At 37.2% G+C, this 72089-nt stretch overlaps 1 protein-coding gene across 1 annotated transcript; it reads right to left on the bottom strand.

The window, feature by feature from the left end:
- Positions 1 to 13349: 13349 nt before the first annotated feature.
- LOC108683406 lies at positions 13350 to 41772 on the bottom strand. The gene is made up of 43 exons (XM_018172718.2): positions 41646 to 41772; positions 40819 to 40874; positions 39523 to 39588; positions 38934 to 39091; positions 38353 to 38582; positions 37658 to 37917; positions 36406 to 36564; positions 35925 to 36034; positions 34514 to 34703; positions 33898 to 33980; positions 33334 to 33507; positions 32772 to 32910; positions 32047 to 32219; positions 31544 to 31736; positions 30948 to 31067; positions 30629 to 30760; positions 30065 to 30246; positions 28854 to 29838; positions 28506 to 28660; positions 27635 to 27736; positions 27369 to 27511; positions 26997 to 27076; positions 26713 to 26835; positions 26287 to 26419; positions 25711 to 25808; positions 25129 to 25326; positions 24619 to 24840; positions 24193 to 24362; positions 23863 to 23991; positions 23566 to 23674; positions 22879 to 23017; positions 22332 to 22451; positions 21987 to 22087; positions 21602 to 21684; positions 21213 to 21402; positions 20577 to 20646; positions 18310 to 18404; positions 17561 to 17775; positions 16876 to 17004; positions 16360 to 16485; positions 15785 to 15900; positions 14471 to 14626; positions 13350 to 13793 (listed from the first exon to the last, which is right to left on the bottom strand). Exons 1-43 carry the CDS (start codon positions 41738 to 41740, stop codon positions 13613 to 13615), a joined length of 6888 nt encoding a protein of 2295 aa, XP_018028207.1. The 5' UTR covers positions 41741 to 41772; the 3' UTR covers positions 13350 to 13612.
- Positions 41773 to 72089: the final 30317 nt, after the last annotated feature.

The following is a 72089-nucleotide window of genomic DNA, read 5'->3' as shown; positions in this document are numbered from 1 at the left end:
GTTTAATACCATTACTTCAAAAAATACTTTAATTTGATCAGTAATGCAATTTTATATCCATTTCCAACGGAAAGAATTATCTTTCAAAATGTAAAAACATTTCACCTTCAGCATCTCCTTTACCGTTTAAAGAAGCTCTGCATCATGAATACAATCAAAATCTCTCTGCTCTTATAAAATAATTTGGGGCTGATTTCAGGCAAGCTTGATTGAGGCCTTGTTGAAGGGCAATTTTCTCAGAGGCCTGCCGACAAAAAATTGAGCGGCATTGAATCGTCGGTGTGGTCGCTTGTAGCATGTCAGCCTAAATCTTCAATTTTTGGGTAAAGCTTCCCACAAATTGCAGTTTGGTCGGCAGGCTTCATTTTTTGAGCCCATCCGTTGCTGGTTTTGATGGATTCAGCACTGAAAATAGGATTCACAAAATTCATGGATTTACAAATGATTTTCCGTTCACTTACACCGCGCAAATTCTTGATTGTGGTGAAAAGGACGATGAAATTATTTTGTCGTCAAAAAATGAACGTGATTATCTAGTAACGAAAAAAACAGTATTGGAGTCACAACACCAATAATGAAAAACATTCAAACTAAAATAATTGTATTAAAATAGAATAAACTGAGTTCCAAGTAGCGACGTAATTGATACCTGTCCTGCGAAATTTAATTAGTCCGTGCACATATTTTTAAATAATTAAGCTTAATTATTTTTTACAATCATTTTTTAATACTGTTTACCGACCAAATTTTAATGAGCTGTGCCAGCAGTTTTACGCTCTAAAAATAAAATATTTTTTAAATTTAAAATGTTACAGAATTCCTCAACCATTGATTTTACTTAGTCGGAGGAACGTGAAAGTTTCTCCGCGAGACTAACTTCTGAATTAAATTATCTTCTCTGTCTGAAATTAAGCCCAATTGGGGAGTGTGGGTCAATTAAGGTCATCAACAAGAATTAAGAGTAACATTAGCCACAATTATCCTGCGAAGCTAGCAACAAATATTATTATTGCGAGACTCACAACTGATTTTTTTCCCTGTGTTGTGTTTTTAATTTTACTTATTTATTATCTTCACAGTTCATTAAGTAACTTCGATTTTTATGGTGAACAACTAGTCAAAACGCGTTCTTTAAATTCACATCTTCTTGTTGAAATAGTAGATGTATGCAAACGAACAATTATATTACTGAGACAGGAAAATTTACTATTGCAAAATCTTTTAAGTAATAAAAATTAAAGTTGTCATTGATTAAATTACCTTGATAATATTATTCTGATCAATATTTAACTCTTGCCTGCTGAGTACCCGCTGATTCTAAACTCGTTAGTATTTTGCTCGTAATTAGTAATGAGGTCTCTCAATAACAAGTGGGTATTTTGTTAGGTTGTGTTAGGCTGGTACAGAAAAATTTGTCTTCATGAGAGATAAACGACAATATACATAGAAAATAAATAATACACAGATATAGATAAAGGACAATATAAACCTATACAATTATAGTAATTCAAAGTATGTTTGAAGAGTAAAGGTTTTCCATTCTTGTACTAAGTTACTAGAGTTATACAAGTTACGTTGATGCACCAGAGCTACAAGTGACGAGTTAGAATTATAGTCTTATAGAGCTACAAGTTACGTCACTGGATGCACCAAGTTACAATGAGTAACAACCACACGTTACTATATGCACCAGGTTACACTAAATAACCATACTTTTTAGTCACTACATTAGAGAGAGGAAAGTCACTACATTAGAGAGAGTGGCCCGCAATGGTCGCTTTGCGCTCTTAATACTATTTACGAAGAGTTGTTGATCTCGTCAACATCGGTCAGCGCAGGATTACATTATCAGTAGCGCCTCGAATGATGAATTATTTACTTACTTGTATAGTAAAAACAATCTTCTTTATATATCTGATAACTCGGTATGAACACTATTTTTACTTTTCTATTACCAATGTCAGTTTTACTATCATGTTACCATTGAATTTTAAATGACTCTTTTCAGACTTAGAACTTCTCCCTTTTAGTTTTTTGTACCGAAACCAGTTACGAACTTGACCCACAACGTTCATGTCTCGAATAATCTATAAGGCGTTCTTAAATATATCCGAAGTTTCTTAGCAATTATTATACTCACCAATGTCATACTCGCCATTTTACTAGCCATTATTTTATCCGCCATTATTGTACTCTCCATTATCATGCTCTCCATTGTTATACTCGCTGTTATTATAAGCAAAATTATTGTACTCGCTGTTATTATAATCAAAATTATTTCACTAGTCATTATTTCACCCCCTATTAACAGACTGGCCATTATTATATCGAAAATTATTTCACTCGCCAAATATTATACTCGCTATCATTATAATCAAAAATACTTCACTCGCCAATATCATACTAGCCATTATTATAATCTCCATAGTTAAACTTTTAATTTGTTAAATTCACCGTCTCTATACTAGACTGGAAGGAAGAATGAGACTCGCACTGACAATGTGTGGCACGTATTGTATTAATTACGAAACTTCAGATTCAATTAAGTTCAGTTACCCACAACTGCCCCACGTACCAAATTTATTCAATGCGTTCGTGACAATGGTCAGAGTAATGAAGTTCCACGGCTCGTATTACTTCATCACATTGTGCGTCTTTACATGAAAGTTACATTGAAACCTTTATTCCTAGCTGATGTTAATTTTTAATTCTGTTCATTAACATAGCGTGGGAATTAAATTATTTAAACTGCATGAGAAAATGGTGTCATGTGACTTGATATTCATCCTGACAATGAAAGATCTTTAATAAATCAGAGTCGCCATTGCTCGTGGTAAAAAAATACTGATGAAATTTGGGCTCATAAATTCAAAAGCAGTCAAGTTCAATAAACAAATGGGTGGTAAATTAGTATTTTGAATTCACTCAAGGAAAATGAAATTCCAGATTGAATCGTCTATCGGAAGAGACTTTTGTGTTTCTGGCAGCATTATTCTGCTGTCGGAGGTCTGCACTCCACTATTTCATTAATTAATTGCACGTTTAAGGACGGAAAACTATAACTACTTTTTAAAAGCCCCATGAATATAAATTGCGCGAGTGCAGCAGAATTTACATAAATAAATTATGAATTTCGTCGGAAAACAATTTTAAGTTGTGTAAATTAAAATCAGGATTCTGTCAATAATTCTGCTCTATTTTGTTTTTTCCTATTCGTTATATGAATTTTTCCTGCGTTTACTTTCGCTATACAATGTTACACAAACTTTCGTAGCTTGATGTAGCCTAAAGTACATGAGTGGGTTTTTATCAAAATTTGTAACTAGAAAATAATATTAGTGTTAAGCTATCTACTATAGTTTTTTAAGATATCTAATCAGATAAAAATTCGTGTTTTTTTAAATTAATAAAAATTGTGTGTTAAGGACGTACTAACGTTTAATTCGTTGGTCTGGAAATTTTGTTAATGAAATTGAGTACATTTATAATCGTCTCAAAGTAGAAATCTTTATAATTCCTATTATTATATTGCATATATGTTATTCTAACTTATGATTTTCATTAGGGCAAACAAACGAAGTTATCGGACTTTGCCCATATCTAAAATTTCCGTTCCAACAATGACGAGGCGTGTTGTCTCGCAATGGGAGCACTTTCGTCCAATTTAATATCGTTCAAAGTATAATCGAATCTTTTGCGCCAGGTTATCTTAAAAATTAATGGAAGCGAATGTTCGATTGTTTAATAAATTTTGCCTGTTTTTTACACTAAATCACATAAATCTAACTAAATATATGTATGGAGTGCTCATGGGATCTCAAACTAAGATTAATCATTTGTCACAAAAATCCGTTATATATGTCCACATAATTCATACGCAATAGAAACTTTCGAGTCAAAAAAGAAACGAACAGGAACTGTCTCAATGAACTTCATGTCCAGACCGATCTTGATCATTGCTGCGGAAAAATAGGTAATTTCTTTCAGTGCCGACACAACCAATGCTGATGAACGAGCAAATTGATTTACCGCGCTGGCAGCTTCATTACGATAGCATTTATGCTCTAATAATGCTTCACGGAAGCTTCATTACGATAGTATTTATGCTGTAATAATGCTACGCGGCAGCTGCACGATCCCGAGTGTCGTAATCTATCACTGCGCGCAGTAAATTACGACTTTTACTTCACTCTTCGCAGGTCTCGCTGAGGAACGTGACAGATAAACAGCTCCCAAGAGGCGGGCTAATCTTGAAGCGTTTCAAAATTTCAAAGACACCGACACGAATGAATTATTTCAGTGTCAAGTTCGAATTCAAAAAATTTTTTTTTTTTTCAGTGCTAAATTGGGAAAACGCATTTTTCATTTGCATTTTTGCTTGAATGTGAGTTAATTTTGTCAGTAAAAGTCTTAAATTGTTAGTTAAGTCTGCATTCTGACTTGAATTGGACGAAAGAATTCTCATGAATGGAACTTCGATGGACTCATACAGGCTGGTGCTATAGCGCTGCAGTGTACGTATAAGAATTTTAGAAGAATAATGAAGTATAGATAGTATTTATACCACATTAAAATAAAGTATAGCCTGTATAGGGGTGTCGGTGTTCATGAATAGACATATAAGTTAATATAGAGATCGTTTACAAACTTCTTACTAATTCTGAGTCAGTAGGCATTCTAAAGCAGAGCTCACTTCAGATGATGAGGTCCAACTTTGCTTGCGGCGTCCGAAATCGGAATACGATGACGACAGCGGCACGTGTCGCAAGAAGAGTTGGGTCGACCTGGCTGCACAGCTGGCTGACGAGTTCCCATCAGTCGCGTTACAGAGGACGCACTATGAACAAAAAAGCTCCTTCCGCTGACGGCTTTTCAAGTAGAAGCTGGTTGGTAACTCAGTCAGCTAATTACTGACAGCTTTTCAAGTATAAAATAGTTAGTAACTCCGTCAGCCAATCACTGAAAGCTTTACAAGGAGAAAATAGTAACTCCATCCGTCAATCAAAGATGAATTTCAAACAGAAAATATGTAGTAATTCGGTCAGCCAATCACTGACGGCCTCTCAATCAACAGTAACCAATCATAGAGGAGAAATCGGCCACTACGTGTACTTTTAGACGTCCGACCTTTGAGCAGCAGTTGTGTCTGTATAGCTGATCCAATGGTTGTAACAATGTACAGTAATTTACAGACTAATTAATTGCATCTGTACTCCTTTGAGACTTGAAGGTTTTCGGCAACTTTGAAATTAGTTCAGGATACATTTGATCGTTGAATAGGATTCTTCAAATAATGACCTATGAATTTCGAAAAAATATTTCAACATTATTCATATTTATTCTGGATATTTCCATGGAAACATGTGCAACTGTTTTCACCTCAACGAACTCGAGGAATTGTGATGCATGAGAATCGTTAAAGTTCCACTCGATGGTAGGTTTCCTACTTTCCTTTACGAACTGAATTACTATTCAAGATGTAATCACTTAAGAGACTATTGCACTGTACTCAACTTTGGACTGGTAATTTCCAAATGACCCAGCAAGGGAGCTTTGCGGGGGCTCAGGGCCGTCAAAGCTGGTAATAACGAAGCGTGGAGCTGTCCAAGCGAGCGACACGGCGGCCATACGCTGGAATGCAACCGTCAGGTTCAATATTGCGGAACAAGCGTGTACTCCGTCCGGGAATGTGATCCCTGTCAGTTTATCTAGAGAAATGGATTGCATAATCAATCACATGGATTTGCAAGCCTCCGGCTATGCATAAAAAGTTTGCATTTTCCATTTTTACCTATTATGTTGTCAACCATAACGATTGGATACGCTTTCGTTTATAAATGAATAGAGAATAAAGAATTCAAAATATTCGGAGCAAATAGTTCCTTTCATCATAATGAACTTAAATTTACAATTTATTTACTATTTATTTCACAATTTACTTTATTTTCATTTATTTATTATTTAATTCAAACGAATGAATTTAAAAATGATTTTATTGATAAATTATGAATGTTTTTTAATGAATTTATTCGCAATAAAAAACGAAGGACCCATGAAAACTCAACGATTTGTCAGATTTTTAATAATAACTTGAACGTTTCATGATGAAAAAATGACCTAACTTAAGGTTTCAAAACACCAGATCAACTTGATTGGGCTGAACACTTTTGCAGGTTCAACTATAGGTCATTTAAAAGTGCGCTTGAAGTTAACCTTAGCCGTATATGTATAGTCACCGTATCAGCTTTACAAGCTCATCCATTATTTCGCCGCGCTGCAAATGGGATGAAAAATGTAGAGCCACACATGAGCTATAATTTTCTTCCATCAACGACGACCTCTGTCACGTCTTCTACATTTTACAGGCGGGAAAGTCGCTACATTAGAGGGAGTGGCCCGCAATGGTCACTTTGCGCTCTAAATTACTGCTTGATAAAGTGTGTAGCTTGGAACAAAAACGTGGACGTGCTATGATGGGGTAAAGATATTAGCCCCATACCTACCTAAGTAAGACACTTTTTAAATATTTTTACTACTATTATTAGGTTATAACTTTGAAGTCATTGAAAAATGGACAAAAGTTACGATTCCATTAAGACAATGGAATCCGTCAGCATGAATGATTACCATAAATGGTAAAATTTATATATTAGGCGATTGTGAGTGCATATGTGACGGCTATTCTATTCCATGAGTCTGTGGTCAACGTTTTTGATCAGCTATAAATTTTTTATAATGTCTTTTTTCACCTTCTATCATTTTTTCTTCTTCCCCAGTTTAACATTTCATCGGGTTACTATGAATGCTAATAATCATATGTTAAGTTAAGAATATCAAGAAATAACTTAAATATGTTAAGAACGATCAATTTTGGAAAAAAACAATCCATTGAAACCTGTCCATCTGTTATTTTTCGTCCAAATTTTAGGCCTTGAGTTGATGTAGAGTCTCTCAGAATGGTTGACGTTGCCTGAGCTACGTTACGACTTCTCAGTGAATTACTCGGCGCTTACCGGCGTCGTAAAGCACATGCTTATGAGTTTACAACTCTCATAAACACTGAACGATAACAAGCTTCTTGGGAGAATCCGGGCGATCTCAGAGGTCGTAAAGTGGTGAATAAATAGCGTTCAGTGAGTGTTAGTCGCCAATCACGTAGCACGTTAGGAAATAAACAGTTCTAATACTTAGATTAACCGATAATATATGAATAAATGAAGATAATAATGTATTATATAGGTAAGAAATAATGTGTAAGAAGAATAGAAGATAGTGAACAGTGAACATTGTATACATAATTGTGAATAGAGAGTAAAAAGCAAAACGAACGAGTATAATTGTTGGCAGGCAAAGGAAAACATACCTCTGGATGTAAATGTAGCAATGAATTTTATGTTATGAGGAACGCAATATTTTTCTTGTATTTGCAAATACACACCAAAACTGACAATTTGAAAAATTGTACTTGAATTTGTGAAGCGAATTAATAGTTTCACAATCATAAACTTTGCAGCTCACATCGTCTATGCTTTTCAATAATATTTTGTTACTGGCTTAGTGACCATAACATCTCTTCGCATCAACATATTATTTGTCTGTGAATTAATTTATATATAACGTCGGTATAAAAACTCCCAGCAACCCACGAGCTGGTTTTTTATCAACTTGACTGCTCGATATTCAGCTAGTCAACTATTTATTGCATATTTGAAACCGAACTTGGCGATGGAATTTCTCATTTCTGCCACGTAGAGCGCGTCCAATTCGATTACGCAGACGGAGGCGTTGCGTTAAAACGAGCAAAGTTGTTCACGAGATCCAAAAAGTTGTCGGGAAGCTGATTTGACTCGGTATCGGCGGCGCGTTATTCATTGGACCTTTAAATGCTAACGGAGCTTTAAAACCTATCAATAGACAATAGGAATTGTTAAGATGCTTGGCCTGAAATAATCTAAAATATTCGATATTGTTTAAAATGGTTGACTTCTATTGAATGTGATCACGAAGGAAACGAGATTATGCATACTAAAATACCACTTGAATGCTGTACCTTTCTGATTTATATAAAGAGATTTCAAGCATAAATACGGGAGCATTCAAGTTGTAATTCTTTAAAAAATGAATGCCTCGAACAAACATAGGTTGGAGCATGAGAAACTGAAATTACGAACCCTGAGAACACAGTTCTCATGACCATGTGCAATTATCATCAACGATCTGCTTGGAGATCAGCCGCAGCCCCCATCAATTGAACATTGACTGAAATGTAGACGAAAAGATAACGATAACGAGACACCGATATGAACGCAGACAGAGCCAATACTGCCTCCCAGCACGAACTTGGAACGATCCACTCGGTTATTTCTCGTAAGGATGCAAGATTTGGATGTGTGTGTGCACCATGAACTTGCGATGTGACCTCGACGATGTCATGATCAGATGCAATAAAATGTTCTTGTAATCAAAACAGCAGACCTCCGCCTTAACTATGACGACAGCCCGTAATGTCGGTAGGGGAGGCTGCAGAACGCTGCCGGTGCACGGCGCACCTTGGACAAAGGAAATACATTTTCATCAAAAAGCCTCAGTCGGGGACTTACTTAGTATATAAAGTCGAATCCATAAATTAACGTCTAAAAATTTGTAAAATATTGGACTTATTTTTGGATATTCCTTTTTGCAATTATCGCACATTCCTAGACATCCTAAGGATGAGCAGAAATGGAAATCATTGCTACGTTTATATGGGTTCTTCAAGTGTACAATTTAGAGTGAAAATATTTCCAGCGTTGGCTACTGTTAACAGTTTTTCTTAAAAAAATCTCTTTTGTCTTCTTATACGTGTCTACTTTTAAGCAGTTGTGAACTCACAAGTGAATAAAGTCTTGAACAACGAGAAGTCTATTACGTTTTTTTCGATATTCAGTCGCAAAAAAGTCGCAAATTTTAAGGACCAGCTTTTCATGAGGATGAAATGCCCACCAACTTTATCTTACTTCTTCTTTCTTTCAGACAATTTTTGAGACAAAATTCAGACTCACGATAATTTTGCAGTGGTGGATTAATCACTCATTCGTAAAAAATCGTCTCGTACCCTGGATATAATTTTGCCTTGCATTCTTGGCTTCAATTCTGTTACAATTGGAAATCTCTCTACCCTTTATTGCTCACACTCATTTCTCTTCGCACAAAAAACCTAAATAAAGAATTCACGCAGTTTTTAGCTAATAATTTGCGAACTTCGACCGATGTCGTTTGCTCCATCATAAGATCATTTGTCATCAGAACTCGGATTGCTTCGTTTTCATTCTCACAAAGCGTCAGTGAAGATGGATGATCGCTGATGATCTCATCAGCATAGCTTGTCGGACATTCAGAGACGACGATGCTCATATCGCTCATACCGAGCACACGACACGAGCGACACTTGGCAGCAGAGTGTTTAGTCTATAACGCCGTCTTCAGAATACTACCCTTGAGTGAGTTGGTAATTATTGTGGTAAAATGTTCTGTCTTGTATATAATGAATCAAGTAATCAATTTGTTTTTTATTCACTAGTTATTGCATTAAACATATTTAATCCTATAGTGATTTTATTAATATGCAACATAAATCCCTGAACTCAAATTTAAACTACACGATTCTTTTTAGCAGAATTTTACAATGAAAAAATTCTATGAATGCTTTAATTCAATTTTATGTCTCCCACTGGAATAGGTCATGAAAATTCAAGATTAAAACAGCAACTTCGCGGCAAAATGTTTTAATAGCAACTAAACTCAAGGAAGCCAATACAACGGCATTTGATTCACCGCGCGTTTGGGCGCCAGAGAACAATTCGGCTCAAACAACTGTAATTAAAGTCCACAGAGTTGGTGGAATGGCATCACAAAGGCTCCTTACAACCAATGGAGAGTGCCAATTGAAAACCGACGCTCTCTTTTCTTTCATTTATTTCATTTTATTTTCTTTCATTTATTTCATACCTCAATACGTGTTGCACTCTTTTATCGCTCAACTTTACTACCATTAAATAGTTTAAAGTATAGGAGCATTTTCATGATTGTATCGAGTAAGTATTCCTATTAAACATGCTTATTTATTCACAGTTGCCAGAGTATATTTCTTGCGTGTACGTACAGATAAATTTCACATCAATTCTATTCTGATGAACGATTACACTTTACTTTTCATAACGCATTTTTGCCTGAAGTGTCTCTTTAATAACAGTTATCAAGATAGAAGTTAATATTACCAATCTCGGTAGAGGGAGATCGACTTCTCATTTTTTTAAATTTATTAGTTTGGTAATTCTGCACCAAAAATATTTGAAAGCAGTTTGACAAGCTGGTTACATTGAAGCCTGCAATAAATTTCGGCAACAACCTGCATGGTTCTAAATTAAAAGCGATGTCGGCTAGCGAGGCATATGCCGCTTGATTAAAAATACCTCAAAATTAAACGTTACGTCGTGTTTGATTTTTTAATTAAGAATCACAGCATAATTTCAGTTTTCATTTCAGCGTAAAGGAAAAATTCGACAGTAAAAAGACACAACAGGTTACAATTAACATGCCGTTGTTCATTGTTCAGTTCCTTAAAAAATCGTTGGTTTCCAAATTATCATTCATTTTAGCTCAGATTTCATTCCGAAAATACATATTTTATGTTATTCTGAACCTATCAGGGAGCATGAACTGACTAAAAAGTGAACGCATTGTTGTACCGAATAAAACAAATTGCTATGGTCATTCCTCACTGCAACTTGCTACGTCGTTTCGATGTTGTTCGTGTTATTCCACACAAAAGTCAGATGTTTTCTCTGTATAATTTAAATTCATTCCAATTGTTTGCCTGAGCTACGCTTTCAGTTCAGACGCTTCAGCCAAGTCGACACTCGTATTTTTTGCAACTTTTTAGGATAAAAATTTGTTGCATTTCAAAATATCTGAAAAAAATAATTCTGAACGAGATTTAATGTCGTAAATAGATATAAAAAAGGTTCCATATTATTTTTTAAAGGAAAATGAAGTTTTCTAAAAATTTACAGTAGTTAAATTGACAAACATTGAAAATCCATTAAATGTGTTCATCAAGTCCGATTGTGTCAAACTTTATGGCGAGCTATTATATTTCTGTTAAGGGTTTTACTAAATAAAAGGAAGAATATCGCTGATTTTACAGTTAAATAATAGCAAGGGAGTACGGGCAATTGCCCAATGTCGATGACGTGCAGAACGGCTTCTGACAGTTTTGGAAATAAGTGAACTCTTTATCAGCCAACAAATAGTTTCAGATACGCTCCTTTTTTTACTAATTGCAAACAACAGACAGTAAAAAATAAAATGTAGGTATAGAAATACGTTTTTTTTTCATTCTAATGAACGTTCTGACACAGCACTGAGTTGACCACGAATCCTTCCAGAAGCTTTATGCGACTAAATACTTAACAAAACTTCACATTTCGGTGTTATTTTATTTTTTACTCTTGAAAACAAAACCAGCATTGAGAAAATGACATAGAAATTGAGTTAATTCAGATATTCAATCCTGAAAACCATTTCAATCTCCTTTGAAGTTCTGCGCAAGACCAAGGATGCAGAAGCTGGTAAAAAAAAGTCACAATTTTCTCGAAGTGCAGAAAAAGAAGCATTTTAATAAAATTTCAGTCTTCGGTCGACTGAAAATATTTTAACTCAAGCTACACGGTGCACCCTGGGCAGCGAAAGACATATACCTTCTGCTGATGAAGAATAACATGTTTGTTGCTTTCCATCCAGTATCAGGGTCTACGAATTGCCTTCCGTGACCTAGGATAGGAATCGAATGTTGTCAACCGAACCTTCAACATAATTGCCTCGTAAAGGGTGGAAAGGAGTCCTATTCACGCAAACGCTAGGCAAATAAAATTGAATTGGGCCTAAGGTTAGGTAGTTGGGATGCATAAAACGTGATTTCTATGGCACTTTAATCTGCACGACATCTGTGACCATCCATTAAATTATCAAATGGACATTGATTTCTTAATTTGCTGGCGACGGTATGTAGAAAAAGTTTTAAATGGACTATATATACAATGCACGGACACAGATTCCGTCAAGTAACTAAAAATTAAACAAAATAAATAATCCTTGCAAGCGATAAAAATTTATCTTCTCTCACTAACCTTTTTGTTGCTCAGGGAGACGCGGTAAAAAGTTTGTGAACATAGACGACTGCCTTGCGTATTTTCAGTTAAAAATGTATTTTCCTTCAAGATCCTCATTTATCACAAAGATCCGGCGCTGAGCCAAATATTTTTACGAGAAGCAAAATGAACATTTAACTTTCAAAAAGTGCAGAACAAAGCCTACTGGGGTAACAGATGAAATGAGCAGAATAATTTTCACCAGTTCAGATTTTTTCAAGTTCACGCACGAAAACTTCTCAGATTGAGGTGACTTGGAATCAAATTTATTGCCGTTACCACGACGCCTTTGGGAGTTTCAGAAAAAACGGCCGACTTTAGAGACGACTGAATATATTTGCGCTGAATCGTGGAACGCACACTCGTGAATGACACTAAAATAGTCAGGTGCAACGAACATTTTTCGAAGCCAAGCCCAGTACTGAAACGATATCCTATTGTATTCAACTTTTTTGAAATATCAATAAGAATTTATTGCGGCTTGTGATAGAAGAAGGCTTCAGGAAATGACTTTATTGCAGATTCTGCTTCCTTGAATGAAAAGGTTCAAGATCTTTATCAAGAATTTCTAAGGTCTGTTCGCATATAAAAAATGAAAATCAATTTGAAATTCATTGCGAAGGTTAGAGGCGGTAACGACCCTTCGCTCACGTTTTGTTTTCTATTAGGTAACTTTTTATTAGAAATCACTTTTCACATCTTTTAAAATTATTTCAGGTGAAAATATAAAAAAAACTGCTCACTTAAATAAATTCAAGAAACCCCTTCTTAAACGAAATGCCTCTGGTTCGCTTTTTCAGATTGATATGAAAGAAATAAAGTCGATGTCTGTAACAAGTCGATTCCATGAAATCCCACGCAGTTGTAATGTGAACGAAACTGCCTTTTTCTTCGTTGTTCAAGGTAACAGAATGTCTCTGACCTCAGATAACTACGACAAACCTTAAAATTCTTACCGGATTGAAATATTTCTGAATTTGATGAAACTCTTGTAAAATTATCACTTTCTCGAGTTACGAACCACGAGAAATTTATTACCGATGTATAATTTCGACTTTTTTGTCGTGGAATTCAAGCTTCCTCCTTATATCTCACGAAAATTTTCAACAATTCCAGAATTTGAATTTTCGAAAAACAAGCCGAGGGTTACAAAAACAAAAGTATGCCTGCAAGTTTTTTTCTGGGTTTCTTACAATTATAGAACAGAAATCACACAATATTTCATATTTGCATGATGAATATGAACTCCCTCTTTGTGGAGTCATGAGAAAGCTTTTCGTTCTATTGCAAAACGTAGTTGTCAAAATACTCAGACGTCGTCCAAAAACGAAAATTCGTCTCCAAAATTAAACTGAAACCCCGTTTTCTCAAATCACAACAGTACTTCATCACGAAAAACAACTATTAATCATAGCAAAGTGGTTTCAATTATTATCACTGAGAAGGCTTTTGTAAATGACGAGGCTGCCACTGAGACGGTCGCTCATGCTAGTCTTCTCGACGACAGCCAAGTGGACGGCTGGGGCCTGCGGGCCCACGGGGGCGGGACGCCACGCCGAGAAGCTGACTATGTGGCCAGCTTGCAGCTGTCCTTCTCTTATGAACCTTATTGGAATATAACCTTATTATTATTATTATATTATTATTATTAAAAGGTATATATATAATAATATAGATGACCTCCAATATATGATGAAACTTGATATAATTATTGGATAGCCTGAGATTAACCTCGAAATTACAATAATTACTGTTAATGACGGCAGATAAAGACATCAGTCACATCGTGATAATCATTTATTCGCTAAAAAAATATCAATTGCTATCAGTTAAATCAATTCAAGGAAATTTATATACCCTATTGGTTATGTAAAATGCGAGGCACACAATTTACTTACAGACTCAATTGATTATTTGATACAGTGAAAAAAAAATCGACGAGCACAACAAGAAAGTAGGCGGCAAATAAAAGATAATGCAAAAACTACATAAATGATTAGTCCACATCGAAATTTTATTGTGCACCCTCAATGGAAATTACATACAAATATAGTTTTTTGAAATAAACTTCTACAATATTATATCAAGGCATATGCGGACAATTTGATTATAACTTATTTTAATTGATTATAGGGAACTTATTGTCACAAGAACAAGCCGGTGAATTGTTAAGAGATGTCTTGTTCATTTCTAATTTCAAAAAGACTATAGTGAGTATAAATAAAAAATATAAAGTATAGTATAAAAACTATAGTGATGAAGTGAAACAAATTAGGGCGCACTTAGCGTTATGTTTGGCAGCATATCTGAAGAGGTCTCCGTCAGTAGTGTGCACGAACAGCAGCACTTGGTGCAGCTCAGGGTCGTCGAGAAGCAGTGCTTCGCGGGCAGACTTGAGGGGGAAGCGCTGGTGCAGCTTTAGTGCGTCATCCTCCAACCTAAAATTGGGATTGTTATTGCATCGTCGAGCTGAACTGATAATGCAATGTTATTTAATGATAATATAAATAAAACTGTTTAGTGGGACTCAAGCCTTACGCGTAATATCACTTTCATTAGCTATTTGATAATCTGGTGCCAAAAGTATTGGATCAATTTGCCAAAAAAAATTATTACTTGGGATAAAGTTAGCAATCAACAGCGTTTTATTAAAGTGAGGATAATATCCTTTTCAACTTAAAGTTTCATCGAATTCATGTGTGGAATAAAGTTAATAAAGTTTCATTCCACACAAATAAGCTGATCTTCGGGGAGCTTTAGTAATGAATTGCACTGAATGACCGTAAGGCTAAGCTCCGATGCGATACTGTGAGAATCTCCAGACGACCTAACGCAGTTACTTGGATATGTAAAAAAATTCTTACTTTTGAATTATTCACCATGATTGTTAAATGGTGTTAATTGAAGCGAGCATACCTAATCATACTTCAATAATGATGAATTTCCAAGCCACCCGCCAATGTACAGAAGTAAAAATTCTCGTCAAGTTCAGAGTACTATTACCCGTCCAGCCGATGACAATCCCCGTTCCCTAAGCTAATCCTCCGTGGGATGAAGCGCAGTTATCGCTGCCGGTCAATGGTGGACTTAACTGCGATGCTAGTCCTGACTTAGCAGATAACGGCCATCAAGCTTACTTTTTATGTTAGGGGGATCATCACAAACGGTAACGGCATGAAAAACGTAAATGGTGGAGCGATTTCTGGACACGCAAAAATAATTGAGCCTTTTTTGGCTCGTTTTCAATGCGCTCAGAAGCAAAATGTGTTCCTGCTTCTTGCATTTATGCTTTATACAAAATCAAATTTGTGGCTTGCGAAAAAATTGTATTTTAAGTTTTTCTAATGATTGACAAAGCACATAGCTGTCGCAACGATATACCGAAACTTTACGTAACCAAAGGCAGTGTAATTCATCATTTAACTCAGTTCAAACAATGGCCCAGCAGTCGACGGATAATGGTAATGATTAGCGATAATCAAAGACCTATCATGAATGTTAGGTCAATTCAATTTAAATGGTATTTTTATTTTTCATTTAATAAATAAGTAACTTGATTTTAATTTTTAACCAATTTTTTGGGCGAATAACATCACCTGTAGACAGACACGGCCTTGCAGTGCCCCCTGAAGTTCCGGCTGACCGTGGCTACCAGCACTCCAGAAGCATGAGTGGCAGCGCTCACAGAGATCACCCCGGCCTCAGACAAACTCTGACAAATTTAGTCACAATTAAAATATACAGAATTACAGAAACTGTCACAATTCAAATATACACAATTCAAATATTTTATATTATTTTACAGAATCACGGATAACGATCAATGAATCATTAGCCGATAAATACAGAAAATGTTATTCTTCACATAAGTTAAACCAAAGAAAATTTCTGGTAAAAAAAGCAGTCTAGGACGGTTTGACTGATTATTAGTATTTAAAACTATTAATATTCACTCATGAAAAATGTCGAGGTATTTTCGTTATCCCAGAATCTAATTTTTGCTGCATTGACAGATTTTTGGGAAATAAGGAAAAATATTCATAAGGCTAATTGAACAAAATTGCTGTGTGTAGGAAATAATTCCTAATTTTTCTGACAGAAAATAAATGCATCTCATTATCTCTTAGGTTACAAGCATAAAATAATGCAGATTTAATTAAGTCCCCCTCACAAATTGCCGGGCGTATTTTCCAGTCGAGTCATTCAAAGCCCACACGTCCAGAGAGCCCGAGTACGGATCCATGCCTAAGCTCGCCGTGATCAGCCTTGTCGAGCCATTCCGGGCTACAGCCAGCGCCTGTATTGCAGCAATTTATATCCCTTTTAAAGATCAAAGGAATTACTCTCGCCTTACTGCAAGCTCTAAATAATTATAATTTTCAAAGTCATCAGTTATGTTCAAAAACTTGAAATATGAAAAAAATATTAATAAATATTTCGAGCGTTCCGAAGTAATTGAAGCAAATTAGTATTTAGGAAATATGTTCTGAGGTGAATAACCTTAATAAAATTATAACAAGTATATTTTATGAAACGCACCCGCATTATGCACCCGTACGAACTGCCCCAAAGCGAATAAAATACATCAAAATGCCTTATTTTCTATTCACGTCATTTATTACACATATTCAATACATCTGTAGCGCAACATTTGCAAAATATTCAGAAACCGTGCGCGATATCTTACCTGAATAGGTCGCTGTATCGGCAAGTTCTGGAGTCGGGAATAATCCTCTCCTCGCTTGCAGACGATCGGTAGCACGGGAGAGGATGTGCTGAGGAGGCCAATGCAGGGGTTGTTTTCGTGCTCCCATGTCTAGAGGAGGATCTTAATGTAGGTTTAATCCAGTGTCCACGCTTCACAGTTATAAACAAATTAATACGGAGCCATGCAGGAATAACAACGTCAGATAAAAATTTAACGTGGATTAACCTTTTCGAGTGGAAACCAGGCTCTGGATACAATTACGTCTACTGAATTAGTGATGCAACTCGTTTTTGAAATACCCTCAAATTGTCAAGGAAATTTTGCAACGAGCTTGATATTGCACCTTTAATTGAGGCATTTTCATACATCATGATGCATGTCTCTTAATATCAAGTATCACTAGTGAATTATGAAGATATTGCTTACTTTTTAAAAATTTTTAGCCAATGCATTTTCATTTCTGCAAGGAGAAGTAATTTTTTTTTCTGCCTACACCATTCGCCTTCTGGAAAATTACCAGCACATTTATGCTCACGCTATAATTAACGTAAGAAGCATTTTTCGTACTAGATCGTCCGCAATATATAAGGTTCTTGAATTCAGTAATAGCGTACAAAAGCTGCAACCAAAAGTTTTTAACAAAGCCGTCACTGCGCGTACGTACCAAGGCAGCTCGAGGGATGCCTCCCTCAATCTGCAGTACAGGCAGCGTGATGTTCTCGTAAACTAGAATGTCAATCCGCCATCCTGCAGAACTGTCGCCTTTGTCTGCAGCGGCGCTGTCCTCCCGGACGCATGCGTCGCTCATCACGAAATGAACTTTCGAGTCGTCGACCATCGTTTGCAAGTCAGCTATGCACGAGCCTTTGAGGCGAATTCCTGGCAGAGAAGCAAATGAAGTCAGGATCTACTCAAATTTGGTTGTACAAACTACTGCCTTGGTTAGAGGGAGAGTTTGGAACTTACTCTCCATGACCAACTGATGTCTGGAGTCGGAAACCAAGTTCTGGACTCTTTCTTTTTTAAACAAAAAATTAAATTTATCGTGGAACGAGATAGCATGCACTTTTCATGGGCAAAGTATTAAGGATAGATTCCATAATTCTAAATATATTATATTATAAAATATATAAACATATTATATATAATATATATTATCGACTCCTAACATTTTGTCTACTGGCAGTAACTTTCGTTACCCGGCCATTAATAAGCAAATATAACTGACAAAGAGGCAGCGAGGGGTTGAAAAAATACCTGGACAGGTTAGAAGAAAGTGGTGAAATTCCACGCACAATAAGTGTTGAATTTCAACGCCAGACAAGTCTTCAATTACGACGCATAATAACTGTTGAAATACGACGCATAAAATAAGTATATTAAAATTGTTCTGACTAATTTTAATATACTTACCGTCGTCGATGAGTTCTCCTCCAGCATCACGCAGCACATGAGCGTCGCCGCGCCAGGGCAACAGCGCGAGATATTCGACGCCGTCTCCCAGCCCGCTGACGCAAGCCAAACACGCAAGTTTGGAATTATTAATGCTGAATATATCGTTATTAATAACGTTGAACATTTCGTCATTATTAACGGTGAACATTCCGTTGTTATTAACGGTGAACATTTCGTTATTTTTAACGGTGAACATTTCGTTATTATTAATGGTGAATATTCCTTTATTAATAATAGTGGACATTTCGTTTTTATTATTAAAGCTGAACATTTCGCTATTATTAATAGTGAACATTTCGTTATTATTAATGGTGAACATTTCGTTATTATTAATGGTGAACATTTCGTTATTATTAATGGTGAACATTTTGTTATTATTAATGGTGAACATTCCGTTATTATTAATGGTGAAGAATATTATTAATGCTGAACATCTCGTTATTATTAATAGTGAACATTTCGTCATTATTATTAATGGTGAACATTTCATTATTATTTATGAAAAACATATGCATGCATAATGCAAGCGACATCAAAATCTAGTTCAAATTTTTTCTGTCCTTCTGAATATGCACCAATTTTGTCATCAAGTTTGCAATAAATGAACAAATAATTTAGAATAAAAATTATTCCATTGGCATTCATAATACGCAAGCGATAAATCTTATGTCCAGCTAAGACATAGATCTTTATATCGCCTCTTTTTCGCCTTTTCAATTTCTAAAACAAGATCATCATCCTAATTAGTCGAAGTTCAAATCGTACAGACACGGTTCTTGTTTTGATGCAGACAAATTGAAGATTTTAGGCATGGAATTTTTTTATCATTTCGCTCTAGATAGGTGAAGCATCCATGGCATTTTATACCAGACAGCAGCTGCACGTTATTAGAATACAGGTGTCAATTTATATTGACAGTTTCAAGCGGTTAAATCAAAACTCATAAGGCAGAATTTTCTCCGAAGTCAAAATTCCGCTTTGCTAAATTTCATCTTGAAATAAATGGTTCAAATGGCATTAATTACTCCGTCTCAGTTTTAATCAACATGCGGCTATAACAAAAAAAAATGGTATAAATAAACGAATTATTTATATAAAACTGGTACGGAACTGTCATAACTAATGCTCTGGACATCAGCGTGTTGCTGGGTGTCGTTCATCAAAAAGTAATAATAGCGAATAAAAACGAGATGGTCCAGCATGACAACGGAGGGCTTCAACAGCGCGCTCCACACATTCATCTAAAAATATAATGAATTACTCGTTTCCCTCACAGAAGAGCTGAGGGCGATGTAGCGCGAGAATATGGTAATAGGCACGACATTCTTGCTCCCCATTTGTCACCAGGCGTCACCGAGAAGAATATAAGAATATGCTGGTGCTGAAGGTAATTTATTTCTTCGCATGAAGGATAGTCATTAACTGGACGACCGAGATGCGAAAAAACTGCATTACATCTTTTGTATGAACTTGTCCATCAACCCACTCGGAAATAGGCGGATTCACAGCTTGAAGCTCGCTCTTCACGACACAAGTTTTATTTTTATATTTGGACCCTGAGAAGCCTAACAAAAGATATGTTGAAAAGAACGTAGCGATATAAAGACGACAACAGTGCTAGTTATATGACAGTCGAGATTTATTTAACATTTTTTCAATTTTATTTTCTCTTCATGAATTTAGAGCCTTGTCTCTCAAAAAAATACAAATTGAGGCAAGCCTTACTTCCATGTAAACAATTTACTAATATCGTTTGGTCAAAATAGCTCTGGATTAATATAAATCCATTCTTCTCCAACTCATGCCCTAACTCTCGACATCCTTAAAAGAAAGTTGCTCAATCCTTTGAATTTTACTTGGAATAGTTAAGAGAATTCGTGGGAGAGTTTACTGAAAAGTCCCTTGCTCTTCTAAACCCCACAAATTTTTTAATCGTATTCTGAAAACTTCACCTTAAGGATTATTGAGAGGAAAATCAGACCATAATACAAGCAAAATAAATTAGGCGATGTACTCACCGTAGATGTGCTACATTGAGAGTAAAATCAGACCATAATACGAGCAAAATAAATTAAGCGATGTACTCACCGTAGATGTGCAACTTTGTGAGTAAAATCAGACCATAATACAAGCGCAATAAATTAAAACGATGTACTCACCGTAGATGTGCAACTTTGTGAGTAAAATCAGACCATAATACAAGCAAAATAAAACGATGTACTCACCGTAGATGTGCTACTTTGTGCCAGCCACCATCGAGTCGCTTCACCTCACGCCATCTCAAGAAGCGTTTTCCTGTGAACAGCGTAGGGCTGCATTATCTGGACAACAGTTTAAAATTGAAAATGCTTATTTTATCATTGAATGAAAATTTGATCGCAGATGGTCCATCGATTTAAAGTAAAAGGAAAACGCCATTTACCATAGATTTCTGAACAAAAACATAGTGCTCGCCACCTCAAGTAACACGCGGAATAGTCGCCGATGAGTCGAAGATACTAAAATTAGAACCATCGAGAAATGAAAGTTTTAAACCTTAAATCTTATCAAAAAAAATACTTTCGCGTAAGAAAATCCCAGAATTTAGACCAATATTCGTCAATGATTCATGCTTAAACAAACACAAATTGCAAATTTTCCCTAGACTTTTGAATGCTTTCAGCCAATTTTCATACAATAGGTCAAAATGGAAGTCTTCCTCTAAGATAGATAAATTCAGACTCTCACAAAATGCCATTCAGGCTTCAAAGACAGACATTCCCCAAGTAAAGTGATCACTGAATTCAAATTCAAATATGTCGATCGTCCTGGCCGAGCATCATGGAAAGTCCGAGAGCAGCAATTTGATTCTTTTTATGCACCGATCTGATCCTCCTTCCTGTTCTCCAAGGCCTCTTGGAGATCTGAGAAATCTTTCTTTAAGACAACGAGGTCCGCTGGAGTCGAAATGTTCGGCGCAGTGAAGGCCGAGTCTGCGCGCTGGAATCTGACCCTCCCTGTGAACGCCGCTTGGCCGTTCACAGTCAACGGGGAGTGGAGGCCTTGCCGTAGCTAATATGAAAATGAAAAAAAAATATTTGATTACTAATGTAAACTGTAATAAATCTATTGGCAGCCACTATAACATGAATTCTGTTTCAGTTTAGTTCTTATCGTCCAGATAATAATTAGGTACAATTTTAGCGAAAATCTAAAAAAATTGCAAAGCAAAAAATTTAGAGAAAATTTTTGGAATAGAACAGCAACTGACCGCGTTCTTGGCAATGTCTTCAAGGCTGTAGTTTGAAAACAAGCCATCTTCAGTGTTGATAACTGGAGCGTAAATTGCGGGACCTGTTGGATGTAATTACTTTTAAAGAATCTGATGCATTGTAAATTCTACAGGCAGTTAGAGTTTGATTCTACCCAAGTTTTATTCCATTTTTCATGCAATATTTGAATGTGTATATATGCTTCTACTAAAAAACATTCTACTAGGAAAATATTCGAATAATTTGTTTAGTTCCGACAACTTGCGCATGAGAATTGACCCATTAACAGTTATAATTATTTTAGTGACGTAAGAAATAAGCAAAATAATAAAATTAGGCTACAATATATTGAAGTTGGCCAAGCTTCTCATCGATTATTCTCACTTGTGAAAGATTGGACGAAGAAATCTGAAGCGATGCTCTGGCGATCCGATTTAGTAAAAAGATTTTTACGTTTGATGGCATATCCGTTCACAGACCCGGCGCTAATGAATTGAATCCCATTTATTAGAAACACTCGAATCAAGTTCATAGAGGAGAGGATTGATTAACTCAAATATCAACCTTCAGAAATGGGAATTGCTCAAATACTGAAATTTTCAAAAGGTCCAAGTAAGAGACATTTATATTCTCATCAAATGAGAACTGTAAAGTTACAAAAATTTTTGAACAATATCTAAGTTTAACAGATTTGAATGCAGTTATTATGCGCTTGAATTCAATACCAACCTGATGCTGCGCGCTGTCACGTTGCCAATAACAGTCGTAACGCCCTGTATGTGCCCGCCTGACGATCTCCGGACCAAGTTCATCGATTCATTTCGGATCGAAATTCCATTGACGACGCCACTGCGCGATGCGTGCGTGATATCATACATTAAACAGGATTTATATATTGTACGGAAAACACGATAGAGGGATACTTCATGCACTCATAGGATACTCAAGGAACACATTAAGAAATCATGGGATAATTTTAAATCAATGTACATGACTGACGTTCAATAATAATCTTAGAATATTTCCAGTACAAAATTAAAGCGGTGTTCATTTAGAAGTCACGTTTGTTCAACTCCATTTATAGTGGACTCCTCAATTGTATCCAAGTAAACACGAATATTGTTGCAATAATCGTCAGTGCGTCACGAAACATCTTGTACCTCCCAAGAGCTTGACAATTTCAGCACGAATATCGTTCCTTTTTATTAACACGTCAGGAAACATCTACTCACTAACTAGAGCTCAACTAAAATATTCATGGTCAATATGGACGCACTCGAGCAAAGGCATTTGTATTTGGTGCGATGCCACGACGCTGCCATCGAATGTTTTCGGGCTGACAACCTGGCACTGGGTTTTGACCGCGCAGAATGTCTTGGTTTCCACTCCGTTGACGCGTCCATGCAGAGACATAACTAGTGTACAACGAGAAGGAAATTTGGCTTATTCTGAGAACTGTAGGCATTTAAATGTTTAATCATTGCGATTAAATTATAAAATGAATAACTTCTTGGCTTCCACTCCGTTGACGCGTCCATGCAGAGACATGACTAGTGTATAACGGGAAGGAAATTTGGCTTATTTTGAGAACTGAAGGCATTTAAATGTTCAATCAATGCAAATAAATTATAAAATAAATAACTGAGGTTTGATGACTGAAGTAAGAGCGTTGCAGCCAGCTCTCGTGAGAAGTGAATACTTTCGTAACAAGTAAATATTTCCGCAAGTTCTCGTGTGAAAAGTTTATAAATAGAAAGGCATGTTAATTTTATGAAATACAAACTACTGATGTTTCAGACGAGTCAAATTTTCGTATAGAAATTATGCTTCATTTTTTAGTTCAAATAGAAAAACATAATAATTTTATGAAATACAAGCTACTGATGTTCTATACGAGTCAAATTTTTGCATAGAAATTATACATCATTTTAGACATCACTATTGCACTAAATACTAAGCATACATGTAACGTTTGCCGACTCGAGTGTGTGTTCCTCATAGATGACCTGGTCTGCTGATTTCAGCAGCACGGCTCCCAGCTCCAAGCTAGGGACTCCTTGGAAAATTTCGGTCTGTGCAAATAAATTTCAAAATAAATTCGTGCTGAGAAAAATAGTTACATTGATATATATGAATATAGAATGCCTTTATTCATGATTTCCGCATTTCGATGGTGAAGAAGTAGCCCATGCCAGAGACGAAATTGTCTAATTGTTCTAAATATGAATATAAAGAAATTTTTTGATGCACAAAAGTTTACTCGAATATTTTTGATGATGGCATCGTCGGTAGTCAATTCTTCGAAACTCCAGTTTGAAGAAATATCCAACTCGGAGCATCGTTTGCTGAGCCGAGGTTCGAAGAGGCCTTCGAGAGGCCGACTGTTGATCTGAAATCAGTAATTGGGGGTAACAATAATTGAGAAACAAATTCAATAGTTTATGAACAGAAAAAGACTATACAATTAAGGAGCGATTTCAGGTTATTAAATTAGTCTTGAAATATTTCAAAGCGAGATGGATTTTAGAGATAGAAATATTTAAAGGCCCAAAAATGACTCAGAACGCCACAGTACCGAACACAGTCTCACCTGCTCGGTAAACGTGCCAAGTGGGCTGGTCAGGCTGTTGAATGTGAAGTCTCCCGTGATGGTTACGTTGTCATCAACCCTCCAAAAATCTGCCATAATATCTCCTGATATATCGTGTTTCCCGGTTGATATTTTTTGCGCAGTAACGAGTTCATGGAAGATGACGTCACCTGTCAATCAAAAAAAGTAAGTCCTATATACTCAACTGACAAATATGTGATGGACAATCTTAATAATGTCAAACTCGAAAATAAATCGCCATTCACCGTCTATAGTTGAATGCTTAAAACAAATAAGGATCTTTTGTCAATTAACTTTTCTATGCTCAAAAATAATGCAATTAAAGAACATTCTGCCATTGTGCTAAAACGAGAGAACAGATGTAAAATTATATTGCACCTGTTTTCAACCGAATTTTTCACCCACCAAGAACAGTAACATTATTGATGTTATTTGCGTCGCAAAGTTTATTAACTTTAACTGAATTGACGGAGTCTGTGACGTCAAGTAAAGACTTGACGGGACTGAAGAAAAATTTATGGCCGGTCACGACGATATTCGGCTCAAAAGTGGAAACTAAATCCTCCGGAATGGACAGACCCTGAACAGAGCCTTTCACGCGCAGGTTATTGCGAGTAATGATTTCATCTGAAAAAAATCGGAAGCTCAGAATGCTTTCAGTAATCCCGCACAGTAATACTAGAAAACCAGTTATATTAATAGTGAGTAAAGTATAACGGTTTCAATAAAAGTGTACTTTATAAGTGTAGCAACATCCCTTTTATCCATTACCTGAAAATAATCCAATCCTATTTTAATCATTAAATAATATAATAATCATTACTTAATCCTATTAATCATTGATTAAACCTACTAATCGTTAATCCTATTTTATTTAATATATAATTCCCTATTTAAAGTAATCAAATAGTTTACCGAACTCCACCCGATCGTTGAACACGAAGGGTGCGTTGATTTTAACCGTACGGTCCAAGAGTTCATGAAGCAAGCCTTCAACCGACGAACGAACTTGATTGGCATTCAGCTTGTTTACGTAGAGCGCCGCGGCCGTGAAATTCTGGTCGGCGTTCGCTCGTAGCCAATAGCCGGGCACTCTAACGCCATCGATCAAGCCTGAAAAACCGACCTCGAATTTCTCTCCAGACTGAATAATAATAGGTTCAAAATTTCAAATAATGCATTTCCATAAATCACAAACTAAAAAGAGCATGAAAGCAAATAAAATGTCAAGTAAATTCACCTTAATTAAGTACTATTAACAAATTAGGTTCAGCTCAAAGCATAACTGCTAGTGCTATCAAATGTATTATATTATTTGAAAAATAAATTTAAACATTCCAAGGCAAATGAAACCATAAAATTTGAAGCAAAATTTCAAAAGCTTTGTCATGAATTAACATCCTGAATGCTGAATGAATTAATTTTTTTTAAGATGACGGAAAGTAATAATTCAGGTATTTCGAGTTAGCAAGAAACTAATAGCATTAATTTTCTAACCTTTCACGGACAATTTTTTCGCTGTTACGTCGCCGTTTATGCGTAGATTTCCAATTACGGTGCCACCACCGGCAAGTTTCAGGGAATTTTCTGCTAGCCTGGTAAAGCAATTAAAATTATTTATTTAATCCATTCACCAAAATAGATTTGGCGCTCGAAACTACAAATCCAAGTATGATCATGCCGAATAATATGCAAAATGTAATAAAAATTCATTTGAAACTCATCTTTCATGTTCAAATAAAATCTGAAAATTTTCCAATTAATCTTTCATCAACTGATGGTAACTTTACTCGCCAGTCTTGGTATATAAAAAACATTAACAAAATTAGAAAGGCCATAGAAAAGAGGTTCGCCTTTCAGGTTCAGAAAAACAGTTCACCACGTTGTGGGCGCGTAGAGTTATGCCCCACTGCCCATTTAAACAGGGCAGGAGCATGGGGGTTACGGTCTACGTTACCTCCGGAGCCCGGTGGCGGGTGGCCTACCCATCGGACGATGGACGACGAAGGCGGTGCATCAGCATGACCTTCGTCTAGGAAGCCCTTAACTCGACATAAGGAGCCCTTCTCTCACCAGGTCAGGTTGTAAGCGAGGGAAGAGCCTCGTGTCTCAGGTAGGCTGGCGAAGCCGCGGGTGCCAACATTGGCCCGTGACTCCAGTGAGTGGAAAAACTTTGAGCCCGTTATCCTTTGTACTCCTGAATTTCCTAAAAATGTATAATGAAAAAGGACATTTTTTGTTATTTCAGTTACAGATCTTATTAGTGATTACGAAGCGTTGTGTACGTCACCTTGTCGCATTTTTACAGCTATTTTAATTTATATGTATTTTTCAGGAACCTTGAGCATCAATCGAAATCCAACATTTCCCTCATCATCATGAAATCTATATGAAGCCCAATTCTATTTTACATTATTCATGCAAAAAATGTACGAGGCTTCACGTTCAAGTCTCATTTGAACAAAGTTTACAATTCGAAAGTGATGAAGCTTTACCGACCGCTTTTCCTCACGGAGTTGCGAATGAGGTAGTCGAGGTCAATTGAATTCACGGTAGGTGACTTCAGACTAGCAATTACAGTGCGGTTGGGAAGGACCAGGCCGGCAGCGAATGTGTTTCGACCTGAAGTTAAAGTAAAAAATTGTGGACAACACTACGATACTTCGTTGGATAAAGTATAAGCAAATGCATATTGAAAAAAAAGAATATCTGAAAAGTGCATTTCTTTGGCCTTTACGGTAGATTTGAGAGAATATTTTCATTAATTCGCAATTCCACTATACCAGTTAGTGTTGCATTTTCAGTCCTCAGCAAAGCGTCAGCTAAGTTTACTCCAGCCACGACTACAGAGCTGGCCGCCACCCTGAGGAAATAAAAATATTCCCCTAAAACTAGACTTTCGACATAGAATAATTTCAAAGAATGACACGTACATGTCAATGGTATGGGTGAGCAGGCTACCGTTCAGAACAATAACTCCTGCCGCAGAATTCGGCAACCCTGATGTTATCGTTCTGAAATGCCACTTGCCCATCCATTCTACTCTATCGTGCACCTTCGAGCTACACTGAGCGACATGACTTCTTAGAGCAGTTTTAATGTATTTAACTACATATTATTCAACTCTGATCAAAAGCTGTGAACAACAAACTCACATTGGTGCCTCTATGCGAGAGAAGGAGACTCTGAGCTCGAAAGTTTGGTCTTCATTCACCTTCGCCAAACGTTGTTGCTCTTTGCTAAAATCGATACCGTTCAATAAAGTTGTCGTTATACTTGATCCACTGTTTATTCCGCCCTGAAAACACACGAACTAGTAAGATCTCTTAGCCCAGCAGCCACAAATGTTCATATGTTGTCCTCATCAAAATTTAAATTGCAATTGCATTATTTTTAAAAAGCCTTCATTTATAATACTCACCGACAACACCACGGCGTCAACGAGTGTGTGGTCACGCGTAAGTGTGAGCAAGTCCCGCGTAGGAACACCGTTGATAAATCCCGCCCGCAAATCCCCTAGAACCTGTATGATGAATAACGAAAATAAACTACACACCCAATGTTTTTGGATGCGGGATAAATGCAAAGAATTCAACTAAACTCGAGCACCAGCTACGAATAGGATGCAAATAAAATTCATCCAACTCCTGAAAAATTTCCATGAAACTAATAGGGAGCTTAATTATTTTTGATTATTTCGGCTCCGTGCCACTCAGAGTGCTAGCGCAGTCGTTTTTTCGCACCTCCAATTATAATGGAACAAATTTTCCTCATCAACTATTAAATAAAGAAGGGGAAAAATTCCGCTTCTACAGTGTCTCAAATGGTTATTAGGCTGAAATTTGGCAACTGTAGAATAATATTGCCAAAATGGCAAGAACATCGCAAACTGCCCCGAGATATTCAATAGCAAACCCAATATAAATGATAAATAAATAAAAACAAAGCAACCTAACCTCTTTTCTTTCTCTACCTCAATCTGTTTTCATATAAATTAAGCCTAATATTCATCCACTATTATGAATGAAGGGCTTGAGAATATTTCTTTTAAATTTTAGTCGAGGGAATATCACCTGTCAGTGGTAATTTATTATTTCCCTTAAACAGCTTATTATGGGGATATCAATGAATCGAGTTTCAAGTCTCATGCGCACAATATTTTAGGTTTTCTGAACGCCAGACGTCAGATGAAACGTACGCTCGTACTTCACAATGAAATGTTACTTTCAATAGTCGCATGTTCATTCTCTGAAGTTTCAATATTCTAGTCAGTGATCTCATTCATTTCTCACCTCCGAGTCACCGGCTAACAACAAGTTGAACGGAAGAGTTGATGAATTGAGCGGGATTATTTTCCTGGAGAGATCTCTCAAATCCACGCCGTTGAAGTTGCTAACAAACAGAGCAGACTGGAATTCAACTCTGCTAATTCTAGACGAGTGCTTTCCTGCGTGAACAAAATTGATTAGTACATTCCCTCACTCACATAGGCATAGTTGGGCAGAAGCACTTCTTTAATGTACATTTCTTTGAAGACCAGAGAGTTTTTCTTATCAACAATAATTTCACGATCTAACTTGGCCCAATGGATGGATTAAGACGAAAGAATAATCCAAAATAAAGTATATGTCAAAATCTACCAAAGAAGTCCTTTTGCTCGACGTCTGAAGGCGTCATGGATTCCAGAAGTCTGTTCAGTTCGCCGAGGTCCTGCCCTGCCACTTTCCCGTGCACGATGGAGCCGCCGCCTACACTGCCAGTCAGGCGGGTAGTCAAAGAACGTTCTAGTCTCCGTATGGACTCGGATACATTAGCGATCTCGGCTTCCAATTTCTTTATTCTTTCTTGTGAGTCTGTCCCATTGACGAGTAAATTTGCTGATGAATGGATTCTAATATTTATATCAATGCCGTTTTCACGATTTAGACTTCTTGTTTCCGACGCTTTTAGTGACGCAAGTTCTGTTTCAAGTTCGCGCGCTCTATTTCTGAGCAATTCGAGTTCTCGAGATCGCTTGTCTTCGGATGACAATGGCGGTGCAGTCGTTGTCGAAAGGCGATGAGAAAGAATTGCTTGCTCACGAGCTAAATCTTGCGATATCTTGTACAACTTTTCTTCTTGTGCCATCAAATTGAACGCGAGACCGTGTAGCAGATTGTGCAAAGAAGGGTGAACGTTCGAATGCAGTTTGAAAAAAGTGACGGTAAGCTTTAATCTTTCTATCAAACGTGTAACTTCATTTTTCCAGCCATTTGCATCAATTCCATGATTTACTTCATTTAATTTTGTTAATAGATCATCATCATAGGTACGAGTTGATGAATTCGAGTAGACGATAGGGTATCCGTGAGGTATGACTTGGGCTCTAAACTTGGCTATTTCCTCCCTGACCTCGTCTACCGCTGCCTGCTTGTTGGCGAGTTTGGCTCTAAGCTGCAGAGCAGTCGCCCGTACATCGTCAGGATCTAGCGTCGTTGTAGTCACTGGTGCGACAGTTGAGGCAGTGACCGGGCGGATTTCTTCTTCGAAAACGTCACTCAAGTGAAGTCGGTGGAAAATTTTAGCCCCTGTTACCGTTTGATTTTTATTCAGCAACATGACGTCTAATGAACCATCGTTGGTGACCTGTTGATGAGAGTTATTTTCGGTTTCATGAACGAATTAAGTATCACGAGCTCAATTAGCAAATTATTCATATGTATATATACAGTAAATATAAGGCTAATGGTGACCGTAGAATATCAACATTTAGGCTGAAATTTACTTCAACTTCTAGTTTATTTCAGGGCAAAATTCAACACCGATAGTTGAAAATAAAAAGTTCACTGGGGCACTCCACGTCTATTTTTACCTTTAAATCGTTTAGCTGTCCAGTAACCTGCAATTTTTTTGCACGCAGTTCGCTGAAATGTGCCGCTTCTAGATGATGCACTAACCCGTTACGGTTTATAAAAAGATCTTCAGTCGAGACGTTGTTGAGTAAACGACTAATATTTACCGTATGGGCTTTCATTCCATCTAAAATAAACCGACCTTGGAAGAAAATAACAGCAATGATTAGTAGTTACCAATTATTGTTTTTGAAATGAATGACATTTAACCACAACTTTCGTTTGGTAGTATCTATGGTACCAACAATTAACACTCAGCCTGTGTGGTCAACAAATTGCAGAGTATCGTTATTGAAAATAGTAATGCAGCAACTTTAATCTATAAGATTTCTATACAATTTTGAACTATTTCTTCGTGAAGCTTGATACAAAAAGTAAGAAATTTCGAGGGTTGTCCATTGCGCGAGGAAAGATAGGAACCCTCTTACGTCGTTCGATCATTACTTGTATAAATATGCACGTTATTGGAATAGTTTGGCAGAAGTAGCTCCTCTATATAATTGTTTGATTGAAAACAGACTTACCGGAAATAATTTGAGGTTTTTGCGACCGTTTCAAGAGAACATCATTGCTGAACTCCGCCAAGTCGACACCGGTTAAAGTTTTGGTCTTCAAGTTCTTGTTGCTGTAGACGCTCTTCGCAACAAAAACCGAGCCTGAAAATAAATGTCGATTCAATTTAGTATCATTTTATAGAATATAATATCGTTATGGTTCCTGATCAGATACAACAAACTTTTGTAGCCACTCGTCCCAAAATTTAAGCCAATCCACCGGCAAATCAAATAATTAGTAATTTGGAACAAATTAATTTATGAAATTGAAATCAAAATAACTGATCACCATTAATATTGAAGTCGTTATGCCTCGACACGGAGGTCTCAAGTAAGCGTCTCATGTCAACACCGTTGATGTTTCCAGCGTTGAGGTTGTTGATGTATCCGACTTTACAGTGGAAATTTCCTGATAGATAAAATAAGAAAATAGCATCAATGAGGCCTAGAATAGATTGAAGAAGATGGACTTTGAGAGCCCAAAAATCTTCTGAAACTACTTTTGATTATTATCCATGATTTAGGACTGCCAGTAATATTTTTGATTATCATTATTTGCAAACTGATGAGAAATGTATAAAAATTTGCAAATGGTTTTTTCATGCTTGAAGAAATAATTAAAATCAGCAAGTGTTATTGTTACTCAATTTCATGACCAGAAATTAAATCCGGTCAGAGTTTTTGGGAGTCTCAGAAATAATAAAGTAGGTACGCCATTTTGAGCGTACTATTGCAACATTCAAGTTTCATAAGCTTACAATATTCGTTCTTCATATATAAATAAAAAAAGTCTCGAATAATGACAGGGGGAAACTTACAAGAATAAATTAACGTAATGATTCCTTGGCAAGATTTAAATGTGAACACCCAAAGACGAAAACTCACCAGTGATGTTCTGATCAGAATTCTTCGTCAAATACTCGGAAAAATCGTGTCCATTCAAAGTTCCTGCAAGTGTGATGTGGTCAACTTTCAACGTATCCAGGAAAGTTACACGGGCTGCGATGTCGTGATTGCCGCGCAATGTGATGTAATTTTCAAAAGGAACGCCATTCATGCTTTTCAATCGAACTTCATTCTGTTGAATGTAGTTAATTGCATTGAATTTAGCCTTTGGGACCAAGGGTCATTAATGCGGCTGAAAATTAATCAATAGGAGGCATTTATGAACTCGTTTTACGCATTATTAAAGTTTCGTCAAGCTCAAAGCCTGTACCTTCGGCGCCAAATCCTTCTTCCTATATTCTGATAATTAAAATAAATGAGCACCGCGTGATTTGTAAAAAAGAATATTGTGAGAATAAATCAGGTAATTTTTCGATGGCGAATTTGGAGGAACGGAAATGGCGTCAAAAGGGAGCGATCGAAAAAATACAGTCACAAATTACCTGGAAAGCAATTTTATCAAAGCGCATTGAAAGAATTCGGATTGGTTGCGTTGCCTTGATCGGAATCAACGATGTCTCATCAGGAACCGGAAAGCCGTTGACTGTACCGTTAACACGTAGCTTTGAGACGGATCCTCGGCCAACGACAGAAACTGACTTCACACGAAGGTTTCCTGAAATTGACGACAGACATTATTGCATTTATTTTGCTTCATAGGTAGGAAAATGAAAAATTGTGTGCACAAATAACTTTACCAGGAATGGAATAGATGAATGAAGGAAATATTTTTTTTTATTGTGTATTATTAAGTGAGTATTTCGTTCAAATATTTCATGCCTTCTCTCTCCAACTTATAACTAATTTTCAAGTTCAATGCACTAGCTTCACAAGTAAATTTAGCCAAACAAAACGCCTTGCTAAAAAAAATACTTTTGGTACCAGTCAGAACTGATCTCATCTACTTCTTGACGTCATTACTAAGCTGGATATGAAAGAAGAAATTGAATGCTGAAAGTCGAATAAGAAGAAATTTAAGAAATTGAATATTGAAGATGGAATAAAAATGATTTGCTGAAAATGAGAGAAGAAATTTATTGCTGGATATGAAAATAGTAAATGAATACTGAAAATCAAAGAAAAAATGGAATACTGAAAATCGAAGAAAAATTGGAATGCTAAAAATAAAAGAAGACTATGAATGTTTCAAAACTTCCCACCAACTCACTGGGCCAATCGTCGGGAGTGTCGACGCTGACCACACGTCTGGCCGCAAGACTCAGTCCCGCAAGTTTTGCGAGCAAAGAATCCGCTTTCTCAAGAAAATCTTCCGCGGTCGTCGGAAGCTCTCGAGGTGGAGAAGAAACCTTGGGTATCGATCCAATACGTCAAGTGTGAGGCAAAAAGTATAGCGGGACGCTAATAAACGAAATGTACTAAGATGGACCACAGTTAAGACATACAGATCCAAATGATGAATAAATAATAAAAAAGGCTAGGGGACGCTAATAAACGAAATGTACTAAGCTGGACCCCTATTAAGTCATATAGATCCAAATGATGATTTAATTTTTCTCATTTTTGTAGATGACAAATGTAGATTAAGGGTATAAATAACGAAGCTTATCCTGTGTGGTTAAATAACTTAAATCTTACGAAATTTAACGGATTCAATCAGCAGAGATGAGTAGAGAATCAACATGTACATTAGACTGCATTCAACAAATATTCCTTGGTCGTATTTCAATACTTAACAATATACAAGGGTAGATAATTCTTTTAATATCAACCTTCACGGCACTCATGTTGTGGATCACAAGACTATTCTTGAATTTAATATGCGATGAGAAGGTAGCGGGCTGGTCAGTTTTTGGCGCCTTGTCAACCAAGGCTTTCACAGAAGCAGCGATGTCAGCGGTCTGCATGAACTGATTAGCTGAAGCCGATAACGCGAAGTAGAGGTCCTGGGTAAAAATTTAAACATTTAAGCGAACAATATAGGGAATTATGCAAAATTTTTACCCTATGGCGGCAGATGCGTAAGCTGTCGGCTATGCTTTTCGTACATGAATGACTGGTAACCATAGATCACAAGCAGAAATGGATATCAAAATAAATTACACTAGTCATTGAATCCCTACTCACACTGAAGTCGCAGTCAGTGGTAGTATTAATGAATCAAAACTTGCATGTCACGAATAAATGAAGACTCGGAATGCTTGGAATAAATGGGGATTTGTTTCTTTCATTTGAAATATTTTAAATGATACGAATAAATGAAGACTAGTAACGTTACGCGTTGAGACCCGGAATGTTGCGAATGAAATAAGACTTAAAATGTTGCGGAACCTCACCTTGAATGGAGATCTGTGTACAAACTCCGGTCGATAAATGGTTGTCTCAATCCTTGAAGTGTCATTCGCGGCTGTATGGGCAACTGTTGAATAACGAACTTAAGATTAGTTTGAAGTACATTAAATGATAATGGTTTTAGATGCCCTAGATATGCCTTCTTGATTAGATATCGCTCCACTTCAAAGAGCCTGGATAAAATACTAAAAAACAATCATATCCATACGAGCACCCATAGTTCGTTACCTTAGCTGCTAACTTTCGATCGCATTCCTACATATTACTAGCAAATAAATGACCAAATGTAACATTTTAATAATATTCAAATCATTTTCTATCCGTGTTTGCAGGTTCTTATCATGTACACGCGCAATGTAATTCTAAACGCTAGTTCTGCATGCGACTGGAGCTTTATTATGTCGAAAAAGGATTTGAAATTTCAATTTAATCAAATTCCTCTTTAAAAACTTATTCTAAACAATAACTAAGACTAAGATTTCCCCTCGATTCCCTTAAACCAGACGCAACGAAAACTGCTTCGTAGATTAATAAAAATAACCATTCTATGTTGAATATTTTCTCATCTTCACACGCGGTCTATCTTCAAATTTTTCGCACCTACAAAGCACGGCGAAGGCTGATGTTTTATAGCAGAAAAGGAAGGACTGCTGGCGGCTTGGACGCTGATGGCGCTGAGTCCTTGGCGCAGACCACCGGGAGATGCGGGCACGAACCTCCAGCCGTCTTGCTGGTAAAACCTCAGCGCCGCGTCCCTGCTTGTCAGCGCTAGGAGAACTCCGCCCGATGCCTGCAGAGCCAACAGAAGCCGTGTATTCATATCCGAAGCCTTGCATTCATTTTCAAAACCATGCATTCATTTTCAAAACCATGCATTCATTTTCAAAATCATACATTCAGTTGCCACGCATTCAGTTTGACGCCACGCATTCAGTTTGAAGACAAGTAATTCAGTTCGAAGCCGTGCATTCAGTTCGAAGCAAGTATTCAGTTTGAAGACAAGTATTCAGTTTGAAGACAAGTATTCAGTTCGAAGACAAGTATTCAGTTTGAAGACAAGTATTCAGTTCGAAGACAAGTATTCAGTTTGAAGACAAGTATTCAGTTTGAAGACAAGTATTCAGTTTGAAGACAAGTATTCAGTTTGAAGACAAGTATTCAGTTCGAAGACAAGTATTCAGTTCGAAGACAAGTATTCAGTTCGAAGACAAGTATTCAGTTCGAAGACATGTATTCAGTTCGAAGACAAGTATTCAGTTCGAAGACAAGAATTCAGTTCCAAGCCATACATTCAGTTCGAAGGAACGCATTTAGATCGAAGGTAACTAATTTTATCAAAGAATTGGTTCTAATCATCAATTACACGGAATGTAAGCTGTTCCAGTTGCCAATAAATCGATCAGTCTTGTTCTGGTCTTATTTCAAGCTTTTGAGTGATTAAAATTAATCTTGATGAAGCCAAAAAAAAAAATCGATGACTCTTTGTTACCGATTTACACGGGCGATTGGGTAATTTCAGATTTCGAAATCTCGTCATGGAGCATTGCAGAGGATTTAAAAACACCATAGCTGCTCCCTATCAGTTCGACTCAACCATCCATCATCGTCCAGCAGCCGCGGCGATCAGGGGCCATACTTTTAAAACTCGCTAAGTGAACGTAAGTACTTACGCTCTATTTTCTTGTCTATGATTGGTGGATTTTGCTTGAAAGGCCGTCAATGATTGGCTGATGAACTTACGATCTCTCAACTTTTTTGAAAGTATAGGCCCTGGGCCTATACTTTCATAGCGGTAGCGGTATAGGCCCTGAGCCAATACTTTCATTAAAAAAGTTCGTATGTTCATCAGCCTATCATTGACAGCCTTTCAAGCAAAATCCACCAATCATAGACAAGAAAATAGAGCGTAAATCCACCAATCATAGACAAAGAAATAGAGCGTAATTGCTTACGTGTACTTATCGAGCTTTGAAAGTATAGGCCCAGGGCAGTAAAATTTGTAAGCTCGTACCTCCACAACGTGGATACCGGTGGGCGAGGGCACACTGAGGGCTTGGAATGGGAGGAACTTCGCGTTGTTGTACTTGAAGATGATCACCGTGTGGTTGTTCTGGCATGCAACTGTACGGAACAAGCTAGACCTTAAGAATAAATTTAAATTTAGTATAAATATATAAATTTATATTCATAATTGGGCACCAAGTTTTCAGTAATTCATAATAACAAACTTGGCTGCCAAATTAACGACTGTGGAGAGAATAATTCCACAGGATATACAGTTTCAAGTCCGTTTTAAATACCTACCAGAAAGGGCGTTTAACCGAAATTGCATCACTATTTTTTAATATAATCGTGCGTCTATATAAAAAAAAAATTTAATTCAACTGATCATTTTCAGCGTTACGACATTTACGACGTTTGCTCAGCTGTTTTTCAGTACCGGTAACAATAATTTTTAGTGCCATGAAATTAAGAAAGTTTCCCTAACTCACCTAGACAATCGAATGCAACAGCTAAGAACGTATCTTTTGCTACCGCCTCTCCAAGCGTGAAGACTTTAAGCGCCACGGCTGCTCCGGGAGTAGGGAGGCGCTGGAGAAGAACATAGCGCGCCAAGTCCAGCGAATAGCGGTACACCAGGCTAGGAAAACCTGCCAATTGAACAAACAATAATTAATTATTATAGTGTAAAGGATAACGCTTGAGACGTTGAGGAGAACCTGCTAATTCAACAAACAATTATCGTGTAAAGGATAACGCTTGAGACATTGATAGACAAAATTGTGGGAATATCTCTTAAATGTTTTCTTTAGAGCTTCATCTGTGTCGCTTCAGCTGGACAGAGCTTTTCATATTTAGGTGCGCTTCCCAAGCTACACATAGAATGTTTTCACTTATAAAAAAACTAGGCATGAACTTTGGATCAATAAATCAAAACTGCATTATACAAGATGTTGCAATTCACAATAAAAAAAAGAGCGCAAGGGGCCCGTAAATCCTGACTAAAACCAACCTTTTATGCAACTCTTTAAATCGTACCTACCCATCGCTGCTTCAAAGAGCAACTGCATACGCAATAAAAACAATAACGATCGAATTATATTAGACAAGTATCACTGTACCTAAAATTATGTTAGACCATTATCACGGTACTTAAAATTATGTTAGACAAGTATCACGGTACTTTTATGTTAGACAAGTATCGCGGTACTTTAAATTATGTTAGACAAGTATCACGGTACTTAAAATACAAATGCATTAAAGTTTCAGAAAAATTTAATCTTCCTCGAAATGTACATGCGACATGTGAAGTACAATTATTTAAAGTCAGGTTTGATTAACAATACTTCTAGTTAATTATATTTATATATACAGTCTGATTACTTATGACTTAATTACTTCTACTTAGAAGTATACTTAAGAAGTATTAAAAATACTTCCTGTTAATAGACTTATAGCCTATTTACTTTTGATATTCTGCTAAATTGGGGCCCAGTGAAAAAAATCCTGTTGCATTCTTTTCTTACCAAAAGAAATATAAAGATCTTGATTGTTCGAAAAAAGATATTAAGATATTCAGGGGAACACTTTCTAAATATTCAACTTTTCGAATAGAAAAGTTACGGTACATTTATTTCAACTAATTTTTTTCCCCACATACGGGAATAATTTTCACGGATCCAGCAAAATGGGTTCCTAAGCTCAAACGTAAATATGCAAAAATTATATGAGATTTGACCTTACCAGGTTTTCCTTCAGCAACCGCTAAGAAATGAAAGTTGTTGATGATAAAATGAGCAACTTCTTTGGGTGAATGAGCGGGCAACGTTTCAACCAAGTCAATATGCTGATCACTCCTCTCGTAGATCTGGATACTGTCTTCAAAATTTGCCACATTCGTGTTTTTGATCGCCCTGAACTGCTTGGAGCTCCTGAACTCTCCTTCCGTCAGGTTGGTGACATTTTCGCCGGCAAGCAATAGAAAATGCTTCCCATCGTGTTCCCTGAAACAATTAATGAGAAACCTTTTATACATTTTCGATCAATTGGGTGCCATGTTTTGAACCATCACTCGATGAATATTCAAATAAGTTACATATGACAGAGCCTTAATTTGTTATAAATCTGATAATATTACCTAGCTAACAAATACAGTACTTATCATTTGATTAAATATCAAAGTATTAAGTACTTAATACGACCAATGATTAGTCAATCCTAGTATACCAAAATGTTTTTAACTATCAAAGTATTAAGTACTTAATACGATCAATGATTAGTCAATCCTAGTACCAAAGTTTTTTTAACTATCAAAGTATTAAGTACTTAATACGATGATTAGTCAATCCTAGTACCAAAGTTTTTTTTAACTATCAAAGTACCGGTATTAAGTACTTAATACGACCAATGATAGGTCAATCCTAGTACCAAAATTTTACCACGCAATAGCCGAGGAAAAGTCGGTCCGGAAGACCGGTTCCGGCGAGGAGACTTTGAACTTGTCATGCAGAGGCCCACGGATGAGATGCCTCACGGAGACCTGGTGCAGCGCTGGGTGACCAGACGTGGACGCTGGCGGGGCACACGCGATGGTCACGGCTTGAGTGTTGTAAGGATGTGCACCAAGGAAACAATTTCCTGATCCTGGAAATCTGGCAGCTTCGAAGGTCTGAAATAAAATCTTTCTTTAAATAAACTATGAACACAGAAATTCAATTAAAGCACTAACGCGTTTTATAAAAAAAATTCATTCAAGTTGAGAGGTTAGAAAACTGAAAATCACTAAAATTTCCTTATGAGAGAAAAAATAATGTATAACTGGATGTTTTTAGAATCAAGTTGGTAGAAACTTGCTACCGATAGATCAAGTGCTACTCAATTTTGAGAATAAAAAGCAAGGCACAAATGAGCTCAGAATACGCAATTATAATCCAAACGCTAGGGAATACAAACGTTATTCCAATCTGAAATAGATTTCATTTAAACCTTATTTTCAGCCGTAAAATTTGCTCCAGTTTACCTTAAGGCTTGGCATTTGCAGAACATTAACGACTATCTCTGCATTTATTTCCATGGCGACGAGAAGTTCATCATTAAATGCAAGCCTCAGCGGCAGAGCAGCTAGTGCCTTTCCAGCGAAATTTCCTATGGGGATAAATCGCTCGGCAATAGCAAGACCTGTTGATGAGAGGATTGTAATTTGCATTAAATCATTCATAGCATTTTATTTTATGGGGAAAACTCGTCCTCCATGTATTAACATTTTTCATAGAAAATATCCTGACGGCCGGATGGCACTAAACTAATTAGCAACTTTCTCGCATATTAGAAAAAATCGGTACAAATTCATTTATTCCGATTCGATAATCCCATATATAATAATGAACAGGGGGAAAACGAAGGAAAAGCATTAGAAAATTTACATTATTGGTCAAACATTTTCGTCTCCCTTAGTCGATAGCATTCACCGTAAGATGACGTTGCCGAAAAGTTCACTAATTCGACCAGAAAATAACTTCTATTCTTAATGCATATCGTCACTTTAATTAAAAGGCATTAAAATATGTGGACTTAGGGGCTTTAGGGTCACAGAATCAGTCGCTTCTCACCAGCATCGTCTCGTAGCGAAAGGAACTGTGGAGCTAATTTGCGCTGCTCTCGAATTAATGGCAGCTCTGAAATGCAAACATTCTTACTTGAAAATTAACAATTAAATGGATTCTCTCCGTATTAAGCCTACGTCAAACATAAGATTTCATAAAACTTGATACATTTAATAGAAATATGAAAGTATAAACACTTATCAAATACGCCGATATAATTTATACATAGAGATTGATAAGTTTATGTATATGATTTGTATATGATATGTATATGTATTATTTATGTATGTTCAAACTTTATGATTCTTTCTAAACTTCCCAGCTATCAGCAACAGTTTAATGCAGATAAGCACAGAGAGAAATAAGATAGGGTTTTTTCAAATATTGGTGCACTTTTTAACCTCGTTTGGGTCATCCTAACCCAGTTTGACCCGCCACAAAGAGGTATTACGAACGTCCTCAGCTAATGCGGTGGTTAACAAATTGGTTTACTATTTTGAAAATACGACCCATTCGTTTATCTGAGCGAGCGTGTAAAGACTGCCAGCATCCTTGCCTTTAAGGCGCCCCTTGAATTTCACGGATATCCCCTTGAAGGCAATTAAGGGTATATCCTTACCTTCAAGGCGCCCTTTCAAGGGTTATCCCCTTGAAGGTAATTAAGGGTATATCCTAACAATCAATGCTCCCCTTAAGGGATATACCCTTGAAGATCATTAAGGGTATATGCTTGCATACAAGGCTCCCCTTAAGGGATATACCCCTGAAGGCTATTAAGGGTATATCCTTACCTTCAATGGATTTACCTTTGGAGGGGAACAAGGGTATATCCTTACCTTCAAGGCGCCCTTTCAAGGGTAATACCCTTGAAGGTAATTAAGGGTATATCATTACCTTCAAGACTTCCCTTAAGGGGCTCTTGGTGCACGTCGAGTCAGCGACGCGGTTTAGTCTCGTCGAGATTCTATTCAAAGTTTCAACTAGAAGCCAAACCTCATAAATAATATCCACTCAAAAATATCCGGACCAACCAATATCGATCACGTCAATCATTCAACGATGTAATAGGTATAGATTATTGAAGTCACAGTCATATATATAACTGCACATGAATAATATACGAATAACCAATAGCGTAAATTTTCATTATTTTCCCTAAAAGTTTTTATGACCAAGACCCGTCGAACGCACACAAATTTAAAAAACTTATCGATATTAAATCGTTTTAATTTCAGAAATTTTGCAACAAAAATCTTTCCATTCTCATGCTTCGGAGAATACAGCTGTACGTTTTGACAATACCTTCGTGGTTGGAGAGCTTTTGGGTCGCATCGATTTGTTCCTGTCCGTGCCACAAGCTGAAAATCATGAATCAAGGGTCGTATTATGAAAATGTGTATTGACCTCTGATTTATTCGTATACATACATATGTATGTTTATATATGTTTGGTATTAACAAACACGTGTACTTATTAGTTCGAATCTAAATCAATGTTAGCTTTATTTAAATTTATTTAAATTAAACTAGAGTGGAATCAAATTGAATCTGCAATTGAAGTTCAAGTGAAAATAGTCCATCATTCCACACCATATGTATAATACGCTTCTTTAAAAGAGGCGGTCAGAACGTTTAACACAATACTCGTACACACGTCCGCATGTCGCAAGGCGATACATGTTCCGAAGCCAAACTATCTCTACTTGCTTAATTAAGTACACGCAACCTCAAGGTACTCGTAGGAACAAATTTCTAAATTATGGTTGGAGGGTTCAGCTTAAAAAGCCGTCAGTGATTGGTTGTCGAAGTAACTAACTCAACTGTGATTACGGTTCAGAGTACCAAGATTGGTGCAGAGAGGTGCGGGTTCGATCCCAGCTCTGTGCGCCAGTTTCTGGTCAGAATCGGCGATTCTGACCGATTCACTGCAGAATTGTAGCAGTGAGTTGTGCGAGTTCGAAACTGCATCAAGCTGTGAATATTCTGCGATGTTTAGAATGGGCGACAGGCCTACGGCCTAATAATGCTGAAACCGCTATTATTATTATTTATTATAACTATTTGCGATATATTTGGCCCAAGAATTACTAGAGTGCACCCGAAGAGCTTCCTGTTCTCTGGTTCGCTCACCTCGTGGGGGCGTGGGCCGCTGAGGCGGCGGCGGCGGCCAGCGCCAGGACCAGGCAGAGCTGTGGCCCCACGCGGCAGATGGACGGCGGTCGCATCGCGTCACTGCACAGAATTATTCCTAGCCGCTCCTGGGAGACCGGAACTACGTATTCATAAGTTCTCAAATTAGGAATATGGTTCTACATGAACGATGCCACCGACACCCCACATGCCACCGACACCCCCCATGCCACCGACACCCCCATGCCACCGACACCCCCCATGTCACATGTCACCGACACCCCACATGCCACCGACACCCCCATGCCATCGACACCCCCATGCCACTGACACCCCATGCCACCACCACATTTGCTTTGTTATGTTCAAGTTCCAACATAAGTTTGGTCACAGGCTGTGCATATGGCTCGAACATGGGATAAAAGGTTTGATTGCGCCAATGTTTCAGCCGAGGTTCAATCATGTCCTCCCATTTGTTGAATCATCCGCAGATGCAACAATGAAAAATGGTATATATGTAATCCTAGAAGGTCATACATAAATAATATGTACACAGAACCCAGCTTTTCATTGCGCAAACGCGAGAAAGTTTGGAACTAATGCGGAGATAAAGAGAAATAATGAGGACAATCTTGTTCTAAAGAAAGAACACTTCTCGATAAAATAATTTGTCTGGTCTGCAGCCATAATTCCAAGGTACCAATCAACCGTATAAATTTTATTCAGCAGCGGCGGTAGCGACGACTTTGAATTTAGTTAGGAACCAAACCGCCTTGCGACGAAAGAGAAATTCAGTTCAGTCTCAAACAATCGTCATTTCCACATACCGGCACTTGAATTTTAAGTTCAACCTTAGTTTGTCTGACAATCTGCTGGACCTGAAAAATTAAACGAACGATAGCATATTCATTGCAAGCAATTCGCTACTTCATTATGCGTCGAAAAAATCGTCCGTGAATTTTTTTGCCAACTGCTAAGTAGGTGTAGTTAAACTTTCAAATAAAAATCCTTTCAAACTAGAATAACTTTATATACATTATCTGAAGATTTGCGAGGGCAGCACTGAACCAACCGCATAATTCATCAAGGTTAATCTTAATTAGCGATGTAGTTCACCTCCGCATTGGTTAATGGTCCAAGTGACGTGAATTTGACGTCACTCCTGGACAGTCCTGCTGACCAATGAAAGCTAATCCGATTAGGCAATTCATTTTAATCGTCGTCAATGCTATTCAGTATTCATACATGAAGTCCTGAGACCGAGAGGTCACGTCAGTTCACAAAGGGATTTCAATAATAGCAAACTAACTATTTTCTAGTCATCGAAATTATCTATCAACATCAGACACTTATTTCACACACTCAATGGTTTTTTCTTACATATCCATTATATTGCGTAATTTATAATGGCTTCTCGCACAGAAAATCATAACTTAGCAAAAATACATAGCGATCACTAGAGTTAGAAACATTTTTATGCGTGTGTAACTATCCGTTATTTTTTGACTGAACTGGACTATACACTATATACAATTATTTCAATTGCACTAGCGAATCAGAAAGGTTTAAATATCAACATACCGAGCACTCGTTGTTTCAAATCGGATAGTTCAAGCACTTAGCACCTCAACTTAACTAACAGAACAGAGACTTTGTTTTCTTAAATTAGAAACATATCTGGAAAAGAAACTTCTCATCATAAGAAGAATACTTCCTTATCGGAATTAAACAATTTTTATTCATTAATATTATTTGCTTGCATGAACTTTATTCAAGTCTCGCTTCTGAGTTCATCGGTGTTCCAAACACCCGTAAAAATTTCTAACTCACGAGTCACGAAGACCATTTTTTTTTTTTTTAATTGCTTTTAAGACTTCGGGTATGAACAGATCACACCTCCCAGCCTGAGCACAACTGGGTTTCCTTGTACTATATTGCCACTCTGATTTCAAAGTAGATCTCTAAGGCCTCTCATCTCAGAGGCCAGAGGGAGAGAGCCAGTTGCGTCTGAATGTATTAATTGTAGGTTTGAGCAAGGGATTACAAATAAATCTGAATATCTATAGCTTCAAAATTCGCCGGTTATTTCAAGGAACGAAAATTACACACGTGCTTTCGCCACGAACGCAACTGACTTTCTCCCACGAAGACCATGAATCCACACGCCAATCAGGATTCAAAATGTTGCCACAGGAAAGAATTTATTGACACTATTACAGATGCATTAAATAAAATTCATCTGTAATAGTACAGATGCAATATTACAGATGCATTATGCAAATAAAATATTATCGGAACTCATTGAATGCTTCTCTCCAAAATTTGTGGTAATTGATTATAAGAAAAGTCGTACACTTTCCTCATTTTCAAAGCACATCTAAAAGAACGTATAAATGTTCAACAGCTCCAGGTTCTTATCGACTTTGTTATATAAAAAAAAACAGGTAATTTGAACGATGTTTCTGCATCAATATTCAATTACTGCACTGAACTCTGAGAAAAAGTTTGCTTAACTTTTGAAGCTTGTGAGATTACCGAATTAAGCAACGAATAACAATGGGACAACTATTTACATCTCTGATAAAACATTTTGCAGTTACTGTCAAAACATTTTTTACGCTCGCAGAAAATAATTCTGTGGCTAACTGCAAATTTCTCCAACTGACGGTGGAAACTATTCATATCAAGCAAATAAAGAGCTCACTTGGATAAAGTTATTTTATACCTACCACCTAAAATAATCCCAATTATTGTACTATGATTTTCGTTTGAAAATCTTCGGGGGACCATCTTAATTATACGCTCCAATCTCTAAGATTACTTTATATATCTCGATGAAATTATGTAGCTGTATAGACTCTGACTATAGATACTTTCAAAGTCGTCATTATCACTATATGCTAGTGTGTATTAAGGACTCCCAAACGTGTTCGTTGAAGTTATTGTGAATTTAATCGAAATTTTAATAGCTTAAAATTCTGGGTACATTTGTTCTTCGAGCCTAAAAAAACTTTGAAGACGCCACTAACCATTACTAATTAACAACATGACTGGCATAAAAGATAACTACCGGTATGTTATTGGCTTTATTTCATTTTTTGATGACATCTTCCATCATAACTTAATAAGTGAATTCTAACTAATCTGATCTTCAACACTAAGCTGCTTTGTAAATGGTAAAATCATATACATGCATCGTGTTATCATGTTATTAAATAAAACAAATTTGAGGGATATCGCTGCTTTGACGTAATTCTTTTTTTAGTGGAAGACAGAAATAGACGAGCGAAAATAATTTCAAGACAAATACAATCACCCCTAAAGAAGACATACGTAAAATAATAAAAAAGAAATCACTATATACAATTTCAAGTGGTCGATCCAAGGTTCAGCAAAACTATTTCCCAATGCCGTGTGCAAGGACAATATTAGGTGCGTCTGTCAACGACACGCGCACTCTACTTCTAGTTTTTCATAGCACTAGGAAGAAGCCCAAGCACGAATATACTAAATTCCCAGCACGACAACAGCTTTTTATAATTATCATTATTCATTAAATCCCTAATTTTAGGCAAGGACGCTAAAAGAACTTGATAATTATCAGTTTACCGCAAACAAGCTCCAAGGACGCCCATGTTTGCCGTCCGATTAGGACGATGAGTTTAATGACGATTAACTATTTTCCTTGTATTTGGATAAAAAATTGTGTATAATCGAACAATACGAGACAATAAAAATATTCAGGATGTCCGTCTGTGATAATTTGACCACAGCTTGCTCTCTTATCCATGTACGAGGAACATGAGAGCAAGATTCTTGATTCGTGCTCTTTCATTCATTAAATCCATATTCTATCAAACTTCGCCTATAATTGTTACCTAAAATATCCTAAATTAAATAAATTAATAATGAATGAGAGAGCAAACGTCAATAACTATTGATGTTTGGAATAGTATGGAATTAGTGAATGCGAGAGCAAACATCAATAACTATTGATGTTTGAAATAATATAGGATTAATGAATGAGAGAGCAAACATCAATAACTATTGATGTTTGAAATATGGAATTAGTGAATGAGAGAGCAAACATCAACAACTATTGATGTTCGCTCTCTCATTCATTAATTCCATTTTCTCTCGAACTTCATCGAAAATTACTACCTCAAATGCGCTAATTTGATTCAGGATCATGCAAGTATTTATTGAGTTCGATGCAAAGTAAAAAGTAAAATATTTTTATAAGGTATCCACACATCGTGATTTGCCAAGGCCAAATGCCCGATGCTAGTCAGTCCATCTTTAATATAATATGTCTCGTCACCACACACAAAAACTAAGAAGATCTAAACTGCACCACGAATCTTTTTCCCAAGTCAATTTTTTTTAATTGTCCTGATTTCCTGATTCAGTGAAACTTTTATAGAACTTCGGTGAGATTTAGTTCATTCAATGTTTCTATGCTTGTAAACTGTCTTTACATCGCTTGCTAAAGATACTCTACAGATGCCAAAAACAATACTCTACTGAAATAACAATTTATCGACTGTAGCTGATGATAGAGAAGCCAAGTCTTTGCATTTCCGACATGATTTTGATCAAGACAATTCCTCGAGTTCGCGTCCTTCTTTCCTTGATTCGTAAGCCACTACAACAACCATTATGGGCTCAATAAACCTATTTCAAATCTAAACTATAAAGGAATTAGTAGCAAACTGATATATATTCTATTCAGTCAAATTTCATCGTCTTCAGTACCAGAGATTTTTACTCCGCAACGACTCTATTCAAAATTCTTTTCCGACTCTCAGTTTGTTTTCCCATAACTGGCTTAATGCCATTAGCTTCATCAATGCAAGGCCTCGAGGTGCCGGAGAAGTTGAGTAATAAAGCACCTTAAATTTAGGACTGTTAGACTTGTCGCAACAGTAGCAGCGGAGCGCCCGTATTAATGCCCTGACAAGTGCCTAGTAATTAACAGGCCAGCGCCACGCCGCTTGAAGCGCTTAAGCCAAACAAATAATGAGACTGAAGATGACTTCCCGGGCACACGTCGCGCTGATGGTCCTTTACAGGAGCCGTGCTATCAAAACTTTATTAGGTACACTTTGTGACCTGAGTACTCTAATGGCTGCTTAATTAATCAAGTATGCGTAGCGGCGTAAGTACACGTAGCGGCCTGAATACACGTAGCGTCCTAAGTATACGTAGAGGCCTAATTACACGTAGCGGTATAATTAAGTACACGAAGTTCTGATTTCTCGCCGGTGATTGGTGGGTTAGGCTTGAAAAACCGTCTTGGTTGGCTGACGGAGTTACAAACTCTTAACGATTTTTTATAGTAAAGCCTAAGAAACTTGAGACGAATATTGATAGATTTAATTCAAAGAATGCAATAACAATGTAAATAGTAATGGCAGTAAAATTCTTTAGGGGTAATATTTTTTAAGATTCTGGCGAATGACTCTCGGCGCAAAAAATTTATACCTCAATCGAAATTTTTACATTACTTTTAGTAGCCAGATATATCCTGCACAGATAACCAAGGTATTAAATTCGCATGTGTTAAATTAGTCGAATAAATGAGCCTACGGCATGACAGTGAGCATGAAAATGGTGTGGGTTTCTCCCTGCAACCTTTTTGTTAAAGTAAGGCGAGACTGAAGTAGTGTCATATATGTGATATTATTAATTAAATAATAATACTTGTACAATCAAGTTGATTGACCGATGCATCTATTCAGTCTGATGACGCAATTTAAAATCGGCACAAAAGATGTCAAATGTAAAATGTGTCACAAAGAAAGTGTCTCTCATAGTATTTTTCACATCATAGTAATTGGTTATGTCGTAGAAGTATGCATATTAAGGTTCTATGGAGAGCGATGACTTATTGCTGCATATCAAGTTCAATTCATTTTACCTTAGTGAGGGATGCATTGCGCAGAGTGAGTGATGTACCGCGCAGAGTGATGTACCGCGCAGAGTGAGTGATGTACTGCACCAAATTAGTGATGTACCGCGCAGAGTGAGAGATGTACCGCGCAGTATGGGAGATGCGTAGCACCAAATTAGTGATGTACCGCGCAGAGTGATGTACCGCGCAGAGTGAGTGATGTACCGCGCAGTATGGGGGATGCGTAGCACCAAATTAGTGATGCGCAGCGCAGATGCGCAACAAGCGGTGCCTACGCCTTCGATATGCCGCGGGATGTCCAGAGGCGCGGCGCGGAGGCGACGCCTTAGCAGTTGCGCACAAGGCCATCCAAATGCCAGCTAATCACCTTCATTTTCTGGCATTCCAGACCGTGTCGTCCTAAGCTGCTAGAACCGCTCGATGTCCAACTGGTTCCAAGGACGACGGTGCTGTGACGAATGGCTTAATTAATGCAGCTGATAACCAAACTAGGACTAATGATGTCCGTGGTAAACTGCAAATTTTAGGCAAATAATTGTTACGGTTTTTCGTTTTTGTATTGATTTTCCAATATTAAGGCAAAAAGCTGTAGACAACAATTATATTTACAAGAACCGAGCTTAACGTGGGTAGCTGAATCAATCTTATCAGCGGTTTTCAGGCTGAAGTAATTAAATTGTGGACTAAAGTTGGTTATAAATTTCAATTTTCTCTAACTAATAATCCCGTATCGTCACTGAGTGTAACTATGACTTTATTTGAAATATATATATACGCACGGGCAGTGATGAGCATGAAGATATATTTGCATGTTTTTGTGATGTACATAGAATTAGTCTACAAACTTTTGCAGTATTTCTACACTGTTAGAAAAAACGGTGAAAAAACGGTTCCACCGGCATCCTAGTGGCCGGTCGCCCCGTGAAAATAAACTGTTTCGCCGTTTTTATCAGATGTTCTACGGATTTCTGGTGTTAAATTGGAATAAAAACGGTGAAACGGTGTTTCTTTTCACGTGCCGACCGGCCACTGAAACGCCGGTAATACCGTTAACGGTCATTTTTCTAACAGTGTATCACTCAATCCTCATCGTATGAATTCTGTTTCATTTAACCCTTGAAAAATATTTTCCTCGTTAAAACCTCATCATACTAATACCGTTTCATTAATATCCAAAAGAGTCATTTACCTCGATCAGCCCTCATCATAATAATTCTGTTTCATTTAAACCCGTAATAGATTTCCCACACGATGGGTGGGTCCAGCGTGGACAGACGACCACGTCACGAATGGCATTTCATGAAGCCTCAGAAGCCGAGCAGGCGACCTTTAGCTCGTCTGATGCGCCCAGGAAGGTGCACAAGTGATAGAATAAAATAGAATAGTCGGCACTGAAGAAATGTTCAATATAAGTGTCGGCACTGAAAAAATGTTCAATAGAAGTGTCGGCACTGAAGAAATGTTCAATAGAAGTGTGGGCACTGAAGAAATAGGCCCATGGCCCTGTTGCCGATTCTTGAATTTTTCGTGACTTGATTCACAAGGGATCCGGCCTTTGGAGCCCGATCTTTCCATAGCTGACGATTGATTGAGATAGCTGCTGGACTTATTGCCTGGTCCGTAATTTGCTAGGCATGGAGGTGTGCTGGAGTGCTGCTGCTCTGTACGGAGGAGATCTTCAAGAAATTGTCATTCAAATAAATGTAAAATATATTAAAAAATGGGGATAGGAAAGGAATAATTGATAACACAGGAAAAGCTCGCAAAAATTGTTGTTTGTACTGAAACAGCTTGCTGGAAGCGTTGTCTATATTACAGAAGAATAATTTGTACTAAAATGGCTTGCACAAAATATTTTGTGTACTTAAACAGCTTGCAAAAATGATTGTTCGAATTGAAACAAAGGCCAGAAATTATTTTTTGTTCTTAAACAGATTGCAAAAAGGCTGGTTTGTGCTAAAAGAGCGTATAGTTTGTAAATTTTATATTAGCTTGAGCATGTTTATTATTAATACAGAATCTTAGCAGGTAATTAAAACTAAAAAACTCTTTTGTGGGGTTATATTTATATTGACTAATTAATATACATTATTATATCTTCCCTAGAAGAGCGATTCTCTCAATATCCTCTATGTTTCAAAAACTATTCTATATAAATTTAGAATTAGTGATCCGAAATTCGAATTTAAAACATTTAATTTGAAGAACGTAAGTCACGGGCTATTTATTTTGAAGTTAATGAATATTATCAATCTCGACGAAAAAAATATTTTCAAATATGTGCGAAAAGTCTTCATGAATTACAACCGTAAAATCCTGAGACTTGAAAGTCTGGGGTAAGTCAAGCAAAACGAAGTTCCGAAACTGGAGGTGCACTGAGGTCTTAAATTGGTCGCACGCTCGACGTAAATTCGTTCAATTCATTGCCATAGAACTTTCTTGTCGCTGAAAAATAGCGCAATGCACAACACTTGGGAGTAAATCCAATCACTTCAGGCAAATTACGTTGAAATGATGTTGAAAATGAATCGATTTCGATGAAACAATGATGAATCAACGATATTTCAACACCAGATGTCTGGCGGGATCGGTTTCAATAATTTTTCAATCGAATGTTCTCTGCTGTTCGTTTGAAAATCTCCAGAACTGTGATGTTGCTACGCTATTGAAAGACTTGATTATTTGTGTTTTTTGTGTTTCTCTAGACTCTAGAGCCATAAAATAGTAAGTAACAAGGAACCAGTCTTGCTTCAGCTGGTCTTATGCATGCATTGATTGAAACGAGGTGTCCAATTTTCGATTAAAGTATTTTTTCAACTGCACGAACATCTTCTTGAGGCTTCAGGAGACTTCATTAATGATTCCTTGGTAGTTTTTACTATTTTTTCTGACACCAAGATTTGATACAAAGGATACACAAAAAAGTCCTCAATTTATCTAATCGACAAATATAATTCCTCAAGTTTAAGGAAACAATACTAATCTATGTACTGTCGCTTTACTACCGCTAGCAGATTTGCATGCAATAAACAGACATAGATAAATATAATTTCGGGATCAAGTTCAGAGCAGCTACTAGCCATGTTACGTCTATTTTCACATGACACTCCAATCACGCCAAAGCAACAAATAAACGAATCACTCTATTGCTAACAAATGAAATTCGAGACATTCGAAACGCATTAAATTTCGTTGAACTGGAATAAAATTTCCAGGTATCGTGTTTATCGGAGAGGAAGAGAGAGCGCGAGAAGTGGACCGTGACTCCTTGGTAATTCTTTTTCAGATTCCACCCAGAATCTGCGTACCGGTTTATCGGTGTCGCCAAAACGTGGACGCATTCTTAAGTATTTCAGGATCGAGTTCTACTCTCAGTTTTGTGCGACCAAACCTGATCGCTTCTTGTTCGATTGTAAAGGAGATCGCGTGCATGCTTACATGATCACACTCATGTCAGGGAAGACTGGAGAGGAGAACTCAGATGATGGGTTTCGTATATAATTTTGATATCGGATATATTTATTGCGTTAGATTTTTTGGTTTATTTTTCCGAAATGTTCATCCAAAAATCATTCATAAATCTAATTTAAATATGAGTCATGGACCAAATTCAAGCATCAATTATAGATCTAATTTAAATCTCACACAAGTACCGATTGCAAATATCTTCCATGAAATCATTTCAAATATCATTCACTAATCTAATTCTACGAATATGATCCTACGTTCTAATTCATTTTGAACTTTCCTAAATGAATAGAAAATAGAAATATGACTTATGAATTTAAATTTTCCTTCTGTGATTAAAAATAAAACTCTCCCAAATTTCAAGACAGACTTTCCTCTTCAAGTTCTTCCTGCCATAAACTTTCGGTCGCCGGTCAGAGGGGATAAATTACTATCATAACGGAGCAGAAAAAATCCATTTCAAAGACTACTTAACAATGCCCTAAATGAGTTGCACGAGCCAATCCTGTTCTGGTTTGCCGTTAACCTTCAAACCTTTAACGTAAGAACCTTCTTGTGGCTCTGACAAAAGGTCATTAAATTTAAGATGTAGCAGGTTTTTCCATCTCGTGAAGACTCTGATCTCACCCATGGGTCCCGGTCGCTTTCCTACAAACCTTCTTAATCAGAGGTAGCTTGAAGAGTCATCTCAGGTCATCAGGTGCATAGAGGGACGAGGCTTAGCATAGGCTGACGATGTACTGCGCTCCCCAGCACACGCTGACGATGTACTGCGCTCCCCAGCACACGCTGACGATGTACTGCGCTCCCCAGCACAGGCTGATCACCACACCATTCCACCACACCATTCCACCACACCATTCCACCACACCATTCCACCACACCATTCCACCACACCATTCCACCACACCAGTGAACCGTGACCATCACGTAGCGGTACAATCTCCCAGACCATCCTTATACCGGCGCACCACTAAAATATCACGAAGAATGCCGGCAAGAACGCTGCGAAAGCATGCCGACATGCCAAGCTATCATACATGACAGTTCTGATTGGTTCATATGGCGATAATTTGCCAGCGACGACCGTTAGCTTCCTGCTTCCATAATAAATATAATTAACGTCATGAAAGAAAATGCATTCGTGTACGGCTTCCAGGAGCCGGTGATGGCCACAACCTTAAGACAAATGGCGCGGTCGTGACACTTGTAGCGTAGCCCCTTGACCTCCTACTCCGGCGCCATGTCACACAATAATAAATTCTCCAACAAATTTTCTCGACAAATTAGTTTAATTCGAGATCGTTTACAACATAAACTAATCTATTTTACAGAACTTGTCTTCTTTACATTTAAATTGTACTTTCACAACCACCATTAGCGTTACACACACTTCCTTTTATGAAGAAATATTTTCAAGCGTGCATCCACCACACATAAATTGAACACAGTTGAGTCATAAACCTCAACCGCGTACTTAATATTTTGTTCCCCACTTTAACCATAACAACTATTCCCATATCTTCACCTCCACTCCACCCACCGCCCTATAAATCATAGTGGTTGCACCCTAGATCATGTCTGCTACCTCATATCATGGCTGCAGCACACTATATCATGGCTGCAGCATTCTATATCATGGCTGCTGCTCCCTATATCATGGCTGCTGCACACTATATCATGTCTGCTGCATCCTAGATCATGTCTGCTACCTCATATCATGGCTGCTGCATGCACCCTATATTATGGCTGTTGCACCCTGTATCATGGCTGTAGCACCCTAGATCAAGGCTGCTGCATCCTATATCATGGCTGCTGCACCCTATATCATGGCTGTAGCACCTTAGATCAAGGCTGTTGCACCTATATCATGGCTGCTGCACCCTATATCATGGCTGTAGCACCATAGATCAAAGCTGCTGCACCCTATATCATGGCTGTAGCACCCTAGATCAAGGCTGCTGCACCCTATATGACCCCCATGGCTGCTGCACCCTATATCATGGCTGTAGCACCCTAGATCAAGGCTGCTGCATCACATATCATGGTCGCAGCACCCTATATCATGACTGCATCGCCCTATATCATGGCTGCTACACCCTACGTTGTGGCCGTTGCTCCCTAGATAATGGCTGCTGCACCCTACATCATGGCTGCTGTACCCTAGATATTGACTGCTAATTAATTACCTCGCTCTCAATATGCAGTACTCGGCAGTGGTGATACCAGCTCCAGCTGCTGCAAGTATTTATTTCCTTACATTTCTTACCTTTCCCTTCGTTTGTAGGAGGTTTTCTAAAGCACGACAATTGCGCGTGAAGAACCGAGGGAAATCGCTACAAGAGGACGGTGGATTTCTCGCGTCACGCTGCACGTCATATTTTCCCTGGCACGGTCGGTACAAATTGCAACTAGCAACGAAAATGCAAGGTGATAATTGTTTGTTACTTATAATTTATTTGTTTGCAAAATGTGTATTATGGGGCAATGCCCCAAAATGTGTTTTTTCGAAGTCTTAACTGGGGAACCTCAGTGGCATGGAGAAACAAGAGCTAAATAGATATAGATAGATTAATCAATAGATATAGATTAAATAGGTAGATTGATTTTGAGTTATTAGTTTCATTCATTATATAGAAGGTAAGTTAATTTGCTCTAAACCAGGTTCTCAGATATTATGTTTAAGAATCGCAAAAACCACTGTGTCACAATCTTATAATTACGATAAATATAATTACGACATATTTTCGTCAGAAATTTAAACAACTTCATGTCATGCGTTCCTTGATGCGTTCAAAAAATAAGGTTCCCCCACTTACACGTGGCTTAAATATCTCGTATTTTGAAACACAGTTGAAAAAAAACACGCTGACCCAAGTTTGAACCAAATAAAAAGCCAGCAAACAAAAATTACGCTATTTTGAGGTAGACCAGAATCTTTTGAAATGCCATATTTGATAAAGAGATTATATAGAGTATGCGGCACGCGTCTTCGCTGAAGCAGAATGTGGACAAACATCGCTGAAATATTCCAGTATCAAGGAGAATCACTCAATTTAATCAACTATGATGAAAATTTCACTAAACCTGAACTCTAATTGACAAGAACTCTAATTGATAATCTCCAACTTGAGTTCTCAGTACCATGGGTTAGCATTCGTAAGATTTAACGCATTTTTACAGCCCCCCAAAAAATATATATGTATATAATTTAATTCACCGAAATAATTCACCGTCACCCAAATATGCGGAAAAAACGCGTAGAGCCAATAACGCAGGTGAATGTCACCAAGTGGAATATTTACAGGCATTACGGCTACATTTTATAAGTGTAAGGCTGCATTTTTATAAATGTAGCCTTAAGATTAAGAGGCTACATTTTATAAGTACATAAATATTTTTATATCATTAACAAACCACAATCAATTAATTCAATCGAAGTAGCTTGATCAAATTTCAGCCACCAAAATCATATTATACTTTTTCCTCTCATAGGCAGACATGCATGATTAAATCAGTCAGTAAATCTTAATAAATGTTTTATCAGACAAATCATTTGAATTCTCAAATTATCCCAACTTTAAAAAATTGATTACTTTGAATATTCATTTAAACGCCTCGCATATTTAGTTTATCAGCGATGCAACGGGGTTCTACGTTAAATCAATAAATTAGACTAACCATACACCATCCATTTATTTAATGGCGGAAATAAACTTGCGTGAACATTCTAACATTTTTCGTACTCTTAATGAAAATATGATTACCTTTCCTGTAACATAGTACAATTGTACATCCAGCAAGAGGATGTTGCCAGTTGGCATGGCTGACGTGGAGCTATCGACTTGGCACTTGGCACTATCGCTTTCTTCAAGGTTTACTAAAATTGCTTTCAGATTCATTATTGCTATATTCGATATCCATATTTTTGAGTTTTATGCATGCATTCAAATCAGATATGCACAAGGACCAGTTTCTCTCTCACGCTCAATTCGGCAATTTTTGAGATCGCTGCTCTGAAATTGGCTCGATGCAGCTGCATTAATATGCATTAATACGTTAATGGAGCTTCATCGTGACGTATAAGGCTGTCTAATTTACTTAGTAACTTGGGATCCCATATAGTTGGGCAGGACGATCGGTTACCTTAAATTTCCAGGAACTTTTCTTGTTCAGACGTATGTAAATTTTTGTATGTATGATATTGTAAATTATTTGTCCAATTCATTGTCGAAATCCGCGATTTTTCATCACTACGGCCATTCAAGTCATTAGGTGGAATAAAATTATATCTTGAAATATTGAAACTTTTGTTTGGCTTCCTACATTCAATTTTAATGCCTAGTGCACTGAATAAATTCCTCAATATTTTTCCAATGTTGACATCATTGACCTTACGTCGACAAGATTTCATTTCCTGCGGACAAGTTTTTATAATTATTTTGATCCGTGCCAAAATTAAATTTGTTCTCTGCAGCAAGTACGTAAACAGGAAAAACCATAATCTCTTATCAACGATACAACATAAATGATCACAACTTCCATTCATGTTAGATTTACGAAGTGTCGATGAAGCTCGGAACTCTGAATCATGAATTCTTATTTCAAGTACCGCTACTCAGTGGCATTTAGCGTTTGCAAAAATAGGTTCTTCCACATCAGTGTTCCAAATAAAGAGTAATTGTTGGTGAGAAAGAATCTCGGTGTGTTGGTCGATACGGTTATCCCGTTGATGGACCAGTTTAGCAGCTCCAACGACAGCTGGAAATTAAAATTTCTTGTTCTGTTGATGCACCGACGAAGTCTTGAGGAAACTTGAGACCAGATGGTCAAAGTATAAGACTAATGTGAGATTTTCTGACCACATGTAAGCTGGAATTAATATCAGCTTCTTTTATGCAGACGAGACGTCTTTTTGTTGGCATTATGCCTGGGGCGTGTCTCCAGCTGTGTAGACCATCGCATTCTTTTATGGACACTGAATTCTTTTACGGACATTGAAGGCTATAGTGCATGATGTGCATGGTCCCTAAACAGAAGCACCATCAGGAATGTACTAACGCTCCTTTTATCTTGAGCTCAAGTGTGATGACATCATGAATGGAGGCTAGGGCGAAGAAACTATTCAACCTTTCTTAGCATAGCTAGAGGGAGTAGCGGATTCTACGAAGCATTTAAACTTTTCATACAAGTTTATAATAAAGTCTTTTGTACTTTGTCCGGGCAAGACTAATGTATAAGAAAATTCACATCGAGTTCAAGCGATCATTTTCGCAGGTTATCTTTTCATGTTACGAAATCTGCGCTAAGTATTATTTTTGATGAGCGCAAAGTGTTCCATTATATTATGTCAACACCAAGTAAAATACCTGAGCGTTCCTGGAATAAGCTGACAATTTTGCTGACAAGTCATCCTCACAAGCAAAAAAAATTATTATGATGAGTGTTTATTTGATGGAAGAGTATTTGTTTTCATTCAGATGCGCTGCTACCTTCGAATAGGGGTCGATTTTAGGCGAAGTTCTGCGACATAAATACATAATTTTAAATTCAATAAGAACCAACGACAATGGCTCCTCACAGCCCAAATGCACGAATATAAATGATGTATTTATCTCAAGATCATTTTTAAATTCATTTACCATTCAAAGGTTTGCCATTCAAAAAGAATGCCAATTTAAAGCAACAGTTTTGGAAGGAAAAACAACCATTCATTAAGCATCGAACAGATTTTGACGATGACGTTCAAATTATCTCTTATATAATTGCAACAAGCTTCAGGTCGTCGAAACTAATACCGCGTCACAGACTCTGATGCAAGATGACCCATAAAAACATTTACGACTACTTTAGTCTTCGCGTCTCCTTGGTCTTTCGTAATGCATCGGCCATTAATTTAAATCAATTTTCATGCCAGTGAGCTCCTGATGCCAACATCTGTGATTAATTTAATTGTACATAAAACAAATCGTGATCTGCTCGTCCCAGGCATTCGTGACAGACATTAAATAATTAGTGCGGGCCATAGCAGGGCTCCTAGAATGCTAGACGTACGTCAAGTCAATGTCAAAATACGCGTTCGCTTTAAATTCTCAATTAAATAAGTAGTAAAAAATAAATAATTAAGCGAATACTGTTTTCAAAAGAAAACAATCAAACATAATTTGATTATCGTACCATGAACTTTACCTGTACAAAGCTTATATATTGTAAGCTTATCATTCCTTACATTATACAACTCATGCATCGACATTAATGGAAACTTTTTCATAGAAAGGAAGTGTTAACAAAATAAGTAAGCCAATTGATTCCGTAAGCACATTTCAATTGATTAAATAACCATTATAAAATCTAAGTCAAACTTCAGTCGAGCTTTAATTTAAAAACGTTTCACGTGTATCACTTTGGTTCCATTTGAAGAGCGGTAATAGATAAGCATCTGAATGCAGAAGTTTGTTCTTCAGTTTCTTTATACACTCCGCTTTAAGACATGATCGACGAGTTTTGTAATATAGGGAATAAATTACCTTAGAACAAGTTTTTTGAGTAGATATAACCTGTCTGATGATCTCAAGGTTTGTGGCTACCGTGGGCGATGTTGGTGCAAGGTTCTACGCACATGAAGTGGCCTCATCCTCATCCTGGCCTTATTTGGCCTCACTAGGCCTTGAGGGCCTCATCCTCACCCTGGCCTTATTGGCCTCATTAGGCCTTGTTGGCCTCATCCTCACCCTGGCCTTGTTGGCCTCATTAGGCCTTGAGGGCCTCATCCTCACCCTGGCCTTGTTGGCCTCATTAGGCCTTGAGGGCCTCATACTCACCCTGGCCTTATTTGGCCTCATAAGGCCTTGAGGGCCTCATACTCACCCTGGCCTTATTTGGCCTCATAAGGCCTTCTGGGCCTCATCCTCACCATTGCCTTATTGGCATAATTGTTTACTCTCAATTTAAATCTCTCTGACACATGTACTTCACCTCGTTTATGCAATTTATTAGACAAAAATTATAATACAAAATTTATAACCAAACACTATGTTACGCAATGAAAGCTGATTATATTGCTCTTACTAAAAGTTTCCGTTGTTTTATTTTTACCAATGAATATATTCAAGCGGTGAATTTTCATTTAAAATTAAGATGCAAAACAGTATCTCCTTGATTTATTTTTTAATGAGGGCCTCTGCATCTTGCTAGTTTATACTGCACGACAAAGACTGCAGAAAAATTCTCATTTGAATGTGCGAAATTTTATCATAAAACTATAAATTTGATCTTTCAATATATCATTCTAACAGTATTTGACGATACTTCATGGTTGCCTTTTAATGTAATCAATTCATTTTTTAGGTTGAATTTTAACGCATCTTTTATATTTCAGTACATTATTTGCATTAACCTTTACATTACACCAGAGTCGGAGCGAGTGCGAGGCTCACGTTCCGCCGCTCACAAAAGCCGGAACAGTTCATTGGTCATGTTTCTGGAAGTGATTGGTAGCGCTATAAATATTGTTAGTTCCCCTAAACGACATTTGTCCACAGAATTAATCCCGCCTTAGCTTGTTATTATAGCCTTTAAGCTGAATAACGCTAATTTAAATTTAGAATTATATGTCAGAACTTGACTACACAAATACACAACACGGAGTGACAGGTTTACTGGCCATAAATACTGGGAGAAAATCCACACGGCTACCTTGCTATGCATGGATGACCGCATCCGTTTCGTAGCTAGCGCTTTTACAATCGATCTTACGAGGCGTTTGTATGCACAACAGCCCAGTTGGAGATGGCGCGGAGATATGGAGAGACAGGGCAGTTTGGCAAACCGGGGTCGGGGCAGCCAGACATTTCGATTTCGTTGACCAGCTCCACGACACTCATCCAGAACTCGATCATGAAAAGAAAATCTTCATTTCCTGGCAGAAAAATATAATTTTTGCAATCTGTATTTTTTTGTCACTGGCAACAATTGCCATACAGTTAAATTATTAATTGTCTATGAGAACCTCTATTAAAACGGGATAGAATTAAAGATCGTGGGGTTTGTACCGTGCATGTGAGAGACGTAATATCGCGTGCTCGAATTTTATAGTTCGGCAACTCAATGCTTGAGATCAGAAAACGAAAAGTTCAGTATAAAAGTTAATCTGCTGTTGAACATTTCTCTGATTTAATTGAGAATTATATAATTAATTGAACTAATATAATTGTTTGAATAAGTACCGGTCCAGTTTTTATCATTATTTCTACTCCACAGCGAAGATACTTACCACGAAATATGATGAAATTTGCGATACTTGCTGTAGGCAACTCTTTTTGTAATAAGTTAGGCTGTGTATCAGGTAATAGAGATTTACATTGGCGCTGATGCTTCTTTGATAACCTCTTAGCAAATGAAATGTTATTCGGAGACAATAAGAATCACACTCACTTCGGATAAATTGTCTGATTTTCAGGACCTATCGGAAGAAGAATCTTGCATGGAAAGCCTGACTGGAAGGTCTCATTTAAGCATGGAAAGCCTGACTGGAAGGTCTCATTTAATTTGTTACGAATACTTGTCTCTGTTTCTGCATATGCCACCTCTGTTGAGGAGGATTGGTAATATTACTCGGTAATTGACGGAAATTAATTATATATATTAATTATTATATAATAGTTACATATCTAAATGCAACGGTAAAGACCAAAGTTTATAATACCAAAGCTATTTAATTCTGTGAACAGGACTCTGATAAATCTCGCGTGTCTGCAGGCCGTTCGTTATCAAAAGAATCGCGGCTGTAGCCCCACGGTCAAATGCCTTCTTGTTTTCTGCTTCGGATTTTGTTTCTATTAGAATTTAGAGATCCGCTTGCAGGCCAATGGTGACATTTCTCACGATTGCAAGCCTATCGCAAGACAAACTCCAGTGATATTTGTGGGTTCTTCTGCGCTACACTTAAAAGAATTAGTAGGAAATATTGTGAAAATAGTGACACGCTTCCTTACCCACAGCACAAGCACTGCTGATACTACTGTTTGGCAGAGCCAAGCTGTGTCAAGATAACTGACACAGAAACAAAAAGTGCATTGCTATTTGGACAATGTTACACTAATTTCTCTAAGTGCACCTATAACAGGGCTCTAGAAATGCTGCAGCCGTTATCACAAGATAGTGCTGAAGCATGTCCACGCAGCGTGTGTTCAAGACAAGTAAATTGGATTTGGACTTTCTAACGCATCCAAAATTATAAATAAATTTGTTTTCCAATATCGAATGGCTAATCATTACAATATAACGTCGTCTAAAGGCGTATCATTATTTTCCGGAATTTTTTATCCGGAATTTGTCCAGGGGCAGGATCATAGAAATTCTATTGTTCTAATATTCTGTAATTTATTAATTCATTTAATATAATCCGTTTTATGATGTTTACTATTCATGGGAATTCGACGTCTTCTATTTCTAGTTGTATTGCCTTCTGTCGAATCAACAATTGAAACGAGTGCAACCAATTTTGATGTTAATTTACGAAAGCACACATATTCATTCTGTGTTCATCTCATTAGACATAACTTTCGGATAAGTTAACTTATAACTGAAAAAACATGAAATTTTACTCTTTTTAAATGTTAATATAATTTTTTCTTACCGGGAAGCAGATTTCCAATACTTCGAAGAACAGGAACCAACGGCTGCAATTAACCCACGCTTGCAAGGCCTCAAACATACAGCAGCGGCCCTTGTCGCCTGAAACTAGCTTTAATCAGAGTCCGCCTCACTGATATTTAAGCTAATTATTCTATCCGAAAGCCGTCTGAAAAACTGTGGTTTCTAGTGAGCAGTACAGTGAAGTATGGTGAAAATCCTTAGGAGAACTCTCTCCTAAAAATTTTTGTACGGAATGTAATGTGTAAATCGCAGCAACGAGAAAATTTTTTTTAATCTTGTTCATCGTTTTGATGGAAACATTCTTTCGGCTGATTGAGAATCTTATCAATAACTTGGAAGGAACAGTTTTACAGTTGTGTGATAGTTTCTTGGTTGGTATTTTGATCCATTTTAATAGATTTGTTCAGTGCTTTAATTGTTGGTTCATACTCAATAATTCAATCAACTGCTCAGATGACATGAAAATGTTCCTGATTGAATTATGGAGCTCAGTGGATTCTGTCATTAACTCAACACTGCTCCTCTACCTCACTAATTAACTAACTTAATTACCTCTCAGCAAAAATAGTGTGGGGTTATCAAGCAATCACTCTCAAACTAGCGTCCTTTATGAGAAAAAAAAAGAAAATTTGCGATGAGCTCCTGGAAATGCAACCGGGCTTACCAACCCGCCCGCCGCCACAACTCTTCATTGCCTTGACATATACAGAGCCGCTGTGACGAGATTTTTAGCCGCACCGAGACAGCTTCTGTCTTGCGATGATGCCCGAGATAAAAACAAACATAATAATCTAATAATAAAAACAAACACGATCTCCAGACAGGCTAGTGAAGGCTGAGATGCCACACGGGGATTATTTTGTTGAGGACTGAGATGCCACACGGGATTATTATTCAATTGAGGACTGAGATGCCACACGGGAATTATTTTATTGAGGACTGAGATGCCACACGGGAATTATTTTATTGAGGACTGAGATGCCACACGGGAATTATTTTGTTGAGGACTGAGATGCCACACGGGGATTATTTTATTATGGACTGATCGAGATGCCACATGGGGATTATTTTATTGAGGACTGAGATGCCACATGGGAATTATTTTGTTGAGGACTGAGATGCCACACGGGAATTATTTTATTATGGACTGATCGAGATGCCACACGGGAATTATTTAATTGAGGACTGAGATGCCGCACAGTAATGATTTTATTGGGGACTGAGATGCCACGCGGGAATTATTTTATTGAGGACTGAGATGCCACAAGGGGATTATTTTGTGTCTGGCATAGCTCCATAGAGATGGGATACTCCAGTAAAAATCATGGCTGGATAATGGAGATCGCTGCGTCACTGACGGCCATATGTCTATTTCCTAAATTCAATTTTAAAAGTCTTTGAGTGTATGGAGACACAGGCTAGGCATTGATACCATTTTTTTCGAACCTTTTTCCGGCAATGTTTTATGATCATTTCTTATTCATTAAGAGATAAATAAATGCGAACTCATATTTCGGAAACATGAGCGAAGTCATATTTTAGCTTTTCCAGAAATTGAACAAGAAGGATATTGTTCATAAATCAACAATACTTTATTTATTAACAGTGACTCGTAAATGTAAAAATGCGCTCAAATAAAAAATAAAACAGCGGCAATTAACTTGAGGGAAAGAATTGACTTCCTCGCCTTCGCTCAATGAGGGATTGACTTCCTTCACAAAATCGTTGAATTATGAAATTTATACAGGAAATATTTAATTAAATCTAAAACTTCATTGATGATTCTATTAATGAATGAACCTGCGATATGTGCTGATCGTCCCGATATAAATGGCAGCATACTCCTACTACGAGCAGAAAATGAATAGGCCAAACTGTCTAAGTATTGAAGCACTTTCAGAACATAGCATTATTATAATAATAATAATAATAGCGGTTTCAGCGTTATTAGGCCGTAGGCCTGTCGCCGATTCTTAACATCGCAGAACATTCACATCATTTTGCGGTCTCGAACTCGCAACTCACTGCTACAATTCTGCTGTGCTTAACCGCCCGGCCTCCTTGCCGATTCTGACCAGAAACTGACGCACAGAGCTGGGATCGAACCCGCGCCTCTCTGCGCCAATCTTGGTACTCTGAACTTTAACCACTGGGCCACCCTGCCCCCTTTGTTACGCATTGTTACGTCCTTTTCCAGGGTAAGAATGACTGACATGCAGGCAAAAAATGCATTGCTATTTGGACAAAATCTCGCTCATTTCTCTGAGTGTACGTATGCGTCAGCAAGTAGTAGGCAGAATGGTGACTGTAGCAGCACCACAATACACTACAAAATAATGGCAATATAATGTATAATATATTAACATAATAATGACAAAATTTATGCATGAACCAAATAATAAATATCAATATAAAACTACAATTACTATATAGTAAGCAGTAGGCAGAACGGTGACTGTAGCAGCACCAATACACTACAAAATATAATGTATAATATGGCAATATAATGTATAATATAATTTATTAATAAAAGAATGGTTAAATTTATGCACGAACCAAATAATAAAAATCTATATAAAATTGCTTTTTCTATATAATTGCTTTTGTAATCTAATTATCTATCTAAATATCCCAATTTTTCATTGGAACGAATAATATTATTGTTATAGGATCTAACGTCAAACTAAATGAATTTCATTTTACTTGTGAGCGAAACTCTTATATGTGTAATGCTCGGCTCTTTTATTTGTAGAAGAAATACACACAGATATGTGCTGGTTGCATAGTTTTTAATTATAGATAAATATTCTAATTCATAGAATGAACTTCCCTTGCAACTAATTTGACAATTTATATACACATTATTCTAAGAAGTGATGGCCTATGAAGAGTTTATTAATATGCCAATCTGGGATAAGCGTAGCTAAGTTCCCTAATTCTTAAGGATGAAGAACAATGGACGTGCAAGGCACTAGAAAGGCCTTGCTCAGAACTGTGCTACTACAATAGCCTGCTCTTCTCGTGTCGTCCCTGACATATCGCCTCCTGTCTCAGCTTAAACCTGTTACACTCTTACCTCTACCAGACTCACTTCCAGGCTCATCAATTCTGAGCTGGAATCTCACTCAAGACAAGCTCAATCTCGACACTCACTTTAGGTGACGCTAAAATTATAAACATCAGGTTTTAATTTATTTCGAAAGAAAAACATCTTTTTATCGTAAATAGTGCTTTTATGGACGAGTAAATTCTATTTGATAAGTGGCCATCATCACAAATACATTAAAGAGTCCATAGGACATGCAATAATTTTTTATTTAATCATATCAACATTTTGCAAAAACTTATTATTGTAATCAAATTAAAAAAATCTGTGCACCGTTCTCCTTCACAAAAAATTCTCCCTAAAAATACCGTTACGGTATATTATTCCAATGAAGCGGGAAAAACACGCGAATAATAAACTATTCCAGAACACATGCACTACTTCCCTGTTCATGTTGCTCTCCGGTCCAAATGTGAACACAACGCGTTTGTTTGCGAAGAATATTCATGGCAGCGCTCATCAGCAATCGCTGTATCGTCCATCCATGTTTGGTGAACAATACGAAGCTTTGTAGCTGCAGTCACCTACGACACGCGATCATCTTCCAGTTATTTATTGCTGCTTCGGGATCATTTTTCTCGCTTGTGCGTTAGTTACTTCATCTCCATTGCATAGCATCTCTCGCCTCCCATCGCTCTGATTATTATTATTGCATCCATCTTCGTTTTGTGACGCAACGCTGGCCACGGCAACGCCCGAGACGGCAGACAAGTAGATGCAGGCCTCAATCATATTAATTATTTGCAAGAAAACATTCACATTCTAAAGCGGTTAGGCAAGTGTTTCGAAGCCGCTCTTTCAGATGTTTTATTTGTAAGCCTTATTTATGAAAGATATTAGAAAAGCTTATTCATATCACTTGTTAAATATTTGCTTCAAAACTTTCAAAATGTGTTTCACATGAACTTCATTTCATGGGGTTACTGTAGATCAGTCATTCAATTAAATATTGGTGCCGCACGCCAGGAATAATAATTAAGAGATTCATATCCAACATTTTTACTATGAAAAATCAATGACTGAAGCATAAGTTTAAATGTAAACATTTAATCACTGTTAAAAGTCGCACTCACAGCCTTACTCCCCTAACCGTGCGCAGAAATGTCCATTGTCGCTCTCCAACCCCGAAGTAACTACATGCTCGCTGATTGCGTCAAGGCAATCGATAATTCTTGTTCCAGGATTTATCAGATGAGTTCTATGATGTGTCATACAAAGCAAAATGTTTATCACTGCAGACAATCAATCAGGACCGTTTTTATCAATCAGGACCGAGCTCCCGGAACCTTATCACCGACGTTCATCTGACATTTTATCTTGCTTTGACGATCAGTTGGATTATTTTTGCTTGCTCGTTTAGATATTTTTAATCGCGAAATGTTTTATGGATTTTCCGGAATATGGCGCACTCAGCGTATATATGGTGATTTGAAAACCGATTTTTATCGTATAACTTTAGTTGACATTCTTCCACCCAGTAACTTTGATTTAATTAGATGCATGGTGCCTATGATTGGTCTTGTTCAGCCATGTTCTAGCAAAATTATCTCGGTGCAGACAAGGCTTAAGTTTATGCACCGGCGACCTGAACATCATGGAAATCTTGCACGGCTGAGCGCTTGGCTACCCTCAGGACCTCAGCGTACTCACAATGAGGCTAGCAGTGAAGGCTTACAAGAAACATAAATCAAGAGCAAGAATTGGGGGACTGTCAGATGCCAGCCACTTACTGGCAACCAACGATTCGCTCTTGATATTCAATTGGAGAGAGGGAGAAAGAACTCCATTTTTTCGTTTCTCCATATTTTTTTTATTTTCCGAATCAGCCTACCTAATCTAAATTATATATGAGACTTACCATTATTATTGATTCTAAGGGCTTCAGTCACTTTTTATTTTAAGGAAACTTCAGTTCAATATCATAAATGAATAAATTTTGAACGTGATAAATTATTGATCCAGAGCGCGGAACTTTTAGCAAAACCAATTGCATTTTTCATCCCACTTCTTGATTGAAGTTATAGCGAGATCAGAATAGCCGTTTTCTGAACTGGGACTAAAAGATTAAGAGACTGCATTTCCCTTTCCATGAAATTGACTGAAAATTAGCGTTCTGATAAAAGTCTTTGCGGTCAATAGGTTGTAGGTAATCTTGGAGTCACGATCGCAATTTCAGCTTTCACGATGTCAACTCGAGGCTTACATTAAGCTTTTCTTAACGCTGCATCTGTTGATGAATGTTTTGCACCGAGCGTCGCGTCCTCACTTTTTAAAAGATATTCAATTGTTAAATAATGACAAATAATATCTGACTGGCACTGAATTCATATTTCTATTTAAATCCATTTATTGTTGTTCAATTGCTTTCGAAAGTAAACCCATTGAAAATTTCCACGATGACAATATTTAATATGAAATCCGATTCTACAGTCAGAAATTTACGTGATTCTAGATTCAGTCTTGTGGTATAAGTACCAATGTCATTCAGGTATGTAAAATATTTTAATTTAATCCTTTGGCCGATCGTACTCACAGTTCTAACTCGGCATTTTTCTTTTTAATAATCATTAAACAATTAAGCACCGACTGCACCGACTATTTCATCGTAGATTAATTATAATTATATAGAGCCTATTTTATCATAAATTAAATGCAATTATCTAGAGCCTATTTTACGTAGATTAAATGCAACTATCTAGAGCCTAGTTTTTCGTAGAATTATATGCTCATTTTATTATGAATTAAATTCAGTTGTTGAGCCTAGTTTATCGTGGATTAAATACAATTATCTAGAGCTTATTTTATCATGAATTAAGTGCGCTTTTCCTTTGCCTATTTTATCGTAATGCCAGGATAAGTTAGCTGATGCTTGTGAAATATGAACCTGACCTTCCTGTCCATTGCCGGGGTTAGGAATGCGCGAGGAAGTTCAAGGAAAGTTGCCCGCCACAAAACTATCTAGTCTGCCATCTAGAATGCGAAGCTTCATTTTAAAAACAAACGATTAAGTGGTGAGTGCATTCCATACTCCAAAACAGCAAATACATGAAACTTGATTGTAAATTCCATCAGCCTCTGTCGAAAAACATGAATTTGGATTCTAAAGAAAACCCACGACAACGTTTCAATGTGTTGCAGTCACGCTAAATTTTAATTGCAATAGAAATCCGCATTAGATATTTTGCTATTTTCCGAAAAAATTGGAATATTCATAGAAGAGTCAATACTTTATGTGTGATTACCGGCAATTCAAAATTAGGTTTTAACGAACTTGATATTCTTGAGTGATCTCTACCATTTTTTCGGAGAGCGTTGTCATTTACCGGACACTTTGCACATGCGACGAAAGACAAGTGCGATGCTTCACAAATTGCACACTCGAAAGTTAAACTAACTATTTACAGAAGTGGATGATTAATTTAAATTCGTTCTCAATTAGCATGAGCTCATTTTATCAAAAAAATATGACGAAACATCAGTCTTTTTATGAAACAGTTAGTTATATATTATCATGACTAATTTAGCTATTGTTGAAGTAAAAGATATTTATTTATATTGACTTGTTAATATATAATATTAAGAATTAGTCTGAGCCACCGAATATATTACCAGGAGAAAGATCTTTTAGCGCAGCCCATGTCTAACTATTGCTTCATCTTCAAGCAATCATTATTCACCTCCTATGATTAATAGCACTTAAACATTCACTTAAACATTAAACTTGAATATCTATTCACACCACAAGCCAGTTTATTTTCGTTTGTAGAAGTAACTAAATTTTATCCTCGAAGAATCACAAATTTATGTTTGCAACCTATAACTAAACCTGTAAAACTGAATTATGATCTGCTAAATCCTCATAGAGAATATTCAGCTCAATATTTAGCTCTGAAATATTCGACAGCTTGCAATGAACTTCGAAATTTTCATAATCATTCCTGACTAATGCACGCTGCATTAGTGCGTTTTATCAATTCCTTCTTATCTATTATTACCTATTATTATATTTTACTTATTATCTCTCAGCAATTAGCAATCACTGATCCGTGTTATGGATGCAAGGCTTTTTCTCTTGGCCTCGTTAGCTGATGGAAGTTATTCAACAATTGCATTGCCTATATCATCTATATTCTATGCATCTCATTTCATGGTCCCCCTGCCCACTAGGGTATTTATTATTATAATCTACATTCCTCGAGACATGAATATTATGATTGTCGACTGCAGATAATCCTCTGAATAATTATGAGTATTTTCGTATTAAAATGAATACAGACACTGATATCGGGATTTGACTCAGTAATATCTACTAAGATCGACAGTCGTTTATAAAGAATAACCTTCCCTCGAATCTTGAAGAATTCTGAATAGAAAGAATATAAATGAATTGAGGAACCATTCAACCTTCGCATAATTGGAGAACATTACTTTCGATGGATTCCGTGGGGCATTGCGTTCAATGGAGTCCGTAAGGCATTTTTTGAATACTCAAATTCCTAAATGCTCACTAACGGGTAGCTTAGAAAGTTCGAATGTTGCTCACAAACGGGCAGTGTAGAACGTTCGAATGTTGCTCACTAACGGGCAGCTTACATTCTAAGTCTGCGCATCAATAAAAGATATACATTTTTCACTGGCCTCACGCAGGAACCATGGCATGTAAAATGTCTGTTAATTCATACCAAAAATTATTGTATGATTCTATTGCCAAGTTTTTTCACCAATTGATAACATAAAATCGCTTCGTTGAAATACCATCATGACCCTCTGGCATAAAGTCAAAAAATAAATTCCCATTTTCTGGCAAATAAAATGATGAAATTCTCGTTGAACATGCAAAGGTCAGTGCAGGGTAATTTAATCTAAGTAATAAGGTTGAGCGAAGTAAAAGTTCGACTATAGTCTAGGTTATGCTGCACATTATACCCTCTAAAAACTTGTTACTCTACGCATGTCCAGCAAATTCTGATCATGTGAAGCCATAAAGGTCAGTAGCGAGCAAGAATTCCCTTGTTCGTACGCTAGACAGGCTTTTATTGTACCAATTAAGGGCGACTATGGTTGGCCACCTAAAATTTTGCTCTAATCATATACTTGCAATAGTTAATATCAAAGATGATACGAAACATCAGCTCAGTGAAGACCATGTATGCCACCCAGACCACACTCAAAGAACGAATTGGTGAAGGTGTCCAAATAGTGATACACCTTCCTTCGTCTAAAGTCTAAACTAATACGTCTCTCTTCCGGCATAAACTAGATTAGGATGACCCACACAAGTGGCAATAGTACATCGCTATTTGGACAATGAGTAACACATTTTTTTAGTGCAGATCCACATAACCCTTGACTTTCAAGTTGATCGTCTGCTCGTTGCAGGGGCACTTTCTCCCCTAGATATGATGCATGCAGATGACGGCACAAGAAGGCGACGCTCGGGGCGACACGTGAAGGCTTCTTGCCAGGCTGGGGCCGAAGCTACTCTTAGCAAGGGTACACTCAGGAAATTAAGTAGCCATATTGTCCAAATAGTGATCTACTTCTTGCACGTAGCACCGATGTGTCCTGTTGCCGAGCCAAACATAGCCAGGATGACCCAAGCAAGGCCAAAAAGTGCATCAAAAGATGATGGATTTTTGTAAGGCTGAGAACGAGGCCACTATGCAAAGGTGCGCCGAATATGGTGTACCTATGGCCATTCGTGGTTGTGATCATTGCCATCCCAGTAAAAGTCAATTTTAAAATTGGATGTGTATCTCGTTACTTGTATTAATTGATAATTTAATTAGTTGTTAAATTAATGGAAATTTTATGAGCGTTTCGGCTTTCTTGATTGACTGATAATAACTCAGTTGCAATAAATTGCTTTCCATACCATATTTATATGTAGACAAAGATAATATAAAGTCTCGGAAGTTGCACCTCAATTTCTATTTCAAACTACTGCATTACTTGTGCATTTTTGGAAAAATAAAAGCGCTCGAGAATCCTTTGAAAATTCATTTGTCATAGCTTGTAGGTCGAGCAAGCTCAGAGAATTTTCAAGATATGAGTATTAAAAGCTGTCTCAGCCATAAAATTTTCCGCCTAATGCAGCCAGTTCAATCGGTGAATAGAAAATTCCAATCATAATTCTATAAAGAATCCTTCAAAAACTGCGTTCATGAACGCTCTAAATTTTTCTGTCTCATTTATGTCAGAGTCTTCTTCTGAGAGCGCAACTGTCGAATCCCCGAGCAGTGCGAGTCAGGGCCCCGGCCCCTGATTGCATCATGTCCTATAAAAGCAAACCAGATGCCTCTCAAGATTGCCATGCCTCCTCTGCGTGGTCAGTTTTTTCCAAGACTCATTTTATTCAAGCGCTTGTTGGCCTGGCCAGCCTTGCGTAACCAGACCCATGCATTCGGTTATCTCCGAGAACGCAATTTTTCTCTCTAAGGTGAATCTTGCGAGGCGGTCACTATTTTCTGTCATTGTTTTTCCTCTGCCCAGCATTGCATCTTTCAATCAACACGGTCAGCGATTTAGTTATGCTTACAAGGTCTTATAATCCGGAATTTAATTTTTTTTTCAAATGATATATTGAGAAGGCTTTCCTGTAACGTATTTCAATCAACATTTTCAGCGGATCTAGTTCTGCTTGACACATCTGATAATGTTGAAATTCAATTTTTCAAAAGGTAATTTGAAATGGTATACGTTTAACTTCTTTCAATCAACACGGCCAGCTGATCTAGTTCACTTTTTAACGTTTAATTATTCAGATATTTTATATACTCGTCTAAAGGTATTCTAAAAGTATCAATGTAACATATACCCTTTCATCACCCCGATCACACACTTCCTCAACGACGTGAAACTTTCATTGCGCGTATCCTGTTGTGCAGTCATCCTACACCAGGCGACACTAATTCAAGCGAAAGTTATTGATAAGTCTGGGCAAGAAACGTAGTAGCGATCGCTCGCTCACGCTCTCCTTATTCGTAATATTGTGATACCAGCACGACGACTTCTCATCATCAGGCGTCCGTGCCCAGGAAAAGAGGCGAGCGGAGCATCGCCATATCCAATTACTGAGATAAAGACCGACTTTAAAGACCCACTTTAAACGGGATGCGACAATCTTTACTGATCAGTGCTGAGACGGAGTCACATCTCGGTAGCCTTCGATATTTTCACACCCGTGAAGGGTGCGACGTAATTGAAATTATCTTAGCACCTCTGGAGGTTGTGGTACGCAAACTATAAGCAAAAATTGCTTATTGCTGCGTTCAAGCAATAAATGTTAAATAAATGAAAATTTAAGAAAAAATAATCGATCAAAATAATACAGAAAATCTAGAAAATGGCATACAATTGCATAGCTGTTATTTAAATATGCAAATAATTTTAGTAATAGATTAAAAGTTAATAATTATAATTACTTAGTGGATTAAACCCAGCAATACGTGCATCGTACATTCCGAACACCTCATGAATCATTGTGATGACTGCACAGAAATTGTGATTTCCGATTTTACTTTTAGGTAGCAGTAACTGATGATACCTCATTCAATGAATCGTATCACGAGAAGATTATGCAAGGTAAGAACGATAACTAATTAGCTCACTCCGCCCTCAAGAACCACGATCCGGAGAAAATAATAGAAAATAATTGGTACAGTCATGATGCCGAGAAAATTCGCCATCATCTTAAGGGCCATGATGACTTGCCAAGATGACCACTCATTATGGTTATCAAAACTCTCATCTCCATCCTTGATCAAAGTCGGCCGAACTTCTTGAGTGCGATGGTCGTCACACTATCAGAACAAGAGTTCTATCTCCAGCAAACCCGATTATGTATCACACTGAGATCAAAAGACAGAACTTGACCGTCATGTTTCTGAGGAATTGCGAGCTATGCCTTATAAGTCGGAAAGTGCCCATAGAAAATACGAAACCACTTATTCGGTGACACAAAGAATCCAGGTATGTAATGGAACCACAGCTTGTGAATTAATAGATTCAGGTTAGTGGTATTCAATTAATATTTCGAACCATTTTGATTTATTTTATTTATCAATAGACATTTTGGTTATCACAGCGCCTAATTTCGTATTCTATGCAACAGGAACAAAACTCTAACTAATGAATTTCCAATTCACTCCTTATGGTAGAGAGCAGCTAACTCGTTTTTTATATACACTTAATTTTGACTTCTAGTGTACCACGTATACTCATACTTCTGCTCAGAGACTCTATCCCTCGCACCTAAAACATTTTCACTCACAACACACATTAGAAACGCTCCACGTTT

This window comes from Hyalella azteca, unplaced genomic scaffold (genome assembly GCF_000764305.2).
Source record: "Hyalella azteca isolate HAZT.00-mixed unplaced genomic scaffold, Hazt_2.0.2 contig7948, whole genome shotgun sequence".
Taxonomy (NCBI): domain Eukaryota; kingdom Metazoa; phylum Arthropoda; class Malacostraca; order Amphipoda; family Hyalellidae; genus Hyalella; species Hyalella azteca.
This window is presented reverse-complemented; position numbering and strand designations above follow the sequence as displayed.

What these genes read in the sequence shown, in the direction of transcription:
- LOC108683406 (XM_018172718.2), bottom strand. Translation starts at nt 41,740, where the DNA reads ATGCGACCGCCGTCCATCTGCCGCGTGGGGCCACAGCTCTGCCTGGTC. An exon ending in TTGGCACGTTTACCGAGCAG is followed by an intron (nt 23,992 to 24,192) that starts GTGAGACTGTGT and finishes TACTGATTTCAG; the next exon opens with ATCAACAGTCGGCCTCTCGA. An exon ending in GCTGCCAAACATAACGCTAA is followed by an intron (nt 13,794 to 14,470) that starts GTGCGCCCTAAT and finishes TATTCCAATAAG; the next exon opens with GTTCATAAGAGAAGGACAGC.